This window comes from Castor canadensis, chromosome 2, assembly GCF_047511655.1.
Source record: "Castor canadensis chromosome 2, mCasCan1.hap1v2, whole genome shotgun sequence".
Classification (NCBI taxonomy): Eukaryota; Metazoa; Chordata; class Mammalia; order Rodentia; family Castoridae; genus Castor; species Castor canadensis.
In genome coordinates, this window is record NC_133387.1 from 183,483,478 (window position 1) to 183,554,461 (window position 70,984).

The following is a 70,984-nucleotide window of genomic DNA, read 5'->3' on the forward strand; positions in this document are numbered from 1 at the left end:
CCCCCTCACCCCCTCGATACCTGGCAGAAACTGTTTTGCCCTTATCTCTAATTCTGTTGGAGAGTATAAACAATAATAGGAAGGAACAAGTGTTTTTGCTGGTTGAGATAAGGATAGCTATACAGGGACCAACTCCCCTTTCTGATTTATCCCATATTCCAGTCTGGCTTTTAAAAATTAACCCATGAAATGGATGTCATTGTTATTTTGTGTAGACAAAGTTTGTTTAGATTTGTTTTCACTAGCTGCCTCACTCTCTTCCTTGATGCATCTCAGCTCTTCTTTTTAGGATTATTCTCCTTCTCCCTAAAGTGTATGTGCTTTGGATGTTCCTTTTGAGATGATTCATTATTCATTATTGTTCTTAAAATCCTGAGAGAGTTTTGTAGGGTTCCAATCCTTGATGGATCATCATTTTCTCTTGGGGATTAAAGATATAGTTCCACTGTCACTCAGCTCCTTTATCACTGTGGGAGAGTCTGCTGTCAGTCTAACTGGGGCCTTTGTGGGGCTCTGGGTGCTGGGTTTCCTCTCTGGCCTCCTTGAAGAGCTGCTTTTCATCATCAATGGTCTGCAGCTTTACTAGGATGAGCCTAGGTATGGATTTTTTGTAGCTTTTCTACCTGGGTTGTATGGGTGTACACTATGATGGTATATTCACTCCTCTTCTGTCTGTAGATTCAGGTCTTTTATAAATTCTAGAACATTCTAAGCTATTATCTCTTTGCGTACTGTCACTTTCCTCCCTGTGGGACTCTGGATACGTTAGACCTTACCATTCCACCTCCGCTGCTCATAGCCTTGTTTTTATATTTTCCATCTCCTTAACTCTTTCTGCTACAAGCTTAGTACCTTCCTCAGTTACTGCCTTACACTTCATCCTTTCTCTCTTAGTCTGTATCTTAAATACTATTTCTGCCACCTAGTTGGTCTTCCATTTTAATAGTTACAGTTTTTATTTCTCAGCTCTATTTGATTCTTTTTAAAATTTGCCCATTCCCTTTTTTGGTTATTAAAATATGAGAGAAAATAACAAGTGTTGGTGAGGAGGTGGATCAGTTAGAACTCTTGTGTGCTGTTGATGTATGGAAGGACCAATGTAAAACAGTGCAGCCTCTATGGAAAGCAATATGGTGGTTACCAAAAAAATTAAAACTAGGCTCACAATATGATCCGGCAATTCCGCTTCTTATCATATACACAAAGAATTGAAGACATACACGCCCATGTTCATAGTAGCGTTAGTCATAATACTAAAACAGCAGAAGTAACACAAATGTCCATGAATAGATGGTGTACAAAACACGTTGGGACAGGCACAGTGGCTCATGCCTGTAATCCCACTTATTTGGGAGACAGACATAGAAGGATTGTACTTTGAGATCCACCCAGACAAAAAGTTAGCAAGACCCATCTCAAAAAACAAGCTGGGCATGGTGGCTCACATCTGTAATTCCAGCTATGCAGGAGATGTAGGTAGGAGGATTGTGATTGGAGGCTAGCCTTGGGGGAAAAAGTGTAAGACCCTATCTGAAAAATAACTAAAGCAAAAAGGTAGGCAGCATGGCTCAAGTAGTAGAGGTCATGAGTTCAAACCCTAGTATTACACACATACAAAAAGAAATAATGTGGTGTAAGCCATGGAATATTATTCAGTCTTAAAAAGGAAGAAACTTCTGACACAAGCTACAATGTGGATAAACCTTAGGATATTATGCTAAGTGAAATAAGCAAGGCTCAAAAAGACACATGCTGTTCAATTCCACTTATGTGAGGTTGTGTAGAGCAGTCAGACTCAGGCAGAAAGTAGAATGGGGGCTGCCCGGGGCTGGGACGTGGAGGGAGAAATGAGGTGTTACTGTTTCCACAATAGAGAGCTCTAGTTTTACAAGAACACTGTTGTGTGAATGGACGGTGTGATGGAAACCCAACGATGAGAATGTGTATGCCAAGGAAATGTACATTGAAAAATGGCTCAGTTAGCAAGTTTTACATTATGTGTATTTTAGCACAATTAAGAAAATTTGAAGCCAGGCATGGTGTGTACATCTGTAATCCCAGCACTTAGGAGGCAGAGGAAAGACTGTGAATTCAAGGCCAGCCTGGGGTGCATAGTGAGATCCTTATCTCAAAAAAAAAAATAAAAAATATGGAAATAGTATTTAATTATTTAAACACTTCATACATCATACTAAGTGTGGTGGTTTATAGTGTGGACTTACGGTCAGAATACTCACGTTCAATTTACCAGGGTAACCTTAGGCTTATGCCTCCATTGTTTTTTGTTTTTTGTAAAATATATGAGGGTAATAATAGTATTGTAGGTTTGTGTCAATATTAAATGAACCCGTACACTTAGAACATTGTCCAGCACATAGAAAAACTGTATAGGCATTAGTTATTATCAGAATTATTTGATCATTATGACATTAAAGCCCCCGTGCTTCTAGAACTCAGGCCTCATGCTTGCTAGGCAGGCACTCTACCACTTAAGCCATTCCACCAGTGCTAAATTAGATGTTTTTAATGATGTCCACTTATGGTATATTTTCTTTTTAAACATCTCTTTTTCTTTTTGGTGGTGCTGGGCTTGAACTCAGGACCTCATGCTCGGTAGGCAGGTCTTTTACCGTTTAAACTACTCCACCAGCCCTTAATCATCTTCTCTGATCTTCAATTAAGAGCTCATAGTTAAATAATCTCTGAGAATCTTGAGGCTCTAAAAATGGGGATATTTTTCTTCAGAGAATCTGCTCTTTGGAACCTCAGTTCCCTCTTCAGACATCTCCGCTACATGTGGGAGACCCAGGTTCAGCCTTCCGGCCTGCAGGCAGTCTAGGGTTAGTTCTGGGCTCAGTCTTCATAGAGGTCTTTGTCCATAGAGAACATGGTTACTGCCCCCAGATCACCTCTCACGTTCTGATGGTTTTGTTTATTTTACTTTATTTATTTTTCCATTAAGGAATTCCATTACTTCCTAAGACCCTAGTAATGCATTAACAAGTATATTTTATGTAGGACCTAACTCCACTATAATAAGAGGCGCTTCTGAAAACCCAAGCCTCTACACAGCTGCCACAGAAGTCCATGGGGTTTAACTCTCCAACCATTTTAAGTGCAAGGAGTTGGGCTGGCAGAATGGCTCAAGTGATAGAGCACCTGCTTGGCAAGCATGAGGCCCTGAGTTCAACCCAAGTACTGCCAGAAAAAAAAAAAAAGTTAAGTGCAGGGAGTTATATCCCCCGCCTCATGCTGGGCAGGTGACACTTAAAAAAGTCAAAGAAACCACATTGAGGGCTCTCTAGGTACAAGTTAGGATTCAGAGGTGCAATATCTCATTTCAGCCACTTGGGGAGCTCTACATGAATGCCAACCTTGAATGCCTAAATCACTCTCCTCTCTTGTCACAGGTTGTCCTTGGCCCTGGGCTGACATCAGGCAGGAGGAAGAGAAGGGCAGTGGGAGAAGGCTGTGTGGAAACCATGCTTGCTGACTGTGGGCTCTTTAGTCTGCAGCTCACTCTCCCCTCCACCCCCTCTAGCAGATCTGGTCTCCATATCTCTGTTTCCCTCCGTCTCTACTTTGAGAAGTAATTGTCTCTCAGGACCATCTCATCCCAGGTCATAGAATAAAGGTTCCATGGTCCTAGCTCAATTGTCATCAGCAGCCCCTCCAGCCAATGTCAAAGGTTTCACAGTAACAGTAATAACTATAGTAGGTGACAGTAGTCCTCCAACCACAGGACAATGAATTTTATATTACAACTGGTTTCTTGCTCCAGTAGGTTTGGGAAGGGGTGAAGAAGAAGATGGCTAGCCAGACCCTCTCCTCCCCCACTCAGTTTGGTGATCTGGGCTCTCATGAGAGAGTCGACTTCCATTCAGTAGAGACCAGATTTCCTTCTTGGCTCTGTTCTGTGTCTGTCCTTGGGATTCTGGGAGCACTGGGGGTGGCCGAACTAGAGCAGTGACTTCCTTCTGGGTGCCTCCAGGCTGTGGTTGCCTCTTACAGGAATGGAGGGCCTCTGTTGCTTCAAGAAATGCAGAGGTGTGCCCGAGGGGGCTCTTGCTCTGCATCTGACTTCTGGGGGACCCCCTTGGCAGGGCAGGAGGGAAGCAGCTGCAGGGCAGCATTACACTTCAGACTGGAAAAAAAGAGATCAATGAAGAGGAAGTGTGATGCTTAAAACTGGACAAAGTGGTGACAAGTGCAGAATGATCTTCCTTTTCTGGTTTTTTGCTCTCTCTCTACCCTCTGGGAGTTAGGAAGTCTCAAGCCTTTCCACCTTCATCTGTACCAGAACCTTCTCTCTGGAAAGGATTTGACAGTCTCATTTTGTTAGAAAATACAGAATGATAAAGCTGGGCGTTCCCTACTCTGAGGTACTTGTATTAAACAGAAATCTAGGGCTGACCTAAGGACTTTCAGCCTCAACAGAGAAATCTCAGGCTGTCAGCTTCTGGGAGGAAAATTACTTGGGGTGTAAAGGGTTGTCAGAGACATTTAAATCAAAGCTAAGGGTGGTTTGTGCCCTGAGGGTGGACAAAGGGAGGGAGGGCACCAGGGTGGGTGCTCACCTTCCACACATTGTAGATCCAGTTGAGGTGGGCTGTGACCTTGGTGTATACTCCCGGGGTACTCGGGCCCCCACAGCCATGACCCCAGCTCACGATGCCCACCACCTGCCACTGCTCAGATTGGTACATTAGGGGTCCACCGCTGTCACCCTGTGAGAGGCCAGAACACCGGCTGTTGGGGAGGGCAGGCCAGGCTAGTGTGTGACCTTTGCCTTCCTCCTGCCCCTGAATTGAGCCACTGACACTCTACTGTTCTGCCCTCAGCCCCTTCTCATGCTGTTCAATGTTCATGGGATGACAGGGCCTGTCTGTGGTCATCTAAGGTACACGTGTGCTGTTAGCCCGCTGTCAGAGGGTCACAACTCACACTAGCAAACTGAAGGCTAAGAGGCCTTGTGGGAAGGAAGCCTATCTCTGTTTAACTTAGTAATTCCTAAGTTTATTTAACTGCTAATGAAGTGCCTGTTTTGTGCCAAGTACTGTTCTGGGCAATTGGGATTCAATTAATGAAAAAAATAAAAAGGATCCTTGCTTTTAGGAAGTTTAGAATCAAAAGGGGTAAGAGAACCAATAAATAAGCACGAAAAGAAGAAGATGTCATTAGTGGGACATGCACTTTATCTGGATGCCTCATTACTCACTTCTCTCTCTGGACCCAGTAACCCTGTGGTCTAACTGCCTATTTGTGCATGGCCCCACCCCCACACCATGTGAACTCCTTGAGAACAGACACTGTCCCCAAAGCCTGCCACATAAGAGATGCTCAGAGATGCCTTTTGGATGAAAGGCTTTTATGACTGGGGGTGGGGAAGGGAGTAGGGTTAGGAGTTTTAAAACAAAGAGTTCCATCATTCTGAGTGAGGTTAGCCTGGCCCAAAAGACCAAAAATCGTATGTTCTCCCTCATATGTGGACATTAGATCAAGGGCAAACACAAGAAGGGGAATGGACTTTGAGCACATGATAAAAGCGAGAGCACACAAGAGAGGGGTGAGGATAGGTAAGACACCTAAAAAATTAGCTAGCATTTGTTGCCCTTAACGCAGAGAAACTAAAGCAGATACCTTAAAGCAACTGAGGCCAATAGGAAAAGGGGACCAGGAACTAGAGAAAAGGTTAGATCAAGAAGATCTAAAAGATCTAGAAGGTAACACACATGCACAGGAAATTAATGTGAGTCAATGCTCTGTATAGCTATCCTTATCTCAACTAGCAAAAACCCTGTTCCTTCCTATTATTGCTTATACTCTCTCTTCAACAAAATTAGAGATAAGGACAAAATAGTTTCTGCCAGGTATTGAGGGGGTAGTGGGGAGAGGGAGGGGGCGGAGTGGGTGGTAAGGGAGGGGGTGGGGGCAGGGGGGAGAAATGACCCAAGCCTTGTATGCACATATGAATAAAAAAAAAAAAAAAAAAGAAACTGAACCAAATGCTATTTTCACCTTTCAGAGCTTTGTGAAAAAATAATTTATATGAATGTACAGGAAATGTTCTCAAATATTTTGAATAAATTATGTTCATGAGATTTTATATTTATCAAATGTATATACATACTGTTTATTACAAAAAAATAAAGGGTTCCAAAGATCCTGTGGAAGTATGGGGTGATGACAATGTATAAAGCAGTCCTGGTGGCCATGGGTATGGGTGGGGGAGGATATGCATCAGGGCTTATTCGGCATGAGACCTTTTTTTCTAGTAACAACAGCTTAGGGACACCTGTTCTCAAGGGATCATAATTCTGTAGATGATAAGTAAGGGTGGGTAGAGAGGGTGAGTAATGTCATTTTTGTATGTGAAATAGACATTTAATATCTTTTTGATTGTCTATATCCATCCATCCACTCACCCGTTTATCCATCCTTCTATCCATCTACCTATCCATCCATCCATTCTTTCATCTATCCATACATCTACCCACCTATCCATCCATCCATCCATCTATCCATCTATCCATCCATCCATCCATCTATCCATCTATCCATCCATCCATCCATCCATTCTTCCATCCATCCATCCATCCATCCATCCACTTACAGATCCATTCTTCACTTGATCTTTGCCAAAAGGCTGAGAAGAAAACCATTCTTATATTTTTATGTACCATATTCTTTCCTCCCTCTCTGTCTCCCTTCCTCTCTTCATCACACATCGAATGCCACCATATGCAAGGCCTCATGTGGGGCATGCAGTCTCTGAGTTTTCACATCTCTTTAGGGCTTATGTCCCCATCCATAGAACTCCCCATGATCCTTGAAGGACCCACCTGGCAGGTGTCCACACCACCATCTGGGATACCTGCACACAGCATCTTCTCACTGACTTCCCCTTGGTATGCATCCTCTGCATTGCACCGTCTGCTGTCAATGAGCTGGACTGTTGCCTGCAGCAATGTGTCAGACATCTTCCCTGGGAGATGAAAACATGCTAACGTTTTCATTCTTACCCTTACCCTGGGTCACCAAAACTCTTTGCTGCCTGGAACCATGGTGCCTGGTTCTCTTGATGGGTTTTCCTAAAGGATGGTCCTCCTTCCCATCACCTCTGGGAGATGCAACCTCATACAAGGGCATCTCCTGCTCTGTGGTCCTGAGCCCAGGACTTACCTCCATTCTGCTCTGTAAAGCCCCATCCGATGACCCACAGTGCGGTGGCTGGAGGTAGTTCCTCGTCAAAGAAGGGCAGGCAGATGGGCCTGACTGTGGCTGTCAAGAGCAGAGAGAAGGGGGAGACCCTGAATTAATGATGTTTTTATTTCCTGTTTTATGATGCTTTGACATGTTGGGGATCTTGCTGATGTAGGAGAGACTGGGTTAGCTAGTTCCTGAGATGATAAACCACTTGCCTATGGTATGACTTCAATATTCGAGCCAACCAAAGCCCTTACCCTCAACCACCTCCCTTATCTAGCTGCCATGCACTAAGCCAATGGTGTTCCATGTTCTACATCACTCCAGGGACAGTTGCTAGACAGCTAGAGACCAACCTTTATGACCGAGAGAACTATCCACTCTCTCCAACCCCAACCTCACTTAAACTTGCCTTCCCAACCTTGCCCCTCCTTTCTATGGACCTGCAATAAGACTCTGGGCCATGCTCCCTTCTCCCTCCTTCTGACTCCTGACTGACATGGTGATCCCCATGTGGCTCTGTGTGGTGAGGTGTATCCCTACTCTCTCAGCAACAGTGAGTAATAAACTCTTCTTTCAAAGGCAGTTGCCTCTGTGTCTGCACCCTACCACACCTGGCTAAAACAAATCGCAGGCACAAATCTTGGAATAGAATCAAAGATCAGGAGAGCCTGGCAACTAAGCTCTTTAAAAATGAAAAATATCTGGCTGGCAGAGTGGCTTGGTGGTGGAACACCTGCCTAGCAATCATGAGGCCCTGAATTCAAGCCCCAGTACCTCCAAAACAACAAAAAAAGTAAGTGAATTAAAAATGAAAAATGTCCTACCACGGGCTGGAGATGTGGCTCCAGTGGTATAATGCCCACCTAGCAAACTCAACACCCTGAGTTCAAATCCCAGTACCACCAAAAAAAGAAAAAAAAAAGCCCTACAAGGGTTTCTATTACACTTGTTCTGTGGATATAAATAGAAGTGGCATGAAAGAGAATACAATACAACAGACTCTCTTAAAACCTTCTCATATCTTTGAGAAGTTTTATTGTGCTCTTTAATAAACTAATGTGCAGTTGAAAATGCTGATCTAAAACTTACTGAGTATAAGCCTAGGGCACTAATTGAACTGTTCAAAGATCCTATGGGCTGTCTTAGAAGGAATGAGCTCCTTGCCCCTGAAAGACAGCAAGCAGGGGCACAATGACCTCTTGACAGGGTTGGTGTGCAGGCTCTTGGGTACTGGTCAGGGATGGGAAATGGACTGGACGATTCTTTAAGAAGGTCCCTTACAACTCCAAGATTGGATGAATCGCTCTGATTCTCACTGGAGATCCTCCAAATGGAAGAATCTCTGGCAGGGGATGGTGTGTTGTGTTAGCTGACATCTGGAAGACGTCCTGTGGTGCAGTGCCATTGGGCTGATACATGAGATGGACACAAATGGGCAAGTGGAGATCTTGAGGAGAGATGTGAAGCATTCAAGGTCACCTAGTGAGCTAGAGGTAGAGCAGGAGTAGAATGGATCTGAAGAGCTCAAGTCACCTTCGAGGCTCGATCCCCAGGAACCACTTCTCACCTGAGAGCGTGAGTGGGAACTGCAGCTTTACAAGGGCAATGTCCTTTTCTTTGGGGGACAAGGGGTTGTGCTCAGTGATGAAGATCTTGGCCACAGGCAGGGATGGGAAGTTGCCCAGTTTGTTTGAGCCCACCCTCACCTTCCAGTTGGACACATCGAGATGCTTCCTGGGGGCAGAGATGGCTGGGTTCAGGTTGGAGCCAAGTATATGAAGGCTTGAGTTCCCAGGACCAGGGGTTTGGGGTGCTGGGTATCACTGCCTTAGGAGACGATGGTGGGAGAGCATAGGTGGGGGAGAATGCAGTCTGAGGGATCACCTTCCAGAAGCCCAACTCTAAGGGGGTCTCATTCTTTTTCCTCTATGAAACCTGCCCAAAACCTCTGCCTGGAGCACTGGGGAAGGGACTGCCCCATGGCTGAGCTCTGGGGTCTTGGTACTCTCTCCTCCATCTTTGTTCTTGTGTGTGGTGCTTATACTGTAGTGAGTTACACTGTGGACTTGAGTTTTTCTAGCATGGGATATCAGATTCTCAAAAAGGTTAAGAAGCCCTTGCCTAGACCTAGAGGGCCTTGACAGTAGTGATGGGGTCCATCTGATACCCTCCAGGTGGGAGCCTTGGTTGAATGAATGGAAAGTGACAGAGGGCTTCTTCCTGTTGGACCAAAAGGGAATCTATATCCGGTTAAGTTTCTGGGAGTGGCAGTGACTGTAATAAGAGACTATTTCCTGGAAGACTGACAAGGAGGTCTTGAGAAGGGTTGTGAAGGGCTCCAGGTCACTTAATGAGCTAGAGGTAGAGGGGGGGTAGAACAGATCTTAGGGGCTCAGGTCACCTTCGAGGCTCGATCCCCAGGAATCACTCTCACCTGAGAACATGAGTTCCCAGGCAGGTGGGAAGAGCTTTTGTGGAATGAATGAAATCGGGTTGGGGTAGGGTGAGAAGTGTGGGTATCTCGTGGTTTTCCACCCAGCAGAGGTGGAGTTTCATGACCAGCACCTTCTGCTCACACTCCCAATGCCTGACAAGGGCATCAGTGTCTCTTTGGCATGCCACGTCTTGGCAATAGTTTCCAGAAGAGAGTGGGAGACAGCATCAGAAAACAAGTCAGGAGTCCAGCCCCTCCATGGCCTCCTATACCCACCACCCCTGCCCCCTCCTGGCAGTGGAGGGCCTTACCGGAAGCAGTGGGCTGCTGTGAGGATCCAGTGGGCGTCCAGGATGCTCCCACCACAGATGTGCTGTTTATCGTACTGGACACTGACCTGCCAAGGCCAGGAATCCACAGAAGCCTCCTCCCCACCCACCACCCGAGGAGTCTTCAGGGGCCTTCCACAGGCTGGAAGGAGGAGGAGGAGGAGGAAGTCAGGATTTTGGGGGAGGGGCTGCTCTGAGGGTTCTCAGGCCTGGTACGGGAAGGTTGGGAGGGACCTGGCCAGTTCTGAATTGTTCATGGACAGAACATGAGTTCCACCCCACAGGCTTTCCCTCAAGTCTCCCTCTTCTGTTTTTGGTTTTGGGTGTGTTCAGGAGTTCAGATTGTGAACGTGGGTGTGTCTATTGTGCTGGGAATTTATGACCACATAGCCCTGCCCAGGTGGGGTGTCCCCAGCTGTCCCACTGAGTAACAGTAAACAGATGCTCATAAGCTACTTTGGAACCCGGAAGTGGGAAGAAGGTTCTAGAAACTGGATCTTCCCATCCCAAACTCATTTTTTCCCCCAAGTTCCCCTACCCCCAGGGAAGGGAGGCTCCCATTTGACTATTCTGCCTTTCCCTGACCTGGCTTTCACATTTGACCCTTGAACTTCTGGTTAAGACCTTAAGTCCTACCTCCCCTCCCTGCTCTCTGCCTATCCAGTCCTTCAGGCACCCCTGCCACAGCCTTCCTTCCAAGGTGGAAAGGCTGTCACCTTCCTTATCTTCCTGGCACTGTGCTGGGGAGAAGCCTTTCAAAGCCTAGCTGGTTTCAAACCCTGCTGTCTACCTACACAAGGCCTGCTTACTGGCAAGGTAGAGTGGGAACTCCTTCCTTAAATAAAGTTTCTGTCCAGCCAGTTGGTCTGCTTGTAGCCCACTGCAGTGGTTTGGATGTAGTTTTAGTGTACCCCACAAAGGTTCAAGTGTGGGAGCTTGGTCCTCTGTGTGGTGGTATAGAGGTGGCAGAACATTTAAGAGGTGGGGCCTAGTGGCCTTCAGGTCATTGGAAGCCCTTAGAAAGGGCCAAGGTAGTTCTCCTGGGTCCCTGAGCTCTCCTGAGAGTGAGTTGTTATAAGAGAGAGCCTACCTCCTGAATTTCTCTCTGGCTTCCTGTTTTGTGATGTGATCTCTCCCTCTTTTTTTTTTTTTTTTTTGTGGCAGTATTGGGTCTTGAACTCAGGGCCTCACGCTTGCTAGACAGGGGCTCTACCACTTGAGCCACTACTTCAGCCCCTTGATCTCTCCCTCTTGTACATGCTCCTCCCATCATTCATCATTCTATGTTAGGCCATCACCAGAAGCCAAGCCAAGGGGCTGCCTGATCTGGAACCTTCAAGTCTCCCAAACTGTGAGCTAAGTCAACCTCTTTTCTTTATAAAGTTAGATTGCCTCTGGTATTTTGTTACAGTAATAAAAACTAATATACTCAGGTCATGATCTATGTGCAGATGGTAGAAGGGAGTTCTTAACATCAACCTCTTGAAGGAGCACTGACCTACAAGCCCAAGGGCTGAAGAGTAAAGCCTGGGCCAAAACAGTGAAACTAGAAGTGCAGGAGCTTATGAATAAGGATTAAAGTTTTCCTTCCTGCTCAGTGCTGGCCCAAGCCAAACCCTCAGAGATGGGGTGTACTCACCAAGGCAGTGCAAAGAAACCAGGGAGCCTGAGTGACAGGGTCTGGAAGAGAAATGCAGGGCCCTGTGGGTTCTGCTTCTCCCTTGGCTGGGAGGCAGGGACTCCAGGCTTCCGGCACTGCTGACTCAAATTCCCTCCCAACACCTGGGAAGCCTGGAACCTGCATATGGGGCCTGTATAGAAGCTGCACTATCATTCACGCAGCTCCACTTGAGTCCAAAGCCCCCTTGTTGATCACCTGCTGTGTGCTGGTCCCTGCCCAGCCCAGGCTCTTGGCAGCCTGAGAAGGAAGAGAGCAGAGCTCAGAACAGAGTCTGCTGCCCACTGGGCTTTCCAAATGGAAGGAGCCAGGATTGTGCTGGAATTCTAGGCAAACAATCATCCTATTCTAAGATTTTCTCTCGTGAGTGCTAAGAAGCCATCAGCCACGTCCCCTGAATGCTAAGCAGCCAGCACCGCTCTGAGCATCTTTGCTGCAGGGTGACAGGCATCTTTCCCAGGCTGTGTCTCAGGCAGGGTTGGGGAGGCGAGTGCCATGGAGTCTCTTCCCTGGGGAATGGAATTCCTACTTTGGCCTGGGTAAGTTTTAAGTCTTACCTATTGGGTAACTTATTAGGGAACCTACAGGAGTAGCAAAAAGCATTCGACTTTACTTCTCAGGTTGATAGAAAGGTCACTTGATCTGTCCCCTTGCCTTTGTAGGATAGCACACTTTGTTCAACTGGCTATGGTATTAAGAAAAAGTCACTCCAAGAAACCTCCCAGAAATGTGACTCTATAGCTCTGGCATTTCATGACCTGCCTGGCTAGGAGTTCTTCCTGTTGTCTGGCTTGCATTGCCCTGGCTCCAGGTCTGCACCAGGGCTGCTGGCGGTGGCCTGAGCACCGCTGTGATTAGTTAGCTTTTCAGGGACATGTCCTCTCACTCACCCACTTGAGTTCTGCACCTGAAGCTCTTGGCTGTCTTCTGTGACTTCCACCACATCCAGGTCCTGGTCTGGTCTAATCTCCACAGCTCTGAAAGTGGGTTGGCTGCAGTAGGGAGAGAGAGCTGGGAGCCTGAGGCTGGAACAAGATGGCAGGAGCAGCCCCTGCTCCCAGGAGAGGGTGGCAGAGAAGGTTGGTGGGGAGTGGCAGGGGAGCGGAGCGGGTATTGGTTAAGGGGGGAGGGCCTTCTTTGCTATATAATAAGAGACAGTTCCTTGGCATCCCAGGACCCAGCCCTAGGCACAAAGTTGATGTGACCTTGCTTTCTTGGTGCAGGAAAGGACCCTCTTTCCTGACATTCCACTCTGTCCCTGTAATCTCTTTTTGTTTGCATCATGGGTACAAAGAGACAAAGGGACCAAGGTGAACTCCTTCTCACCTTGGAGAGAACGGGAATGTGGTTATCTAGTTTTCCACAGGAGGCATCTGGTCTGATTTCGATAGTGTGCATACATGTATGGCCCCCTTGGGCGTAGGACAAGCCTGGTCTCATCTTTGTATGAATCCAGACAAAACTTACTCCAAGTTAGGAGCATATTCTTCTTTCTTTTTACTCATCCATACTTACTTTCTTTCAAACCCTGAGATTTAGGTCTTCCTCCAGGAAGCCTCCCCTGATTACTCCTACCTTTATGACTCTCCCTTTACTGAATCTGTCTCTTCCAAAAATTTTTCTTCCTCCCCACCCCATCCTGCCAGGATAAGATCTGCATAGAGGGCTAGGAGATCAAATCCATGGCCCTGGATGCTGGCAACATCCCTTCTGTGGACCCAGGTAAGTCTGCTTTGAAGACCTAAGTTCTTATACTGGGTCTGGTAGTTTGATGTGTGACCTTGGAAAGGTCACATTCCTCCTCTGGGTCTCTCTGAGCCTCAGTTTCCCCCTCTGTAAAATCATGCATGGTCCAGATGATCCCGGGGGTTCCTCCGACCCTGGACCATCTATGGTTTTGAGGATAAGAAGGCAATGGAAGCGAGGTGGAGGAAAGAAAGTACAGAACTGAGCAGAGAAACCTGTCCCAGAAGGAAGGACACTAGACACTGGCTGGAACTGGACATCCCAAGAAAGCTAACCTCTGCTCACCAATTACAGCCTGAGGAGTGGTTCTAATGAACTTTGATTTTGTAACGGCAAGGAGCCAGGTGGCTCAGTGCCCCTATGGTCTCCAGGAGGGTAGAGATTCCAGGAGGCTACCACCTTAAGAACTCCAGGAGGCCCCCAGGTTTCATAACCAAGCTTCAGCCTGCTGTGCTGGGTCCAGCTGACTCTGCAGTTGGCTGGACTGCAGTGGGAGGAGGGGCGGCTGCAGCCAGGCTGGGCTGGCGGGGAGCGGGGGTGCAGGAGAAGGACAGGACAGCAGATGCCAGATGTGTCCTCCTGCTGTCCTAGAAATGAGGGTGGCAGAGGGTCCTTTCCAGAAGGTGCTGGGAGTTGTCACACGTGGAGCGTGAAGAGCAGCAGAAACTCGATAACCAGAGAGCAGACAGGGCAGATAGGCCAGATCGATTGGTGATGGCTGCCTGGAACATTTCTTGGAAAAGACCTTGAGACTGCTTTAGGGATGGGTGGGGGGTGGGAGGTTCTGTGATTGATTGGCGATGTCTGACTAGTGGTTATCATTTCTGCCATTTCTGGGCCCAGTTTTTTAGACTTCTGAAGTTTGGCCTGACCAGGGAGAGGGTATTCCGCCCTTGAAGCGGAAGCATATTTTTTTTGCCAGTCTCTCCAGGTTGACTCTCTGAGTGATCAACTGTCTCACTCCCGCTCCTTATAGACAAAACCCTGTGGGTATAAAAAATTGCCCAACCTACAGAGACACTACGAGAGCTCTGAATGCCCAGGAACTGTGGGCACAGAGCATAGCCCTCTACCTCCAAGAACTAAGCAAGTTACTTTCCTTCTCTGAGCCTACTTGTAACACAGATATAATAATAACTATGCTTTTGGTTTTCTGCCAAGATCAAATGAATATAAATATATATAATGCTAATTACCCCTCTTATAATTATGCACCTTCCATCCCTTCCAGATTTGGAACTCCTTTTGGAATTTGCTGAGAGCTCAGATTGCTGACGATGGGGCTCCAGTGAAGTCAGGCTCAGTTCCACCGATTTTAACCCAGAGGGCTTTGGGTAAGTACATTAGGCTTTTGTACAAGTGGACCAGGGAGGCTTCTTGAAAAGGATAAAGGAGTGAGGGTTGAGGAGAGCACTTCATCTGGAACTATGTGAGTGTGTGTATGCGGGGTGCATGTGTGTGGGAGAGGAGCATCACAATTCTCTCATTGTACCCCACGATCATCCTATATGAGGGTGCATTACTTCTTCCAATGAACTCTTGAGGAAACTGAGGCTCAGAGGATAGAACTTCACATTGCTTGTCAGTGAAAGTACTGGGATTCTGGCATCTCCACTGACTCCTGTGCTTGTATTTTTAGGAAAGAAGGAGGAAAGAAGGAAGGAAAGGAGGGAGAGGAAGGAAGAAGGGGAGAGAACCTGCAGGGTGAGGTGATGGCCTGCAGTGGCTTGGGCTGGGTACCTGCTATAGCCCATCTGCCCACAGGCTGTCTTTGCCAGAGCTTCTGTGAAGTTGTCGAAACATGCAGAGGCCCAGTTCCCTGTGGTTGGGTCCAGCACCTGCAGGGTGGATCGGTCCTTGGAGAGGCGGACTGGGAAGAGAGGAGCTGGGGTCAGCTGGAGGGTAGGACCCCTCTAGCCCAGCCCCTTAGAACTCCTCATGAGATCAGCAAGTTCCACCAACCCAGAACTGGGGTTACCGTGAACCATAACACTTAAACCACCAAGGCAAGTTCCTCCATTCGACTTGGTCTGTTTGCGCCTCATTTGGATGGTGGCTAAGGTGACCAAATGTCCTGGGGTCAATCTCCATTTGATCTGTTGCCCTGGCACAATGGTTACTAGTACCCCTTTATAGGTTTGACTTATTTATTTATTTATTTTCAGTACCTGGGGATTGAACCCAGGGCCTCATGCTTGCTAGGCAAGCACTCTACCACTTGAGCCATGCCCCCAGCCCCAGTTGATGATCCGTTACATGGTGGGTCACTCCATCCATGGTCCACCCAGCTTGCCCAGCCTAGGGAGACTTCTTAGGCAGGGACCAAGGTGCTTTCTCCTGTAAAGTCAGGGAGAATGGGAAATGACAGCTGTATTGGCAGTAGGATGGCAAGTGCTCAAAGGCATTTGACTTTGATAAATAAAGAATAAACACACAGGAAGGCACATACCCTGCCCTCAAAAGGCCCCATCACCCATATCCTGGGCTTTTTGTCTCTAGAGTCCATGTACTAGGTAGATCAAGCCAAGCTAGCCCAGTCCAAGAAAGAACGTGGTTTCTATGCTCGAAATATCTCATGTTCCTTTGAAGGACCCGGCTCTGTTTTGTTATATAACATGTTACAATAAACACTAGTGAATGGAAGACCCACTAGACTCTTTTTCTAGAACCTTTGAAATTAGAGTTTTCAAGAAAGGAGGAAATCCCCAAGGTCATCCAATCTAGTCCTCTTTCTCAAAACCAAGCAGGGGTAGCAGCAATGGGCAGGCTCAGTTACAACTTTCTGTCCCTTCAGTCCATTAAGTTGTCACTGAGTGTGTGCCCTGTGTTTAGTGCTGGCATCTACAAGTAGACAGAGGGGTCTTATTCTCCTGAACTTTATTCAATAGGGATGGAAACTGATAAGAAGGTGACTGAAGGCCACACAGTGACCCTAGGTCCCCAGGGTCAAATGGAGATTGACTCCAGGACATTTGCTCACTGTGTGCCCACTCCTCTGGTCCTTCAGCCTCTGGACTTACCTGCCACTGAAGGCCTCTCGGGGAAGTCCTTGATACAGTGCTCCTCATCCTCCCCTAAGGCGCAGTCGGGCTGACCATCACACACCTGCTCCCGTGGGATGAAGGTCAGCGGGTGCCCGCAGATGAAGTAGTGCTTTTCCAGAATCACTTTGACTAGAAGACAAGTGTGGAGAGAGATGGAGAGGACTGAGGTAGGGAAAGGCAGGGTTCTCCTGAAAGCAGGGCTGGGCTTGGAGACAGGCAGGTGTGGGTTCCACGCCCAATTCTGCTGCAGGTCTACTTGGTCCTGAACCTCAGCTTCTTCTCTGTAAAGTGGAGATAATACTGGCTCCATGTCTACAAGATGGCAGAGATGTCAAGAGTGAGACTGTGTGTGTGTTGGGCGGGGGGTGAGGGCACTGAGGATTGGGCTCTGCCAGCCTCTTACCTCTATGCTCAAGCTTGCAGCCCTTAGTGACAAAGGAGGAGACAGAATGGAGGACATGATCCTGGCTCTGTCACTTACTGGGCAGTGGTATGCTGTGAACGTCTCCGTTCTAGACCTCAGTTTCCTCCTTTGCGGATGGCAGAGGATGGAATGGGATGGTAATGAGAACACGTGGTGAGCTGGTAATTGTGAAAGCGTCTCATAACTACTGAGTACAGTTTTAATGACAGAGGTTTTTATTTGGGACTGGAAGACTCGTGAAGAGACGGATGTTTCGTTTTTCTTTGTTTCATTTTGTGCCTGCTGCCTCAGAATTCTGCAGGCTGCCCTCAGCTTCTGTTGTCCTTTGTCATCTTGGGCTGATAAGACTGCATTTAATGTTATTAGTCCTTTAGCAAACAGATAATTCAAGAAATCTCTTTGGTGATGACTCCCATGACAGATAATACTCCTAAATGAACTCTCTCTGTCGTGAGTGGTGGCAGTAAGTCTTTGATGGTCCCCACTTATCACTGTGCTAGAGTTTCTCATACTGTTCCTCGTGTGTCCTGGCCACAGGAGGCAGGTATCATGACTAACATCACTAATAAGGAAACAGGACAGAAGAGCTGGGGTTTGTGTCCCAAGGCCTCACAATTTCTGTGGCTCAGCCAGCTCCATTTCCCCCAGAAGGAGCACACAGGGTAGTCTGCTGGCCTGAGACTGCTGATTGGAGTGAAGCAAGGAAGAAGGAGGGGCAGGGCAGGTATTTCCTACATCTTCAGAGTTTGGTCATGATCAGGAGCCAGGTTAAGGCAGGGTCACCCCAGCCCTCTTACACAAAGCCACGAGATAGTGTCGTCAGTTGAGTCCCCTGCAGGAGCCAAAAGGTTGAGATAACCTAGCCCAGGGCAGAGGATTGGTTTACTACCTCTGACTGCAGAATTTGGAAGGGGAGCCTGGGTCATGGCCTTTTGCGACAGCCACTGCCCAACTCTACATTCTGTTTCGTGCCTGCCTGGCTTCCCTTGAATAAATTGGGCTCCATCTCTCCCTCCACTGTGGCAAGGCATATGCTCAGAAAATATTAGTTTGAATAAAACAGGACGGCTGGTCTGCTGATGTCAATGTATAGCTACAGCCATGGTTTGGGTCTGGAATGTTCCCCAAAGGCCATGTGGGTTAAATAAAGCCCTGGTCCTCAGTCTGCAGTGCTACTGGGAGGCGGTGGAAACTTCAGGTGGTGAGGAGGAAGTTAGGTCGTTAGGAGAGTGCCCTAGAAGGGGATTGTGGGACTCTGGCTCCTTCCTCTCTCTTTTGCTCCCTGACTTGTGATGTAATTGTTTTCATTCAGCCAAGGGTTCCCACCAGGACGGGCTACCCCACCACAGATCCCAAAGCAGAAGTGTCATCTGATCATGGATTTGAACCTCCCAAACTGCCACTGGTGGAAACATAGGCTCCTTGAAGGCTGGCCATTCCTGGGTTGGACAGTCTTGCCCCAACTGGCAAACACATGCCCTGGTCACATGTCTGCATGCAGCCTGATGATACACACTTTTTTACAACTTGGTTTTTATCTGAGTTCTTTACACATGGTATCTCACTGGGGCTCACATTGCTTGGAGAGCGTCAGGACACTACAAGTAAGGAGCTGGAGGTCACAAGCAGTGTGACCAGAATCCAGTGGCAGAGCCAGGATTCCCATCCCACGTGTCCTGGGATTGCTAGTTTGGTCCCCTGGGCCCTAACGAATGGAAGTTCTGTGAAAGCTGTGGTCAGTACTCTGCTTTGACTTCAGGGCTGATAACAGGTGTGGGAACCAAAAGGGACCATGGGAATCACTGGTCATTCAGTTTAACTTCTTTGTCACACAGGGGACTGCTCAAGGTCACACTGGGGCTCAGGGCACTGGCCACGTGCAGATAGAGCTGAGGTGGGGAGGGGACGCTATCTGCCTGGCAGTCTTCCCTGGTGCAGCCTTGCTCAGGCAGAAATGCTCCTTGTCTTTCCAGTCAGCAGGGTTGCTTGGGTCCCCTTAGCTGTCACTCTGCAGAAGACAGGAAGGAGGAGGCTGGGAGCAGGTGCCCCTGCAATTGCGTGGGTTTGTAACTTGTGCCCTGTGTGCAGAAGTCATCTGGGAAGGAAGCCATCTGGGAGAGATGGGGGCTGAGTTCACCTCCCATTTCACTCTCAGAAGCAGGCGCCCTTCAAAGCAGGGGTGGCTAAAGTGCATACGCTTTTTTTTTTTTTCTTTTTTGCAAGTTTTATGCAGTCACCTGCCTGTAACTATGGGGATGGGAGGGCAGGGATGGGGCTGTCACTTACTGAGGAGGTAAGGGAGGGTGCTGTTACATACTCGGGGTGAAAGTTGGGTAGGAGCTGTCACTTACTGAGAACAGCCACAATGATGATGGTTGCCAGGCTCAGCAGTGCTGCAATGATGGGGACCCCCAGCTTTTTGAAGGTCTCCAGGGGGGTGCGGGGCTTGCGCACAGGGGCAGCACCTGCAATGAATGTGAGGCAGAGGGGAAAAGCGTGTAGTCAGTGCTTGGAGCCTGCCCGGCCAAAGCCCACAGCTTCTGACAGTTTTGGTGTTAACGCTGGGGGCTATTCCTGCAGGCTAGGCTGGGCTTCATCAGGACATGACCACCTCATCATTGCCTCTGTCTTCCCCAGGCTCTCCCTATCTTTCACAAGAACTCGCAAATGAGCCTGCAGCCCTGCCCTAGCCTGTATGATGATCAGAGCAGTTTCTCATCTCAGACATTGATCATTTCTATGTGTTAGGAACATCGAAAATCCTCTCACTAGTGCTTTTGAAATATAATTAATTGTTGTCAACCACAGTTACCCTCCTGTGCTCTAGAATACGAGACATTAGTACTCTTGTCCAGCTGTGTCTCTGACTTATCTTTTGATGAAACTATAAGCTCCAGGAGAGCAGAGGCCTAAGCACACAAGCGCTCATAGAGGCTTAATGAGTGCTTGTTAATGCATCCTGACACTTCCCATCTCCAAGTTAATCCAAGCACACAGTGCATCCCTATCGTGGTCCTTGTCATTAAGGAGATTACAGTCTGGGGAAGAGACAAACAGGGGTACAGATGGCCATCCCACCAGGACTGTATTATGCTAGAGACACCATCAGAAGTAGAGGGGAGGCCTCCTGAGTAGGCAGCACTTAGATATGGGGAAGATGGAAGGATGGAGGTGCTGATCCAGCCAGGCACGGGCACGGAGGGGGAACTGCAAGCACCTGGGGTCCTATGAGGTGGGCCAAAGTATGTTGGGAGGCAGAATGGCAAAGTCAGTTTGTGAAGACTCTTGAAAAGCATATCAACAAGTTTAGAGTTTATCCCGAAGGTAGTAAGGAGCCATTGAAAGTTTGAGCAGTAGAGAGATATGATTGCATTCACATTTAGAAAGAGGACTCTTTCATCTAGAAAGAGGTGGGTTGGAATGAAAGAGTCTGGGATTAGGGAAGCCAGATGGGATCCCATCGCTGCCTAAAACAGAGCTAATAATGACCATGTTATCACGTAACTATGCATGTAGCACGGGGAAAGCTGTGGAATGTTCTCATTAAGTGTCAGGAAGGTTCTGCTTCTTTTAGTCCACTTTTCTTGTAGACAATAAGCCAAGTAGATGCCATGAGGACCTCTCTTCCAAAGAGAGCTGGGACAGGAATTGTGGCAACCCTGAGAAACCACAGAAAGCCACCTGCCGGCTCTCCTGCTCCTCACCTCCACGTGGTTTACCCCTACCTCCTTCCAGTCTTTCTTTAATGTTAGCTTCATAGTGAGGCCTTTCTTGATCCTTCTATTTAAATGTAACCTTCTAACACTTCCCATCCTCCCTCCTGCTTTCTTCTCCCCCCCCACCAAGTGTTCATCATCTCTAACATACTCTATCTTTTGTGCACTGCTGAGTTCCTGGTGCCTAGAATAGTGCCTGCCCCATGGCAGAGACTCGAGGTAATGGTGAAGTGGAAAGAGTGAATTGTTCTTGGCTCTGCTCTCTTCAGCATATCCCATCCATCTTTCTCCAGGTCTTGTTTTATTCTGCCTTGAATGATGGCTAGCCCTGGCTGGCTCCATCCTTTCCCTCTGTTCTTCAAAAGCAGAGAATGGGACTCAAAAGGTGCTGATATCAACAGAGCTGTTGATAAGGGAAAGCTGAGTCTTGACCTGACAGAGGTCAGGCACTGGGGATGTGGACAGGACCCGGTGCTGCCTGCAAATGGTTAGGACCTAGCACAAAGTAGGTCATTGATACTGTTTTGAAAGCTCCCACAGCCAGTCTTCAGAAGTGTCCTCTTTCCTATGGCCACAGACACAGTGACATTTTGTTTATTCATGCATGCATCATTTATTTATTGGGTGTCTACTTCTGGGGACATGAGATTGGCTTATGTTCTTAGAGAGTGAATGATCTAACAGGGACTATGAGTCCCTGAGTCCAGGCCGATGTCTCTGCCCCCTGGCTGTTCTCAGGGAGGACCTGCCTTCCTCATCAGGAAGGGGAGGGACTTCACTCCTAGCTTAAGTTCATAAGCCCATGGAGTTATGGGTAGCCTCCCTGCCTGTGGTTGCTGTGCCTACTGCTGCTAGACACAGCTGCCTAAGAAACGGCTTTTGTCCTGAACCTTCACACTGAGAGCTGACAATGGCTCCTGTCGTGTCTGCATCTGAACTTTTCTTTCCTTCCTTTCCCTCTCCTTCCTTCTTTCTTTTTCCTCTCCCTCTCCCTTCCTTTCTTCCTTCCTTTTTCTTTTCTTTTCTTTCCCTCCCTTCCTTCCTTCCTTCTTTCTTAAAAAAAAATTTGTTTTTGAGACAGTGTTTTGCTGTACAGTCCAGGCTGGTCTTGAACTCACTATGTAGCCTAGCCTGGCTTCTAACTCATTGTCCTCCTGCCTCAGCCTTCCCAAGTGCTGGGATTACAGGAGTTCACCATCATGCCCAGCACTTTCTAAGGCCACTCTCCAAGCCAGTGCACTTCCACTGCTAGTCCTCAGCAGCCGCTCCTTGGTCCCAAACAACTCAGGCTCTCTCTCACCTGAGTTTGAAGAGCTCAGGCTCTTCCCTCCTCCACTGAGACCCCTGCCTCCCCTGCAGCTATTGAGCAGCACTGATCCCTTCCTCCTCAGCCCCCTTCGCCCTCCCCAGCCCCCTTCACACTGGCATCCAGCTGTTTTCTGGTTTGGTACTTCTCAGGTTTACTCATGGGGGGTGAGCACTGGGAAGCCAGTGCTCTTTGGGGACCCTGTGGTGTACTGATACATAAAATTCCAAAATACAAAGTAGACTTTGTTTTTACTTGCTGAAGATTCCACACTTTGTGATCATTATTAACTCGTAACCATGAACTGAGAAATAAACAGATTGTCAGTTAGCAGGATCGACCACTTTCTTCCTGACTTGCTCTTACTGATTTGTTCCTTGCTCATTCATTTTGCTGATCCAGTAGGCATCAGGAGTAGGTACCAATGGTTTAAGAAAATGTAACAGTAGGGAAAAATCCTTTAGGTTTGGGGATATTCTACTTATTAACCAACTTTTCTCCTGTAAATCAGGCAAACACTACCATTTTCTTTCCTACCCATAAAAACACCATTGTCCAGCTTGTTTCTTGGCAGGATGGACAGACTGAACTCCATGAGGCAGGGGCTTTGGCTGTCTTACTGCGGTAGCCCAGTATCAGCTCAGGGCCTGGCACAGGGGAGGAGTTGAGGAATCATTGCCTTGGGGTTCAGACTAGGTCTCTTACTTCTACAATGAACCCTGAAACTATGGTTACTTAGCATTTGTTGGTGGAATGGCTGTTGGATGGGGGGGAGGGGGAATGGATCGATGTCACCCACAGCATTTCACACTTGGCGGAGTTGGTGAGGACAGCAAAGGTGGCTCAGTGTCTACTTGGAAATGGAAATTCAGAGGTAAGAGTGGCAACAAAAGCTGTGCCTGAGCTTACCGAGGCTGTTCAGGGGTTGGTCACTGTCAGGATCCTGTAACAGAAGGAGAAATGGTGAGTTGAGTGGGGGAACCTCTCACAGTGGAGTTAGAGGCCCATGGGAGGTTCTTGTCTGCATTCCTTTTGTCCTGTTAAATCTAAGTTAGGGTTTCAAGATGAAAAATTCAGTCATGCATGCATTGGACATGACAATAAGTTTACTAATTGTAGCAAGTAACGGACAGTTGTAGAAACACTGGCTGTGGACTGTGGACTGCCGAATTCTCACGGTGGCTCTGCTATACTGTCTGCTGTACTGTTTTGTCAATCGCATGTCTAATTTTTTTTCTTGGTGGTACTGAGGTTTGAACTCAGGGCCTCTTGCTTGCTAGACAAGTGCTCTACCACTTAAATCACATCTCTAGCCCTTTTTGCTTTAGGTTAATTTTCAGATAGGGTCTCACATTTTTGCATGGACTAGGCTTGGATGGTGAATCCTCCTATCTATGTCTCCTGCATAGCTAGCATGACAGGATGAGCCACCAGGTCAGACTCATTTGTGTGTTTTTATGGATGACAGTATTTCTGCAAAAACTTGAGCAGACACTTCACAAAAGGGGACCTCCCCCTGCAAATGGCCAATGAGCATTGGTTTTGCTCATTATAACTCATCAGGCATATGCAAATCCAAACTATGAGATGTCTGTACATAGACATGAAAATGGCCAATGTTGATGAGAATGGGGGCAGATGTGACTCTCACACATTGTTGGGGGGAATATAAATTGGTACAAATACTTTAGAAAATGCTTTGGCTAAATCTACTAATTCTAAATATGTGACTGTTTTATTATTATTATTATTATTATTATTATTATTATTATTGCAGTACTAGGGTTTGAACTCAGAGCCTACACCTTGAGCCACTCCACCAACCCTGTTTTGTGATGTTTTTTTCAAGATAGGGTCTCGTGAACTATTTGCCTGGGCTGGCTTTGAACTGCGATCTTCCTGATCTCTGCCTCCTGAGTAGCTAGGATTACAGGTGTGAGCCACTGGCGCCCAGCTGTTTTATTATTGATATCCCAACAATTCTGCTCCAGGATATAGCCAAGAGGAAGGAATGCATATGTCTAGCAGGAACCTTCTATGTGAATGTTCAGAGTAGACTCATTTGTAATAGCTAAACATTGGAAAAACCCACTGGTGGTCCAGCTAAAGAAATTGTGGTCTGTTCATATAATGGGATTTCAGTGACACACAGGAATAAGCTCATGCCAAATGCTATGGCGTGAATGAATTTCATAGACATAATAATGAAGGAAAGAAACTAGACATTGCATTGATATAACATTTAGGAGGTAAAGGGAGTGATAGGAGTCAGAACAGTGGTTTCTACTAGGAAGATGGAGTGGTTATTGGAAGAGGCACGACTGAGTCTCTTACAAGTTCAGGAAACTTACAGGTCTTGTTCTAGGTATTGTCAACACGCGAACTTATATGTGTAAAGCCTCATGTGGTTTAGATTTGAGTGCTTTACTGAATATATGTTATGCCTGATAAAACAGACCAAAACAAAAACCCACGGGGACACCATGACATTTCTGAGAGTGTGGCCTTAAGGCTCCATAGATGCGTGTACACAAACACATGCACAGGCTCTTCCTGCACTTGCTCACTGTCACAAAGGCTCACGTACAAAGTACATCCAACCCCTTTTCCTGAAGGCAAACAGAGGGTGCTGTTCAGGTCCCCACTCTCTGAACCTTCCCTCTCTCTCTCTCTCTCTCTCTCTCTCATGTCTTCCAGCAGCCTTCTTGCTCTTTCTTCCCTTTCCCAGTCTGGCAGAGCTGTGGAGTCCCTGGGCTCTCTCTGGGCTCTAAGTCTTACCCAGGGACTCAACCTGCCCTATTTTGCTGAGGTCATGGCTGGCCTGGTGGTGGCTGGAGTAGCTGTAGGACCCTGGAAAATCTGGGGATTTTCCCAGTCCTACTTGGAAGTGGATGGGTATCCAGGTTGGATATGGGGGTTCCCCCCCTGCTCCTACAGCAAAGCACTCAGGCCCAGCGATGGGAGGGGAGCTCCTTCCTCCCAGATGTGAGTGTTCAGTCTGAGGGTGTGTGTGTGTGTGTGTGTGTGTGTGTGTGTGTGGCACTGGCCTTGTTCTTGAGTGTCATAGGCTATGGCTGCTTGGCTGATGTAGCAGACTGCTAGGCTTGGAGACTGCAGGCCTGGAGCCTGGGAATACAGGCTCTGTTTCCCATTTATAGTATGCCTTTAGGCAAGATCCTCAGCCTCTCTGAGCCTCAGGTCTACCTTCTGTAATGTGGGGAAAAGAACATCCACTCCCAAAGGCTACAGTGAGGCCGAAATGAGTCATTTGGTGGGAAGTGCCAGACACACATCCCTACCCATCCTCTGTGCCTCCATGGCATTTGATACACATCTCTATCACAGCCTTTCTTTTTCTTGGGTGGTCACAGTTTTTTTTTTCCTCTCTCTCAGTTGATTTTTTTATTACAATTTTATTTTTAATTGACAAATAATAATTGTATCAATCATTCTTTCATATTGGCTTTGTACCCTAGTGCTCGACATTGGGTTTGTACCTGGTAGAGATTCAATGAATGACCTGAACTGGACGCAAAGGCTCATGTGCCCTGGGCTCTGCACTGTAGCTCACCCCAGAACCTCTCCTCTGCCCTCACCAGGCCTGGATGGAGGGTGGCCGGGGAGAACTTCCAGGATGAGGATGAGAACAGATAGGGGACCCTGCTTTATTGTGGCCACAGAGTCAGGTGATAGTAACACCAACAGCAAACACACAGTTGGCCCATAAGTGTTTACAAAGTTCCTTCATCTAACCCAGTCAAGTCCAAGGGTAGAAAGGACTGACACCACTTGTCTGATAATCAGGAGGGATAGCATTAAATAACACCTAATTGAACAAGTGTCTGTGGAGTGTTCACAGGGTACCAGGCACTGCTCCGGGTGCTAAGGATTCAAAGACAGCAGGATGGGAGAGGCTCCAGAACAAGTCAGCCCAGGGCTGCATTCCTGGGGATGGGGACAGCCAGATAGTGCAGAGTAGAACAGGGTGAGAAGGGACAGTTTTTGGATGGAGACTTGGCATGGGAGGTGGAGACAAGGGATCAGGATGGCTGGGGAGGGCCTCTCTAGGGAGGTGACATCTGAACTGGGACTTGAGAGACAGGAAGGAGCCATGCAGGCAGGTACAGGCTTGGGGCATTGGAGGGAGTGGTATAGAGGCTGACATGACTGGAGCAAGGCAAGTGCAGGAGAGATCGATTTCGTACGTGTGGGTAGAAGGATTCCCTAAGTATTTGGAAGATAGAGGCGTGGGCCTCACTGATGGATTGGATGCGCTTTGGTTCTGGCTAAGCAGGTAAGGGTGCTTGCTGAGATGTGGAAGGCTGGTGGGTGGGGCACTAAGAGCATCCATTTAGCGGGCCCTTCCCTTTCCATCAGTTCATGCTTTTCCATGGAGTCTGCCTGTGCATTAGTTGAAGTACATAGGGCAAGTCTCTTACATTTATTTTTAATTCACTGAACATTGACTGCACCATTTGACAGGCCAGGAATTGTTCTGGAAGCTGATACCCAGAGGGAACAGAAAGCTGACAGTCTATACTTTCTGGGGCTTTGGTGCTTCATCCTGAACTGATGATCTCTACCCAGTGGTGGCTGATGTTCCCAACTGCTGTCCACTGAGTAGCAAACATTCCACACCTGCCTGCAAATGAAAAAAGTGAATGGACTCAAAACTGTGCACTTGAATTATAGGGACTGTGCCTGTCTTGTGAATCACCACATCCCCGATAACACCTTCAATGCATGATATATACTGAATATGAAATAAATATTTGATGAATGAGAAAATTAATGCACCCATTTCAGTTTTAAGACTCAGTCTTAGGGTAACTATTAAGAAGCCAACTATGATATATTCACAGAATGGAATATTATACTGAAGTCAAAAGAAATGAACTAGAGTGACATAAAATAATATGAATGACATTAACAATTTAATATTAAGGGAAAAGTAAGTCACACAAATTCATATAGCCCAGATCTTTTTCATAAAGAAGTATGGGACTAGGTATGGTACTGTATGCCTGTAATCTCAACTTTTTGGATGGCAGAGATAGGAGGATCTTAGTTTCAGGCCAGCATGGGTAAAAGTTAGGGAGACACTGTCACAAAAACAAATCAACCATGGTGGTGCATGCCTGTAATTCCAGCTACTTGGGAGACAGAGGTAGGAGGATCTTGGTACCAGGCCAGTTTGGGCAAAAGAGTGAGACCCTATCTGAAAAACAAACTAAAAGCAAAAAGGACAGGGAGGGGCATAGTTCAAAAGAAAGAGTACTTGTCTAGCAAGTGTGGGGCCCTGAGTTTAATCCCCAGGATTGCCAAAAAAAAAAAACAAAACCCAACAAAACAAAACAAAAAGCATGGGAATGATGATCAGATGTAGGTAGGTTATTGTTAAGTCCTAGCTTTTTATTGGGGGTGTGGGTTTATGGGCTTACCACACTGTTAAACCTACTAACTAGGTAATGAGTTACAAATGGGCCCTGGAACCAAGGTCATGATTTATGCACGCTATGCACACAAAGTTCAAAGAGAAAAATAAAAGCCATCCCCTCACTATTCTGAGTGGTTTGAGGAGGTCACACTCTTGTCTTGCAGCCTGAGTTCTTCCATTTAGTGACTTGTTCTTTGGCTTTTCTTGAAGCTCTTGGGCAAACACAGAGATAGGAAAGGATGGGTTGATACACTTTTGGGAAGGGGAGCTGCTGAAAGTCCATGGGTATCCAGGCTAATGGGTTGGTAGGTGCATTCTGGCCTGTGAGTGGCAACTGGCGACCATTCATATCTCAGACAACTTCACAGGATTGAAACAGGAACTTAAGACCAGCTCCACAGCCCAGAATCAATCCTGAGCTGGAGAAAAGAGAGAATGGAGCTGAGACCAGAGATCCAGTCATCCCCCATCACTATGGTGGCTCCTTGCCTTGGACACAGGTGTAGAGTTGAGACCATCTCAGAGACCATCTCTAGAGACCACCCCAGGCACCTCTACCTGAGATCGGACACAGGGAGGATCTTACCTTTCAGGATAGAGGGAAGGGGGAAAGTTGAGAGACTACCAAAGACCAACTGGGTTTCCTTCTGCTTTGCTAGAAACATCTTTGTTTATCCCCAACTGAACTCAACCCCTTGAACTGGGCACAAGTGCTGCAGACCAGCCTTAGCCCAGGCCAAGTGAAGACATGGGCCTCCCCCATTCTGGCTTTTGCTGGCTAGGCCAGACCATCCATTTTGTTGATTTAGTCTGCTGCAGAGCCCTGCTTCATGTGTTTGGTTCAATCTAGGACTCCCTTGGGACTGAAGCTCCTGCTGTTTTGGAGTACAATGGAAGGGCAGGAACCCCCAGTCCTCTAGGCCCTAGTACAGCCTAAGCCAGGGGAGCAGGGAGGTGAGGTGGAGGTGAAATGGGTGGGTGGTTGATGGCTGAAAAACCTGCCATTGCCTGACTAGCTCAGAGAATCTTCTTCCTTGCTTCTCGGTTGGTCACTGGCAGGAGACAGACATTAACTAGGACCCACACATGGAGGCACAACAACTATGTGAGCATGGTTGCATAGCTTGCAGTACCCTTCTTTCAGAAATGCTATCCTATTTAATCCTCAGAAGGACCCTGAGACATCATCCCCACCTCACAGAAGAAACCAGGGCTCATCTGTCTGAACTGCTATGCTGCTGTGCTTCAGATCAAGTAACGGACTCAGCTCTTGGGGCTGGGCCTCTAGCCTCAGGACAGTTGCTTTCCTTTCCTTGTAATTTCTGGAACCCAGTTGGGTAAGATTCATTGGCTAGGGCTGGGTCCTTTTGATTTTCTACTCCTGTGCAATGCAGTTTTGTTGCATATGTTTGGCATTCAGTCAGCACAGAGATGGCCCCAGCATCTCCCCAGCCTTCCCTTGGTCAGAAGGCATGGTGATCTCCACTTGAATCCAGGCTTTGCTAAGTCAGCCATGAGCAGGGGTAGGAGACTCAGCCATGGACGATGGTAGGAGACGTCTCTCAAAGCATATTGGCAAAAGGCACATTGGCCTTGGCTTCTAGGAGAAGCTTCATTGATCTCAGGAGTCCTCATCTCTCTTCCACTAGACTTGTACCTTTCTCCTGTGTCACCCCTCTGCCAGCCCCACTATATTTTAGATCCCAGAGAAGGTTCTTGGCTGCTTGGCTCAGCTCCAGATGGCAAATTGACATCTCAAAGTCCTGTTTGCTTTCCAGTTCAAAGACAGTGAACCCAGACACCCGGTGGCTCTTGTTTTTTAAATAGGGGAGGATTGAGTGTGCCGTAGAAAGGTCACAAAGAATAAGCCCAGGGAGTATGATTCTCATTTCACCTGGTCTTCTGGCTTACTGTGTGGCCTTGGGCATACCTCTCACCCTCTCTGAATCTCAAGGGTCCTGTTAGGTAATTGGGAACTCTTTTTCAGAGACAGTGAGCAGATCAAACAGTTAATAACCTCACAAAGAAAGGCCAGTGTTCCATGAGGCTAGTAAAGTGGCAAAGAGGCAGAAGACAAGGAGGCCAAAAGGACAGAAAGCCAGCCAGCTCTTTTTCAGCTCCCCTTGCCAAGTTGTCTGTTCCCGGGCCTTGTTTCTCTTGTCCTCTCTGCAGTGCTGACTCTGGAAAGAAGTCGGCAGGGACAGAGCTGGAATGAAGGAGTGGTAGATGGAAGGAGAAAAGTAGAGGCTTTTCCTGGCCCTGCTCTTGTCAGTGACACCTCAGGCTCCCACAGGGCTAAGGCCTTGGCTTCCCATGATATGCAAGGAAAAGCTTAGAGCCAGAGATGCTGCTGTTGCTAGGTGATGGGATAAACAGGTCCTCTGAGGGTCTGGTAGGTAGCAGATAGGCTGCTGAGGCTAGCAACAAGGCAATGGTGGAAGCCCAAGGGATGGGGTGGGGAACAGTCTCTGGGTGAACCAAGAGATCCAAGGATGCTCACAGTCAGCCTGAAGATTGGGGCTCGGCCACAGCTGGCTCCGGTGTTCAGGGGCTCCTGACTCTTGAACCTGCATCCCACCCCAACCATACTGCCAGCATCTGTGTGTGCCCCACCTGCAGCTGGGACAGGAAGTTTTATGCGTTCTCCAGGTTGGAAATAGGGCTCTGTCTCTTTGGTGCCTCTACCATGACAGGTAAGGTGACATGGAAGGGACATGGAGGGTTACACAATCACAGGGCAGGGGAGGGGGCTGCATTTCACGGATGAGCCTGGCTGTGAGGCAGTAGCTTAGACTACACTAAATGTTTAAGAGGAGACAATCATGAGGGCTTCCAAGTAGCCCCCGGCCTGTGACCCTGTCTCCAGGCAGGTCCCTTGTCCAGGCTAGACACCAGCCCTCACATGCAGGAGGTCCAGGAAAGTCTTGCAAACGATGACTCAGGTTTATACTCCTTAGAGCAGCACATTTTCCTTTCGTCAAACATCAGCCTTGGCTGCTACATTAGAAACCATTTTGCCTTGTTGTAAGCCACAGAGGTGCTGACTTGTCAATTTGAGCTGAGCACCTCAGCCTCCATCTCAGAGTAAAATGGCTCCAGGGCAGGGCCTGAGGCAGAACCAAGGTGTCAGGTGGCCCTCCTTTATTCTGCTGTTCAACTCTGTCATTTAAGGATCAGCCTTTGTGTTCTGGCACAGCTTTTAACTGCTGGTAGGGCCTAGGGAGAAGGTGGTGAGATAACAATCCCTGTTTCACCAGTGGAGATACTGACGCACAGTGGTTTCACTCTTTCCCCTTAAGCCCCATGGCAGTGCAGTGAGAAGGGAAAGAGTGAGGCATTAGTACAGACCTCTTAGGTGGAGCTGACTGCATACAGCCTGGCTCCAGGGGGAGGCCCTTGCTTCCGGACAGTACTGCCTTTAGTGAGCTCTGACATATCATCTGAGCCCCTGCATTTGTTCTTTGAGAGGAGCAATCCATTCTCTTCTGCCTTTCTGAGTTCTCTACTACTGTTCTACTTTGTTTAGTTCTCCCTCTGCCCAGGGTGATGGGTCCACCTGAGCCCACTTTCCCTTCCCAGCAGGGGCTAATGGGATGGAAGGTGCTCCACCTCTGCAATCCTGAGCCCTGGCCAGTGGAGAAAGCCAGCAAGGGTCAGGCTGCATGGGTTAGACATCCAGCCTGACAGAATCCTTGGGGGCCTGCAGTTGGGAAGATTGAAAGGATCATGAAGCTTTGGAGGGACATTGCACTGTTCCCTAAAGATCACAATTTACCTGAACCAGGGAGCTGCTACCTATGGTGCAGTCTGATGTTTGTAAAAGAATTCCACAGAGTATATGCTGTCTTTGAAAAACCCTGTGCTTGTCCTGAATTGTCCCTCAGACTTTAAAGGGGTGGGAAGTGGTGGGAAGGGAAGAGGGAGTTTTGTGGTAGAAGCCCTCGGCTCCTCTATTGACCTGCTGAGCAACCCTGGCTAAATCATTCCACGTCTCTCAGACCCAGTTTCCCCCTTTGCAAGGTGGGTATGAGAAATCCAACTTCCCCAGATGACTGACTGTGAGAAAAGCTCTGCAAGGCATTCCACCTGCTGGGTACCACGCACCTTTCCTAGCCCATCAAAACCCCACCTGGTCCTCTCATGATCCCACACTTGTTTCTGGTCCCCCTTTATTGGTCTTTGTGGTTTAAAGGGTCTCAGCTGCTCTAGTCAGAGCATGATCAGAGGAGGTTGTCCCCTGTGTCTGTTCAGACACTCTGGCCAAATCCAGTTCTGCGCCTTCCTAGCCATATTGTCCTGGGCAAGCAGGTGAATGTTTCTGAGTCTGTTTTGTCATCTGTGAAATGGGAAGAATACAGCCTGCCTCACATAGTTATTGATGAGGTGCAAATCATAAGACACCCACGACAAGCCTGGCTCGGTGCTTGAAACAGAGCTGTTTAGTGAGTGGACATTGGTCGGTCTGCTCCGGTTACTCTGGAGAATGGGGAGAACTCTGCAGTGGAGTTCTGCACAGGGGCAAGAACGGGCATCGCCTTTGTTCTGGATGCTCTGGTGATAACCAACCTCTGGTAGGCCATTTGGTTGCTGCGCCAATCTGCTGGCAAAGGTCTCAGTGACTCCTTGATCTCTTTTCCTGGGAGCTCTGAACTCACAGTCCTATAAATAGTGCTCCCTGGCCTTCTCTGCATTATCACTTTGTGGTTGCATAAGCTGGAGTTCCTCTCCCACTTTCCTGCCCACTCACTGACTCCCAGAGTGCTTTATGAAGTTTCTCCTTGCCGTGCTGCCATTTGCTAGGAGAGGGGGTGTTTGACAGGGGTTGGAGCACAGGCCCTGGAATCCTGCCACCTGGGTCTGAATCTTTCCTGTGGCTCACTGATCTGAGGCGTAAGGTCAATTATTAGCCACTGAGAGTCAATGCCATGTGTGTATGAGAGAGAGAGAGACAGACAGACAGACAGAGAAAAAAATTCAATCAGTCTTCCTCCTAATGAGCCATAAATATGCATAGCATGGAGCCCATTGCCTGGTGCGGAGTCACAGTGCAGTAATGATTAGCTGTAATAACAATAATAATAAAAATTAATATTATTTATTCATTCAGTGAGGTGCTGATCAGTGACTGGAGACCCACCAGTGAACAAGAGGCAAAGTTCTTGTGCCCAAGAAGTGCAGATCCTATTATTGTTCTTAATAATTAATAACAATATTGAAATAGAACCCGGCAAGTACTCGACCTAGTAGATACTCAAAAATTATTCATTATTAATGGACAAGAGCCTTGTAGAGCGCTGGGCATGGATGTGACAGGGGCTGAGCAATGGCAGCTATTTTGGTGGTTTCATAGGCCAAGGGGCCTGACATCAGGAGGGGAGACTGTGGATTAAGTGCATCTGGGGAGAGGAAGCAAAGCAGTCAGGGGACCTGAAGTGATGTCATGTGACCTATGTGAATGCTCTTTGAAGAACAGGCAGAGAGTTCAGGCCGGAGAAGTAAAGAACAACAGAAGGACAAGGACAAACATGGTCCTTGAAGATGTGTTTGGCTATCTAGAGGAAGAGCCACAGAGCATTCTGAGGACAAGTGAAGAGGTACAGGAAGCCCTTTCTCTTGGCAAAGGGAAGGCTGCTTAGGCCATCAGAGCTTCCTAGGAAAGAGAGGCGGGTGAGTAGAAGCTGGCCTGTGAAGGTTTCTGCAGCAGACAGGGCAAATGTGGCCAGGTGTGGCTCTAGCCCTGGTGAGGATTGGGCAGAGCCCCAGCACTGCTGGGGGCAGGGCAGAAGTAGTCAGGGCCAAGGCCCTTTTCCAACTCTGCCTCTGATTTTTCTGTTTTGCATATAGGGGTTCTGCATTAGATTTCAGTGGCGCTCTGAGGCCTCAAATCCTCACCTGTAAGGTCTCTAAGATTCATCGCCAGGATCTGTGATACAGAAATGCTAGGTGCTAGCACTTCTCTTGTCGACTTTAGCCCTAGAGTCAATTCACTTAGAATTTTTTCCCTTTAAATCACTTTTGTGTCCTTAGTGATCTGATGGCAACTGGGGTAAGAAACTTTATCTCAGCTATCTTGAAAGTCTAACAGTTAATTATGCCCACTGCTCTCCTTCTGTAGTGTGTTTGCTTCCGCCTTCGTGACATTTAGCAGATTAGTAAAGGATGGAGTCTCCTTGCAGAAACCACCTGTCTTTCCTCCACCCAGGAGGAAATAGAACCCGGCAAGTACTCAACCAGCTGTGCCAGCTGGTATAGTCTTCACTCCACGCACACTTTACTATAAAAATCTACCGGCTTCGAGCCGGGAAGTGGGGCGTCCTGGTTCTGTGCTGGTCTCTGAGGTCCACATCTTGGAGAGGAGGGAGGATCTCCAGTTTGGAGTCCCAGTTCTCATGCATCTGGCTGAGTAAACCTTAGCCTCTTTGTGCTTCCTTCTCCTCATCCAGAGAAAGATTTCTATGTCTCAGAGAGTTCCTCGGAGGGAGACTGCATGAGCAGGTGTTTCTTGAACCACAAAATGCTGCTGTTGTTGCATTAGTTGGAGATGGGACGCCATGACTATGGCCATTGCTCTCTGGAAGAGCACCAAAGCCTTCAACTCTTCAGGATGGGTCCTCCTAGCAGCCTGGCAGGACCTTCTTCTCTGGGATGGAAGATGTGGTCATGAGTGTCCTCAGTGGCTGGGTGAGAGTGGGAGGAAGCTGAAGTGGCTGACCTCAGCTACCATTGCCCCATCCTCATTGACATCCATGGGTAGATGAGGGGATTATTCTGCCTGGGGTGACCAAGATTAGCCAGACCCTGCTCCATCTAGGGAGCATTGGAACTGGGGTCTAGATTTTGCATATTCTTTTCTGAATCTTCCAGAGTCTTGCCAGTACCTAGCCCATGGTAAGATGTTCAGGACCCATGAGTGAACAAATGCATGCATATTGTAGTGGAAGAAGTTGAGACTACAGGAAGTACCCCAAGCATTGGTCAGCTCAGCCCCACCACTGGGAAAACCCCCAGCCAGGCTGATGGGCATCATACTTCATGACTAACCATGCCACTGCCGTGGTCAGGGCTGTCTCAGCCTCTCACCCTCTTCCTCACGTGTTCCTCTCATCTGCTGCCTATGAGAGCTTCCTCTTACACTGGATCACGCTAGGAAGTGGGACACTGCTCTGGGAGCCGGTGCAGGGGAGGGTACTGCGGCTTCATGTCTTGGTTACCAATTTCTCTGCTACAGCCAATGATGGTTAGTCAGAGTGGCAGGCTGGGCAGTGGAGTTAAACAGTTCGCAGAAGGATTGCCACATTGGCTTTCTTGACTCTCCCTCTTTCCTGTTCCAGGCAGGCTCAGACCTGTCCTTCCCTAACCCTCAGCCTGTTTTCTGAGATGCAAACACACATCTTTGGTAAAGTTGGGCATGCTTTTTATTGGATTTGGTGATCCTTGCTTTCCGTGTGACATAGATCTGAAGCTGGGTATACAGCACTTAGTCTTGGATCATTTATCTATCATTCATCTATTCCCATACATTCCATGCCAGACCTACATTCCATGCTATGTTTGGGACTAAAAGATGGAAAAGACATAAGCCCTACCCACAAGAAGCTCCCAGTCTGGTGGCAGCAGGTTTGTATTATGTGACAGATGGAGGCATTTGAAGCATGGGGAAACTCACTGTCTTGGGGAATCACTGGGAATTTGGAGTGTTTATGGAGTCTGATGTTTTCACGTGGGCAAGATGGAAGGCTGAGGAGGTTGAGGGCAGATGAGATCCTTGAAATCGGAGGCCCATGAAGAATTTCAGGCTTGAGAGTATTTGCCTCTTGCTGTCTTGGGTGCGTTCTTGGGCTTTGGGAGGCTTGTCCAAAGTTCCTGAGCCGTGTTTGAAACCTGTTTCTCATCTCCCCCTGTAACACCCCCCACCCAGCCCTCATTTCCCACCCACAGCTCTTCTATCTCCCACAGTTCTTCATCTCTCTGAGCCCACAGGGCGGGGCCGCTAACATTCAGCTCTCATCTCAGTTGTCGGCCATGAGGGCATGGCCATTGATGAGTGTCACTCCCTCAACACCCTGAGCTCCCCCAGAACAGGATCCAGGTGTGCTGGCTCTCACCCACAAACGCACCTCTAGTGCCTGGCACAGACCAGGCCTGCAGCTCTTTTGTGCAATGAGTGAGCACAGCTGGGTGCTTGTGGTCCTGCCTGGTGGGGAAGGTGGCTCATCTTGGCCCCACTGAACTCCAAGGTACAGAGAGGACACTGAACCTGAGCTTGCTGGAGAGGCCTGTGTGACCACTACATGGGGACCAAGCCTGTGCCCTCTCTGTATTCTGGGTTCTTTGCTCCAGACACAGCACCTGTCCCACGTACCCTCACTGCCACTTTGTCTTGCCGGTCACACGCAGTTCCCACTGTCTGGAACACCCTTCCCAGCTTCTCTGCCTGGAGAACCCGGGCTCATCCTTCAAGGCCAATGCTAGCATTTCTCTTCTGGGATGACTTGCCAAACAGTCTGGAGAGAATCTGCCTTCCTGGCCCAAGGATCATTCTGGATTATGCTTGACACTCTTTTTTGAGCACTTCCAGGGCAGAACTCAGAGATTAACCCCGTGAAATTCCCGTTAAGTGGCTGAGCAATGGTGGCAGGCTGGCCAAAGTTTCTTTGGGGTCATGGTGACATCAGTTCCTCTCACCCAGGTAGAGAAGGATCTAAGGCAGTAGGCAGGAAGAGAGGCCTTTCTTGGCTTTCTCTCTAGTTCCTTTCCATGGCTTATCTCTCAGTTTTCCAGCTCAGAGCCAGGATGGCACCACTGGGCTGTGGGATCCTGGGCTGTGTCATATTCTGAGGGGGTCCAGCACATTCTTCCAGCAGCCTGGACTGCTGACTTGACACATTCCTCCAGCCCCAGCCAAGACCAGCCAAAACCCTTGGGTCTGTACCAGCAGCTAGGAAGGTCCAGACTGACCTCAGGTGATGCAGCACATATGACACATTCTTCTCAGGGCTAGAAATTGGGCTCTGACCTCTGCCCAGGGCCTGTCCCCAGCTCTAGCTCTCCCTGGGCATACCCAGAGGAATAGGCACGAGGGGAAACCACTGTTAAGAGATGGCTTCATGCAGAACTCTGACTCTCTGTGCCCCGAATGGCCTGCTGGGAAGGGAAGAGGCAGGGAGATCTGAGCCTGGCAGAGAGTTACTCCACCTTCTCCCCAGGGCCGGGAGCCATGCTTGTCCTGGCCTCATTAGCGGCAAAGGACAAGTTATTAGGCACAGGTGCTTAGTGGGTAGCTCAGGGCAATGTGTTCCCTTGATCCTACCCTGGAAACTGGCCATGCTGCTGCCTTGACTTTGGGCTCCAGGCCTGGCCCCTCCACCACAGTGTGTTCATCTGTTCTCTCTCATCGTACAGCAACACCCAGCTCCTTCCCTGGGTGACGGAGGGTCAGCTGCCATTTCCTGGAGTGGATTTCTCTTTAACCATTGACCTTGTATTTGTGCAGGTTTCCTGGTTTACAGAGCCTTTCACATGTACTAGCCGCCTCAGTCTTTCCACTCGCCCCGTGCATGTGCCTTGTTTTCTTTAGGACATGAGTCTCAGAAGGATTAAAGTCCCAAGACAGCACAGGGAGCCAGACTCTTGGCCTTTGCTATAGTTTTTGCCCCTGTAATCTGCCCCAGAAACAACTCCCTTGGCTGCTGCTCTGTCAGAGTCCCCTAGGCCTCCTCAGTGCCACCCAGCAGCTCCTCTCCTCCCCAGGGACCTCAGGGGATGGCGCCTGAGTATAACTGAGCCTCTGGGCACCTCCTCAGATCGGGTAGAAGAAAGCTGGTGCTTCCATCCTGGCCCTATGTAGCATAAAACAGGCAAGCCCCTCTCCTGCCCCTCTGTCCTCAGCAGGGCCATACTTTTCATGGTTGCTGAAAAATTGCTGCATCTTGGCTAAGAAGTGGAGAATGGAGAATGAAGAATTGGGCAGATATAATACCTATTAAAAGGGATAGACTCAGAAATTAAAACAGAACCAGGAAGTAAGAACTGAAAAATCAGAATGGCAAGCTCCACTCCACTCTCTTCACTTTCAGAGACATAAAGGGACTATCTTTAAACTCTTGTTTTTTTGGCAGTACTGGAGTTTCACAGGCTCTCTGACACTTGAACCAAAAAGTCTCCAAACTTTTTTGCTATGGTTATTTTGGAGATAAGGTTTTTTGCTGTGGCTAGCCTGGATCACAGATCTCAAGTATCCTATTTTAAAAGCATGCCCTTGTTGCTGGGATGACAGGTACATACTATCAGGCCCAGGTTTTTTCCATTGAGATGGGGTCTTGCAAGCATTTTTTTTTTTGACTGGACTGGCTGAAACAGCAATGCTAGTCTCCTGTGTAGCTTGGGATGACAGGTGTGCTTCACCATACCCAGCTATTGGTTAAGATGGGGTCTTGTGATCTCCCTGCCTAGGTTGGTCTTGAACCTTGATCCTCCTGATCTCAGACTCTCAAGTAGCTAGGATTACAGATATGACCAACTAGCATCTGGCTGCTTCAAACTCTTTAAATGGATAGAGACAGAAAATTGGAGGGCATGTCTGGCAAATGCAAATCCTAAGGGTCACACCTCTTGTCCCTGTTACCTGAACCCATATTAGGGGTTGCTAAAAGGACATGATTACCTGTATTGTCCAGCTCAAGAAGTATAAAGATCCCAGATAAGAATCACCATTTTGAGCTTTTGCCCCCATTTCCTGTGTGGGAATCAGGAAATATTTCTTTCTCGTTCCTATTTCTCCCTACTTTATCCTGTTTTACAAAAATAAGACTTTGCTAAAACTTCCACCATGTGACACCCCTTAAAATGTTTTCCATTGTGGATCTCAAGTCCCTGTGACTTGTTTGAAAACTGGAAAGCTGAGTTCCCCCCCTCCCCACCCCCAGCTCTAGTAATAGGTCCAACCCAGCTATTATCCCCTCACCTCCCTGGTCCTCAGTTGCCCCCCTTGAAATGTGGGATTGCTTTTCTTTGTCCCAAGATAGTGAAGACACTCTGGGTACTCAGAGGAGAAGAAGAAGAGAGGAGACGATGTAAGAGATTTCCACAGATGCCTTTGATTGCTTTGGGGGGAATATCTGCACTGTTTTCTTTAAAAAAAGAAGTCACTTTCCCCAGGACATGGCAGAGGGCCACAATGACACCAAAGCTGCCTCTGCTCTTGGAGTGACAATGCCATCTTCCAGCCAACAGATGAGGAGAAACTGCAAATGAACAGGCAGGATTTAGGAGGGAATATTTGGTGGGGACAGCCCTGGCTTCTGAGCCTGGCTTCTTTGGTATGCTGGTCCAAGGACAGTTGGCAAGGAGGGAGAAGAAGTGTATGTGGGTACCTGGCAGGTAAGAGGTTGGAGTGTAGGGGTGATTCTTTTTTAACCTGGAAGGTGTTACAAAGCCCTCAGCTCATGACCCTGCAGGCAGCTTTATGGGGGGAGCATCCCTCCCTGGGCTTTAGGCACTGGGTGCCTCCACACTTACCATGCTGTCTCTGCAATCCTCTGGATTTTCCTACAGTGTGGAGCTGAAATCCGAAACCCAAAACAGGAAGAGAGCCTCTCAGAACAGCCCCCAGCTTAGCACTGGCTGGAGGAGGCCTAAGTGGAGGGCCAACCTTGGTCTCTTCTGGCCAGCATCTTCTGGCTTTGGCAAGCTGGTCTGCCTCCCACCACCGTATCCCAAGAGTGATTTGGGGATTGTGGGGCTGGTCAATTAAAACAACCCTACAGGTGAAGTTGCCAAACTGGAATGATTATGTGTCTTGTAACCTGACACCCGTCTTAGGGGCTGGAACTACACCTGGAGTCATTCATGGGCCCTTCGGCCTCAACACAGGTGACACACCTAAAATGTTACAAAAGCCTTCCTCCACCCCTCACTTGAATGGCTTCCACCCAACCAGGCGTTGTCTTAGGAGATACCAAGGCAGACAACTCTCTCTCTCACTGTTTGGGAGCTTTTGTTTGGGGTTTATGGGAAGCTGGGATGACAGAATTTGCTGCTTCACAAAACAAGCTTGTTGCTGTGTGTGGAGCAATGAATCAGGTTCATGGAGAAAGAGGAAGTTGTTTCTTTTAAACATGTGCCATGCCTCCTGCCCTGGACTAAGCTGCTGGGCATCATAGGGCTAACATGCAGCCTCCCGGCCTCAGTCCATTTCCAGTGCCTGATTGTTTATTACACTTTTGAAAGTCACTATAGGTTCTGTGGTTAGGGCCCAGGCCCTCTCCTGTACAGGGTCACTTCTGATTATATCCTGATGCCTGGAGCTGTTTATATGGCCACAAGCTGTGCAAAGTAAACCCTCAGAATCACAGGCCATACTGCTGGAAAAGACTTGGGTACTTTCAACTCCTGACCTCTTCCAGCTCTTGTTCCATTTCACCGTTCTGACTCTCTCAGTGAGACATGTGTATTCCTTTGATAATGTACTTTTCCATGTATCCTGTCTTTAATTCTCACAGTAACCTCAGGAGGAACATTTTGTTCCATTTGACAGCTGAGGAAACCATATGGAGATAAAGTAGTTTCTGGAAGAGTCAGGGCTGGAGCCTGGGTCCTCTCCCTTTGCCAGCCGTGTGAACAGGCCGAATATATCCTAAGTGTCAGGAAGTGCTTGGGAGTACGGTCAGGTACGGTGTGGCCTATGGCAGACCCCAGTGATATCTGAGCAGGATGCAGAATTCCACGTACATGTGACTGATTGTGGCCCAGTCCTGGCTGATCAATTCTGGGTGGCCGTGGACTCCATCTGAGGCTGGCTTGGAGGGCCTCCTGAGTACACATGGCCCTAGTCCTTCCCCACCCCAGTGCATTGACCTTTAGAGTTGGAAGTTGGGGGCAAGTTGAGAGCTGGTGGTCTCAGAATGGATGACTTTAGAAGATAGGTTCCTCCCATTTAAGGAAGACTGCAGCAATGGGGCAAGGAGAGGCCAGTGGGCCACCCTGGGTGGGGCGTTGCCTTGCCTTAGTTCCTCTGTGTGCCAGGATAAACATTTGACCTATAGGTTTCCATCTCCTCACCTGGTGTTCAGGTGAACCAAGCACAGGTAGCTACCTGGGTAAGAAGGCTGCTGTGCAGGGATGCTTGGACGATAGCTCCTTGGCCCTACCGGCTCCAGCAACTTTTCTTTTCCTTTCTTTGCTTTAGTTATTTTGGGGATAGAGTATTGTATTTATGGCTAGGCCATCTTGGACCTTGATCCTCCTTTTAGACTTACCATGAAGCTGGAATGACAGGCATGTACCACCATGCCCAGCTTTAATTGGCTAAGATGGGGGTCTTGTGAACTTTCTCCCCAGGCTGGCCTTGAACCTTGATTCTCCTGATCTCTACCTCCTGAGTAGCTGGGATTCTAGGTGTGAGCTACTATGACTGGCTTTTGGTATACTTTTAAAAATGAGACTCCCCCCCACCCAAATGTGAGGCCTCACCCACCTGGATCACCCCTGGTCAAGAGCATGGACTCTGGTAGCCTGGAGCCCTGTGTCCTAATCTCAGCTGCTGATTTGTGTGACTGTGGGCATTTTATTTAATCCTCCTGAACCCCAACTTCTTCATCTATAAAGGAATAATGATAGTATGCCTTCATAAAGTGGTTATGAAAATTAAATGAAATAATCCATGTGATTCCATGAATGGTGCTATTATTCATTTTCATTTCCCCAAATGCGTGTTTAATGAACTCATGCTAGAGGCAGCTCTTGTGCGAAGCACTGGGGATTAGACGAGAAAGGACATAAGCCCTGAGTGTACGCCCCACAGTCTACTGGAGGAGACAGGACACACCCACGAATCATGCAAAGTTGAAAAAGTTGTTCCAGTAGAGACAAAAAGAAAACTCTTTGGTTTAGAGAAACTTTCTTATCCTCCCTTTCTTCCTTGCTTTCCTGCCTTCCTTCCTTTCTCTGCCCTTCATTTCCCCCCCTAGGATGTTTTTTACCTTAATGTGTAATTTATAGGACTGCATATTAATGTCCAATTGTTTCAGGTTATGTATTTAATCTTAACATCAGCAATCACCCACCTTTCCATCCATATGTGCCTGCCTGTCCATCCATCCATCCACCCACCCACCCACTCACCCCTCCAACAGATATTATCTATGGTGTTATCAGACAATGTGGTTAGACACTATGGTTGAAGAAAATAAAAACCCTCTTCCCTTGAAGAGATCAGCCACCCATGTACTGCACGCCCCCTATTAAAATAGGACCTTCTGAGGGCAGCAAGCCCTCTAGGTTCTCCTGCTCCAGGTGTGACTGAGGTATGTCAGCTGGGAGCTTGTTAGAAATGGAGAATCTCAGCCCATCCTCCCCCCACCTCCATCTGACTCTGCAGAACAAAATCTCCAGGTGAGTCGCCTGCCCCTTAAAGCTTGAGAACAGTGTTCCAGTTCTCTCTCCAGGCTCAGGAGTGGGTAGAGGTCTTCATTACTGGAGTAAACTGAATTTGGAGTCAAGGCTTAACACAGATGAACCCCTGGAGTTCCTTCCTGCTAGCAGACCTTGTAGTCCTTCCCCTTTGAACCCAAGAAATTAGAGATCGGCCCAGTGACAGATCCTTTTGTTCAAATCTGTCCCAAGAAATCAGATAGAGAAAGGTGCAGTGGGTGGGCAGGAACTAGCAGTGCCCATGTCACCCATGCCAAGAAGCTGGGGCATGCAGTGTGCAGGGAATGCAGTGCTGTCTTCCTTGGCTCACAGTGCTGGGGGCAAGCGTGGCTCTCTGTTGATTCCCTAATGTCCTAGGGAGGATCGTCACTGCTTAGTGACCCTTCTTCTGAGGCATGGAGCCGCAAAGATTCTATACACATCACTAATTCTTTGTTGCTTCACCAAAAGTTCATGCTTTTTATTCAAGTTCCAGATTCTTTGTACAGAGGCAGGACACTTCTATTTGTGGCTTTAGTTATGTGGTTAAACAGCTGTATAGCTACCTCACCATAGGGTTGGGGGATGCAATCTAGTCTCAGAGGGATGAAGATTGGAGGAAATGATGCTGGTGAGTGTTCTGCCCATGGACAGAGTGATGTTGGTGAAGGTAGTGACCTGGGAGAGTTGAGAAGGCTGTAAGGTGGTCTATCGCCCTGCGCTGGTAGGGCTGTGCTGTCCTTTAAGTTCTCAGACCTACTTGGAGCTTTTCTTGGTCCTCATTCTGCACAGAGGTCCAACCCCCTTGTTTCCAGCACTTGGCTTTTGCACCTCTCTGGGGGATCAGTTTGCAGTTCGCTTGCAGACTGAAGGGAGCTGAGATGTAAGCAGGGGCCTGAGTCAGAAAAGACAGTATGCCAGGCAAGGGACTGACAAGACAACATGCTCAATTCCTCTGGCCCGGCCACTTAAGGGTGACTTTGGGAGTCCTGAGTCACAAGACGATTGATCATTGAGACTTGACCTTCTGCAGAGGTACTTGGAATGTTTGTGGATGAGTCAGGCAGCTCCCCATCTCATCTGGAAGCCAGCGTGCTGCCAGTGTGACGCAACCTGGCAGGTACAGGAGGTTAGTCTAGCAGCAGCTGTGGATCTTGAAAAGAGGTGGCCTGGATGTCGGTGTTTTAGCTGGTGTTGTGGAGGGAGAAAGTCTACATGCTGGTGAAGAAGCATCTTGTGGAGCTCTGCATGGTGCTTTACAGCAACAAAGAGCTTTTTCCCATCTGACTTTCAAAACAACTCTGTGTCATTAATGAGAGAATAGAGGCTCAAAGAAATTGAGTGACTTGTCCAGGGTTTTTGATCATCTACCTGGAACTCACTCAGTCCCAAGTCCCTCTCATGGCACTTTACTCTGCCTTTTATTGGCAACTTTGAGTATGTCCTTCTGCTGGGATGTAATGCCTGTACTGGGCTGAATAGTGTCTCTCAAGAACTCATGTCTATCCAGAGCCTCAGAATGTGACTTTATTTGGAAATAGGGTTATTGCAGATATAATTAGTTAAGATTAGGTCAAGCTGGAATAGGATAAATGCTTCTTCCAATATGACTGGTTTCCTTAGCAGATGAGAAAGGACACTGAGACAGACATATAGGGGTAAGATGATGTATAGATCACTGCGAAGAGGACGCCATGAAGACAGAGGCAGAGGTTAGAGTGACAATGCAAAAAACCAAGGAGCATCTGTGGCTCCTGGAAGCAGAAAAGGGAAATGAAAGATCCTGCTATGGTTTGAATGTGTCCACCCAAATTCATGTGTTTGAACCTTAATTTCCAATGCAACAGTGTAGTTGATTAGGCCATGAGAACTCATGAATGGATTAATTCTGACATTAACCCATAGAATGTATTAATTTTAGTGTGAGTGAACTCCTGATGAAAAGATGAGTTTGGCCCCCATCATTTTCCTACCTTTCAGGTGTACATGCTTGCCCTTCTGCCATACTGTGACACAGGGTAGAGGCCCTCACTTGATGCTGGCCCATGTGCTTGAACTTTCTGGTCTCCAGAACTGTGAAATAAAATTTTTTAAATGAAGAATACTTAGTGCTATGACTTGGACAAATGTTCCCCAAAGGCCATGTGTTCCCCAGCCTATGGTGCCATTGGCAGGTGGTAGAACCTTTATGAGGGGAAGCCTGGTTGGAAGTCTTCTGGCCACGTGGGGGATGTCCCCTTGAAGGGGATGTAGGACTCTGGTCCCTCCTCTTCCTCTTCCTTTGTTTCCTGACCACTATAAGGTGAGCAGCTTTGCTCCCCGATGTACTTCTGCTGTGATGTGCTGCCTCTCTGCAGGCTCAAAAGCAACAGACCAAACAATCATGGTCTGAACCTTCTAAAACCTTGAGCCAAAAATAATCCTTCCTTCCTTGTAAGTCAGTTATCTCAGGTACTTACTCACAGTCATGGAAAGTGGACCAACATGCTTAGTTTCAGGTATCCTGCAAAAACAATGCAAAATTGGCCAAGACAGCTCCTCCCCTAGAGACTGGAGGAAGTGTGGACCTGCTGACATTTGATATCACACTTCTGACCTCCTGAAGTGTAAGACTAACACATTTCTTTTCTCTGAACCATCCAGCTATGGCACTTTGTTCCTGCAGCCCCAGGAAATGAATTTTGTGCCTTGCTCTTCTCTGTGTTTCTTTCAGCTTCCTTCAGCATTGCTATGCCCTTCCCCTTCCTCGACAATTGTACACACAAGGCAGAAAACCCTGGCAGCCTTGGCTCTGTGCAGACAAAGGTTTCGATCCTTGACTTAGATTATACTGATTGCAGCAAATTCACCTCCTAATCCTATTTGCCTCTGGCTTCTATTCAGTATAACTTCTACTGCCTTGGGTGCACCATGAGTGGGCTCTGTCTGTCTCTGTGTGTGTTGGTGGGAGGGGAGAGGGGAGGGGATGTGGCCATTATATGTCTGGGGCTTACAGACCCCTGAGAATTCCTACAGTCCATCTGCCTGGGGTTGGTGGTCTTAGCCTGGGGGTAAGGGGTCCTTCTGGATCTTGCTGCAAGCCTTCAAATATGGACTGGATCAATGCTTCTTGAAGAAGCTGGGCATGGGTCTGAACCCCTGGGACTTTCATGGGGCAGAGATACTAGGTTTTCTGCTTTTGTATAAGGACATGCTCTCAAATGGGGCTCTGATCTTGCTGAGCCTGCCACCTGTAGGAGAAGATTGAGGAGGGGACCAACCCTACCACCCTCTTAAACACATCCTGCACCAGAACCATGGAGCTGGATGTTTGTAGACGTTGAGTGATAAACTGCCTGTTGTATTACTCAGGGTTCTCTAGAGGAACAGCACACACACACACACACACACACACACACACACACAAAGGGGATTTTGCTGGATTCACTTATGTGCTAGGAGGCTGGGTAGTCCCAAAAGGGTCTCTGCACACTGGACAGAGACAGAGAACCCATTAGCTGCTCAGTCCAAGAAGTTGGAAGTCCTAGAACAAGGGGCACAAATAGTGCCCTCCCAGTCTCAGGCTGCAGAACTGGAAGCTCCCTGGAGGGTCCCTGGTGTGAATCTGCATTAAAAAGCTGAAGAAGCTGGTTGAGTTCCACAAGTGATGGCAGTATCAATTTACACACTTGCTCAGGAAGGGCAAAGCTTGCACGAGCTGGCTGGCTTCTTCCTTCTCCCACTTTTTTTTTTCCATCTTGTTCTCTAGCTTCTAGGTGTTCTGAGCAGTTTTTTTTCCCCCTCAGTTGCTTTGATAGTTGTCTCAGGGAAAATCCTCACAGATACACCAAGAAGTGTGCTTTACTAATCTCCTAGGTGTCTCTCAATCCAATCAAGTTGACAATCGAGATTAACCATCACAGGCTGGGGACATGGCTCTTTATGCTGAGACTCTCCACTGTGTGTCCATGTGCTGAAGGTGGGTGGAGGTGTGGGTACGAAGGCAGGTGAGGGCTGAGCAAAGAGGGGAAGTGTGAGCTGGAAGGAACACGGGCTCAATTCAGTTCTCAGCTCAGTGATGGTCTTAGTTCACTTTATGCCTCTCTAACAGAACATCTGAGATTGGCTCATTGATAGTTTTGAGACTTCAAAACTATCACGATCAAGCCTCTGGCGAGAGTCTTCCTGATGCCTCATCCCATGGCAGAAGGGAGGTGTATTAGGTACACTTCTCACTGCTGTTACCAAGCACCTGAGAGAAAGACTTAAAGGAGGAAGGATGTATTTTGCTCACTGCTTCAGAGGGTTCAGTCTGCAAAGGCATGCCCCCAGAGACCTCATCTCCTAAAGTTTCTACCACCTCCCAAAATAGTACTACTGGATGGGGATAAAGCATTCAACTAATGAGCCTGTGGGGGACATTTTATACTCACACTATAACAGATACAAGGGAAGGAGGCAGGGGAGGGGAGGGAGAGAGAGAGAAAGAGGGGAAAAGAGAGATAGAAGGGGGAGAGAGACAGAAAGACAAAGACAGAAACAGAGAGACAGAAATCGAGAGAAACAGAGAGAGATTCCTTTTATGGAAAGATCCTTTTGTAAGGAACCCACTCCCTCAGAAACAAATCCACCTCTGTGATAATGGCATTAATCTGTTCTCCCTTCCTTCATGGGCTAATCACCTCTCATTAGATCCCACTTCCCAACACTGTTTCATTGGGGATTAATTCCAGCACATGTTTTTTGGGGGAGACCATAAAGTAGTGAAACCATAGCAGTGATGTGGCTAAACCAGTTTTACGTATTTATGAATTTCCTGTGCTGAGCTCCTAGGGAGAGACCTCCTTTATCCTCTTTTTATGGCATCAGCACAGTGGCCACACAAAAGGTACTTAAAAGTTGGCTGCATAGATACCTTAAAAGCAACTGAGGCCAATAGGAGAAGGGGACCAGGAACTAGAGAAAAGGTTAGATCAAAAAGAATTAACCTAGAAGGCAACACACACGCACAGGAAATTAATGTGAGTCAATGCCCTGTATAGCTATCCTTATCTCAACCAACAAAAACCCTTGTTCCTTCCTATTATTGCTTATACTCTCTCTACAACAAAATTAGAGATAAGGGCAAAGTAGTTTCTGCCGGGTATGGAGGGGGTAGGGGGGAGAGGGAGGGGGTGGAGTAGGTGGTAAGGGAGGGGGTGGGGCTGGGGGAGAAATGACCCAAGCATTGTATGCACATATGAATAATAAAATGATAAAAATTAAAAAAAGAAGTTGGCTGCATAAATTTTATTTAAAGCACAACTCCTGCCACAGGGGAAGATAATTAAGTAACGTGCGGGAAAGGTACAGAAACCAGCTAAGAGGTAGTTGAGGTGACAGATGGAGAAGGTCTGAATTAAAAGGCATGACCCACAGGGATGAAGATGAAGAAAAGGATAGGAAATTTTATTCACTCTGTGTCTTTGCTGTGTGCTCTATGTAAGAAGTCTAGTTTTGTCCTAACGACCTTAATGGTCCCATTTTATGGATGAGGGGACTGAGGGAGCTCCGACACCACGCAGCCTGTGCTGGACAGTCAGACCCAGAGTACTGGTTCAGTGCAGGGTGCTTGGCTGCTGGAGGGTAGAGATGCTGCTGATTCAGGATCGGAAGGGCTGGCTGTGGCAGGAATGGGGATGACTCAGGTTTGGCAGTGACCCCATTGGGGGAGAGAATGCTCTTAGATTATCTCTGTCCAGGCTTTGGCACATCCCGAAGATGATAATTTATTGATAACGTTGGTGCCTCCTGTTTGATGGAGTGGTTTTTGGCCACAGAGTGATGCATGCGAGGAGGCTGCTGGCTGCCTCTGTGGGGTTACCAGGACCAGGAATGTAGACACAGTGCCACCAGGTGGTGGAAGTTCATCTCCGCAGCCCAACCCCCGCCCCCAGTCCCTGCCTTTCCAAACAGACTTCATCTCCAGCCTGAAACGACATCAGAGAGAAGCGCTGTGAGGTTCCATATGTGGACGCCCCTCACACTCCCTCCTCCTTCCTCCTTCCTCCTCTCCCTGCCCATTCCCCAGGCTACCTGCAGAGCAGTGAGATCAGGGCTAGAATGAAAGCTTTTTTTTTGGTGTGGCTGGGGTTTGAACTCAGGGCCTCATGCTTACTAGGCAGGCACTGTACCACTTGAGCCACTCCACCAGCCCCAGAATGAACGTTCTTGAATCTGACATCCTTGAGCCCAGGTATACCTGGACGTCATTCTCATCTCTCATCTCATTTATGAAACTGAGCCTCCATGGTGTGCTGGCCACTGAGGACACAAAGCTGAGTAATACACTTTCCCTGTCTCTGAAGCTCTCCAACAGGATGGAGAGGAACACAGTCCTCAGGCTGTGATCCTGCTGGTAAATGCTAAGACAAGAGCAAATAAAGGCAAAGGGCCAGGCAGCTGCCCTGAGGAGGTAGCATTTGAACTGAGCTTATAAGGATGAGCTGGACTTTGTCAGGTGGAAACTGGGGGCGCTGGGCGGGGGGAGAGAAGCACCCTCAGCCCCGAGAGGAGGCTGTGTGTGTTTGGGGAAACAGCGGTTAATTCCATAAATCCTTATGGAGCATCCTTGCTATGGCAGCCTGGGTTAGGACTGGGAAGATGAATAATACATGATCCAGATGATGGGAAACTCTCACAAAAGACAGCTTCATTTCAAAGCCTTGTTCACAACGAAAGACTTTGAACACGGACCTTTTATACACAACAGGAGTCTCCAAACTAAGCTTCTTGAACCCAGGGGTCATGCAAGATGACCCATTGGGGTAGGAGAGAAAAATACTGAAACTTCTATTTATGTGTATCTCTTAACTAAAACCAAAGAAAGTATTGAAGCTTCTCTAACATTTGATGTAGTGTCTGGCCCTGGTATTTGTGCTTAGCCCCTGTGTCAGAGATTCACTCATTGCATGCAGGGCCCTAGGGAAGGGGCTACAGGGAGTGCCACGACAAGTCATAGAGGAGTCCTTGCACCTTCCTTCCCTTTCACCATATTGTGATAAATGTACACATGCTGGGAAAGGTGGCTTTTCTGTGGTCTTGTGTAGTTTGTAACTTAATCTTCACACAATGGAAAAAGCACTTGGTAATTTTCTGGGCCAGTAATGCAGTCAGGAGTAGAGAGCAAGAAAATGGCAAGGGGATTGCTCTCCTGTGCTCAGAATGGGCTCTTTATTATCTTCCCATTGTGAGTTAAAACCTGTAGCAATCTAATGACAACTGATAGAGGCTGGCCAAAAAAATTCTAAGTGATCAAGACAATTGGAACTACAGATGCAAACCTCCTGCATAGTAATACTCATATGAAGTTTTATTATGCCTTTAGATATTGGCTAATTCTGATAGTGCATGTACACATAATTTATACATACATTAAATAAATATACATATATTGAAGACAGGTGCTAGTTTTTTTTTGCAATTGGCAGGGATCAAAGAAGCTTGGGGGAACCACAGCTCCAGGCAATAAGCATCCAGTAGGAGTTGTATAAGCAGGAAGAGGACTTGTTTGTTTCTATTTTGTTTTGAACGACCCCCGGCATGGTACGGAGCAAGACACTAGGGTAGAGAGAGTGCCAGGGAACAAGGCATAAGTCCAGGTAAGAAACAGTTGAGGTAGGTCCCCAACACAGGTTAGGGGACCCAGGAGAGCAGAGGAAAATTTACACAAGTCTGACTTGGTGAGTAACCAGATTTGGAAAGCCTGGGTGGTGCTGGGGAATCTAAAGCGATTTTCTGTTCTCTGGGCAACTAAGAAAATATTGGCACTTTATTTATCTTTGGGGAGGGAGAGGAACAGGTTGAATCACATGTGCCAGAAAAAAACTCTGGGAGGAGCCGCCTTGTTGGTCAGGCTTTTGGCCATCCTGAGGTGATGGTAGTTCTTGAAGGAACAAAGGGAGAAGAAGGCAGAAATGGCGTCTTCTGTCTAGGTCTCCTGATATTGACCAGGCCACTGGCATCATACCTTGACCACTTCCCACATTTCAGCTCTGGGTACTCCATGTCACCCTGTTCTTTGGAGCCATCTTGGAGATGATTCAGGCTACTAATCTATAGGGCTCCAGGCCAAAGTCATTGGGAGATTCCAGTTGGGGCTAGGAGTATCCTTGCTGTCATCATCAGAGCTGAGATAAGCAAAGCAGAGGAGGAGGTAGGTGGGGTAAGGTGGGGTGCCAGGGCAGTCCAACTGCCAAGGCTGGGCAGGGACAGGCATTTGACCAGAGAGAAGTACTCCACTGGGGTTGTACTTTGGGACATAGGTATTCCATTTTGGGCATTTCTGAGTTGGGCTCTTTTTTTTTTTTTCTTTCCTGAGGTGTGCTTGACTGAGAGTCCACTTGAGAAGGCTAGCACTTAATATCAGTGATAATTTTGAGGGTGGCCCCCAGAACCACCCACTTAAACCTCTGGCAGATTAGGGGGGTCTATTTGTATGGGGAGCAAGGTGTGTGAAATTAATGGAAGATTGGCAGCTGTCTTATTTCCCGTGAAAAATTTTCTTTGGAAAGAAAAACAAGAACGATATAGATAGGGCTAAAATTCAAGATTACAAGGGTAAAGAAGACTTAAAAATAAAAATAGATAAATGTGGATGAGAGAGACAGAGAAGAGGAGATAGAAAACAGAAGGGAGAGTAGAGGTGTAAGGAGAAAGTAACCAACTGAAAGAGACACAAAGAAGAATAGGATAGCAGGTGGAGTAGCTTCAGTGGTAGAGCACCTGCCTAGCAAGTGTGAGGCCCTGAGTTCAAACTCCAATACTGCAAAAAAAGAAAAGTGGAATTAAGATTCAGAGGAGTCAGAAAGCAAGGGAGACAGACAGAAACAGACGCAAGTCAATGAAGAGGCAGAAGCTGAGAGACACCAAGACAGAGGTTGAGGAGCAGGGATGTGGAATCATGAACGGAGGAGGCCAGCTTGCATGGATGAAGCCCTCCAAGAAGTCCTACTTTCCCACCCACAGTGGGAGCCAAAGTGAACTCCTGTCTCCAGCTGGGCTGTGGGAAGGGTGGATGGCAGCCGTCACCTTTGCCTGAGCTGGGAAGGGTCCCTCATGCAGGGTCTGGCGAGGAGCTGAGTTGGCCTGCCTTGTGAACTGACAAGAATGCTGATTGACTTTCTTGACCTGCTTTTCTTTGGATGGAACAAAATTTGAAGCTTATTTGGTGGGAGTTCAAGGATCTTTCAGTTCAGAGGGGGAGACGGAGTCATAATAAACTTGGACCGAAGCTGTGGGTGGGGTCACACCCCATGCACGATGAGGAGTGTTGTTACTTGCACGTCAACAACCAGGCTGTGGGCTGCAGTGGGAACCCCCGTCCCTGGAGGGTTGGTTTTGTAAAGTCAACTTATAGTGGGAGGAGACAGGGAGGATCAGGGAGCAAAGCTGACTCTGGCTTAGCAACACTCACATATCTAAAGAAGGAAAGTGTCATGAAAGGGAGGTCCTGGCGTGCAGAGGAAACAGGTTTCATAGATCCAAGCTAGTCAGCATACAGCAACCCAAGTCAGAGGAAGGGCAAGAAGTGGGGACCCTGGTTGCTCATCAGAGGGTGGGCCTGTGGGGACCAGTGCTATTTACTGGGCTTCCCCAGAGCTTAGATGAAGCGTCCCCACCTCCTCCCACTTCCCTCGATCTGATTGTGTGTTCATCTGGTAACCCCGTTAGCGTCTGTGCTTCCCTGGAACACTGATGCCAAGAAGATAACCTGAATTGGGGACTTGCCACACTAGTCCCTGGAATAACTTACTACTGAAAAAGGCTCAATGCATTGGCACAATACAGAAAGAAATCCCACTTACAGATTGAGCATGCAGTAATGCTTTCTGTGAATATGTCATTCAGTCCTCCAGCAGTCCTGTGAGGTAGGGATTCTAGTCTGCATTTTACGGACAGGAAGACACACTGAGAACCAGGGCTGTCTGTGGCCAAAGCCTGGTCTCTTAACCACCTTCTTGCTTGGAGGAGGTGGGGTTGAGGGTGATGCTGGCCTTTGGGCCCTGGTCTGTCTATAGTAACTCAGTCATCCGCGTGGTGTGCAGCATGTGACTGTCTTTCAGATGGTGGCGTAGGGAGTCCCATCTGTAGACCCAGCAGGGGTAGAAGCAGGTACAGGAACATAGGCAGAATGGTATCTCTGAGCAGCTCTGCTGGCCCAGGGCCTTCCTGGAAGAGTCCTTTAAATCTCAACCAAGACTACTGTGATGGGAGGATACAAGACTAGAGGAGCAGGATGGGGCACTTTCTCTGTCCCTTATTCTTAGATCCATAGGGAGAATTAGAGCCAGGAGGGTGGCTGCCTGTTTGAGGAGTCACAGGGGTAGCCAAGCAGGAAGGGAGGTATGCTAGTTAGCTTTTTGTTGCTGTGACATATCTGTGAGAAACAACTTAAGGAAGGGTTTATTTGGGCTCACAGTTTCAGAGCTAATAGTCCATGGTCAGCTGGCTCCCTTGTTTCTGGACATGTGGTGAGGCAGAGCATCAAGGCAGGAGGGTAATGTGGATCAGAGCTGCTCGCCTCATGGTGTTTAGGAAGCAGAGAGTGCTGAGAGGGGACAGGGACAAGAAACACCCTTCAAAGGCATGCCCCCAGTGACCTGCCTCCTCCAACTAGGCCCCATCTCCTAAATATCTACCACTTCCCAGTAATGGCATTACAGTATGACTCCATCCCACCGATGGAGTCAGAGCCTTCATGATCCAACCAGCTCTGAAAAGCTTCAGCTACTGACAGCCAAGCCTTTAACATATGGGCCTTCAGGGGAAATTTCAGATTCAAAACATAACAGGAGGTGATGGAAGGACCTGTGTCTTTGGCTGAAGAGAGATCTGAGAGCCAGATTGGAAAAAATATTCCAGGAAACTTAGAGCTGGTAAGGAGTTAGAGGAAGGGAGGGGGAAGAGAATATCTAGCAGTACAGAACAAGGGACTCCCTAGACTCCAGCTCTGTAGAGGCGGTTCCAGATGGCCACTGGCAGCTACTTCCTCCTCTCCTTTGCCCCAGGGGATGAAAGGGACACAGGATGCTAAGCCTGGAAGGGAAAGGTGTCCAAGGACAATCTCCTGGGGCACCAAGGCAGCCATCTCTGGGGCTCCACCATGAATGCTTCCCCTGACTGCCTGCTCTCTTGGCCTATTTTCTACTGTCAACCTCAAAAGAAACCTGGTGACAGCATTGGTGGAAGCAATACAGAACTGCAGTAAAACCCTGACTCATACCCTCCATGGCCAATAGATATGATTCTGGTATTTTCCAGTTCTTCTGTTAGTACCAAGAATCAATTGCAAGAGGGCAGAGGGAGAACCGGGGGACAGGGTTCACACTCAGAGCATAGAAAGGGGGCTGGGACTCCTAGGGTAAAGAGAGACCTTGGCTCCCTCCCATCCCTGCTTACCAGGGAGGTGGTGGGATGGGGAGTTATCTGAGATTTGGGTGGAGAATCCAGGCAGACCACCTGGGGCGGGGGCCACCACGGGGATGGGTGGGTGTGGCTGGAATTGAGTTGGGATGATAGGAATTGGTTTGGTAAGTAGGAGCTGGGGCTCAGACACAGCCGTGGCTGCCTCCTATTGCCCTACCCCCTTGCTCACAGACAAATTATCCTCCTTCTTGTTCCAGACAGGTGGGCCTGCAAGTTTATCTGCCTCCACCTGCTCACCATAGACCAGGGCCAGGAGATAGGGTGCTAATCAGCTCTTCTCCACCCACAGGTTCTTAGCTTCAGCCAATACTCAGAGAGAGTGGGAGCTCTCTGGTCCCTAGGAGGCCCTACTGTCCTGCAGTAGGACCCCTCATTTCTCTATGAGTTTATCCAGCAGCTCTGAGAACCTCACTCTGTGTTACAGGCATGTGGGTTCCAACAGCACCCTAGAGTCTTCTGGGCCCCGAGTGACACAGGCTGAGGGAATCCGAACTGCTTTCCCAGGTGACATAGTAAAGGCATAGAGATAGAACCATGCTGGAGGGCCCACTGAGGTCCTGACGGGCCATGGGCACCCACAGGACCACCATGTTTCTTGGCAGTGGGGCCACCATTGCATGATTTGTGTTTTCAACAATGGCGGCCAATGGCCAATGTCTGTGCCATGCATTGTTCTGGTGACATCCTTTCACATGACTTCTCACTTAACCCCAAAGACACTCTGAGGTGGGTTTTAAAAGGCCGGTCACCATCAGAGATAAAAGAGGGGAGCCCCTCAGTAAGTGACAGAGTCAGGCCCCAGCAGATCTGTAGCCACCTGCTGGATGCTTTCTCCTTTCTGTTACTACAGGCCCCTCCCAGGTGACACCCATCTTACATGTGTCCTGGTTTCACAGGTCATAGCATTCTTTACATTTGCGACCTCCTCTCCTTACTTCTCCTACTAACTCAGTGCCACAGGTTGATCTTTCCTGAGAATAAGAAGTCCCATGCTCCTCTCATGTTAATTTCTTCATGGTATGGCCAGGGTCTCTTGGATCTTTTTAATTGTCTACCTGGCTCCTGCAGATGCTCATGGGCCACGTAGTTGCTTAGAAGTGCCTGGAGAATTGGCCAGAGGCTGTGCCCAGGGATGCCATCCTGGGGCAAGTCCAAGTGGGAAAAAGCTGGGAGAGCTCCCTCTCCAGATAAGACTCTGGCCTGGGGACAGCCTCACCTAGCTCGGTCATAGCCCCGGCATCCTGTCCTGTTTGTAACTCTGCTCCCTCTTGCCCTTTGTTGACCACGCTCCTTCTTCCCTCCAGAGCACTGTGCTCTGTGTCCAGGAAGGGGGCAGAGGCCTCTGAAACTGCTGTTGCCTCTTCTGCAGAAGGATGCCCTCTCCCATTTCTTCCCCAGGTCCCCAAGCCAGCTTCTTGGTCACATCTTAGAGCAGGCTGTCCTGCTCAGTGCTCTAGCCCTGGAGTCAGGGATAGGCCCTGCCAGACACTGGTCTCTTGGCTTTTCACCTGCTTCAGGGGCCTGACCCCTGTTTTCTCAACTTCTAAGTTTTCTTACAGGTAGGCTCCTGGCTTGGTCCCTATTCTAACCCCTGATCCCTGACATGTGTGTCTCACCTACCAGTTGTGTCCCTTGTTCTAAGCTCCAGCATTTCTCCCAGTGTCGATGCCATGGCTGTCCAGCTATCCAGGCCTGCATACCTTCTCTCTCCTAGGTTCATATCTGGCTCTGGAATCTTCCCCATACACCAAATCTGAGGTTGGTCAAGGGGAAAGAAACCCAATACAAGGAAGGGCAGACCCAGGAAGAGGGGACAGTTGATCTCCCTTGAGGCTACAGGAAGCCCTCAGAGGGGAGTAAAAGCCAAAAATGTGTCCAGGAGAGCAACTCTCTCTGCTTCAACAGCGTGCCCCATAATAGGGTGACAGGTCCCCAGATGCCTGAGATAATTCTTTTAAGCCATTACAAAACTTGTTCTACCTAGGTAGGACAACTAATTACTGCCCTAATTAGTTGACTTCATAGACAGTTGGGTGGTAGTGTGGGTAGAGTTTAATCCACTGCCCTTCCACTGGGCCAGTTATCAATTAGAGGCCTGAATGACCTGAAGATGAACACAAGGGCCAGGAAGAGAGTCATCTTGCTTTCAAGATGGTCATGTTTAATTTCACAAAAATGGCCTCTTGACATCATGAAACTCAGTGCCTGGCTGCTTATTCTCCAGTATCACTCTCCACCCTTCTTCTCCCACCATTCCACTCCCTTTCCTTATGCCTGAACTTCCTCTAAGAAAAGTCCCAAGTCCTGGTTTCTCCCAACCCATCAGCTCCTCCCTGGCTTTGTTTACAGCCTGTCCAGCCCCCCAGGTGAAGCCCCACAACCCATCAACCTCTTGTAAAGTCCCTCCCCTGTTCATCTGCCACGGTGGGACAGCCGACTCCAACCCTGGAGCAAACACTACCAATTCACACCAGTCCTGCACCTCAATACTGAACAGTCCTTCAGTCATGGAGATGTGAGCACAGCGACAACCTTGTCTCTAGGGAGTCCTCCAATACCACCCCTGAATCTGGGTCATCACTGTGCTGTCAGAACCCCTGTGCTTACCCCACACAGCACATGTTGCCCAGCTCTGAAAGAAAAGCAGGGTTCCTCTGTCTCCTCTATCAGTGATGTGGGCTCTAGCTCTCATGTCCTCATGCCTGGCCTGTTTGGCAAAGTAACAGTGTGTGATTACTGAATAAATCCACAGTTAGTGAAGACTTCTGAGAAGGGGTGGTTATTAGTTGGGGGTTTGTAGACAGATGTGAAAGAAGGATGTGAGTGAACTGTTTGCGATGAGGGTCCCAGGCTCAGGTGCCTTCAGGAGCTAGGGGAGACTAAGGGAAATGTAATGTGGGCAGGAGACCCTTATAGAAGGCATGTCCCCACCGAAAGGCATCACCTTCTGGTATGAATGTGGCATTGTCCAGGTTGAACAAAGCATAAAGCCCTGTCCTTGACTGGAAGTGATGGTGCTGGAGTAGTGATAGCAGTGTGTGACACAGAGTGAGTACAGCTGTTAGAACAGTGCCCTTTGTATGTCCTTAATCAGCAGGAGTGGGTGAGACTGCTGTGTGAACCCATGCAGGACTGGCCCTGGAAACCTCAGGTAGGAATGTCAGACAAGAGGCACAGGAAGCAGGGATGACCTCTTTTCTTCTTTCAGACCCTAGAGGTGGCGTGGAGACCACCACCATTGTCCCAGTAACAAAGCCTAGAGCCTGAATCTTTGGGGCCCATGGATGAGATGAGTTCTTTTAGCTCCATCCAGGTCATGAAATTAAAAAAAGCATATACTTATGCTTCAGAGTAAGACCCAGGTAAACACACGGCTCTGGGGAGACGGAGCGGCAGGGTGTCACCTCCTGCCTCCTGTTCTTGTGTAAGGAGCCACTTCAGCCACTAGAGGGCGCACAGGCCCCAGCAATGTTTCTCAGAATGCTAAAATAGGACGTTATCTAGGGAGTCTGGTCAACAGGGGAGCCAAGCAGGTGTGATCCCAGGACTGCACGTGTCTCTCCCCCCGCCCTCACACCTTTTCAATCAGGCTGTCATTTTCTCCAACACTAGGGCCATTCATTGATTTTGTATTAGAGAAACATTTGCTCTGCACCCGAAGGGGCCAGCCCTGAGCTGGTAGGCCCTGGGAATACAGGCTTATTCCCATCCTGGAGGAGCTACAGTCTGGGCAGGCAGGTGGGGCCCCAAAACTGCAATTCTGGGTGGGTATTTACCCTGTGACAGAGGAATCCACAGAGCATGGCAGGAATGAAGTGTTGATCCTGTCTGGAACGTGAGAGAAAGCTGCCTACTGTACATAGGATTTGCTGTGGGTTTTGTTTTTGTTTTTGCTTTTAGTTTTGGTGATATTGAGGTTTGAACTCAGGGCAGTACCACTTCAGTCATGCCCCCATCCCTTTTTGCTTTACTTTTTAGATAGGGTCTTCTGGTTTTGCTTAGGATCTGACCTCAGACCTTAATCTTCCTACCTATGCCTCCCACGTAGCTTGTATTATGGGTTTGAACCACCACACCTAGCTTATTTATTGAGATGCAGGTCTCACTAACTTTTGCCAGGGCTGGCCTCGAACCTTGATGCTCCTAATCTCCACTTCCTGAGTACCTGGGATTATAGACATAAGCCACCCTTGCTGTGGGTCTTGAAGGGTGAGTAGGAGTGCACCAGGCTGAAGAGCTAGGGAAAAGGCCAAGGCAGGAACCTGCTAGGCCTGTTTGGCTAAACGGCGCAATACCCAGGCAGGAGTCATGGGATAAGGCTGCAAGGTGTACAGTGTTGTCCCTCAGGTTGGGGGAGACACTGGAGAGAGTGAGCCAAAGTAGACCCAGTTTTGTGAGGTCTGAAATGTATACAGAATATAAATACAAAATGAGGTAGAGGGGCTGGGAAGGAACCCTGCAGGTGAGGGCTCTGAAGCTTAGCTTACTAGCTCATGGTGGGCCCGTGGCAGTGTGGGAGACAGGTCTTTCACAGTCTCCTTGCTGCCTGTTAAGGCTCCTCCTGCCCTTCACAGCTCCTGCTGGCTTCTCTTCCCTGGCTCCCATTTACTTCCCTTCTTGAGTCTCGTGGAGCTTGGAGCAGCTGTAGAAGGCGGGACCCGGAGTATCTGGGGTTCTGTCCAGAGAAAGGGGGGCAGAGCTGCACTGCTGCAGGCAGTGGGAGATGGGTGAAGATGACCTTTCAGAGTCTAAGCAGATAGAGTTCCCATTTACTCCAAGGGAGCCTGAGTCTGACACACAGCTGTGGAGGATTTTCTGGTCTGTTAAGCGTCTTTATACCTCTCCTGTGCTCCTCACCACATTCATCTGGTGAGGCAGGTGACACTGTTCCCTCTGCAGAAGTTTCACAAGTGGTCTACAGACTTGGCAGGTGCATGCTAAGCGTGTGCTTTTCACTGACGTTACACTCTTAGTCCTGCCCATGCTTGTGTGCGTGTGCACGCATGTGTGTGTGTGTGGCTGGGAATCAAACACAGGGCCCTGCACATAGTAGGCAAGTGCTGCATCTCTGAGCCGCATCCCTAGTTTTGAGTCTTCTTGTTCACAATTGACCTAGCAGGACTTAAGCCCAGATCACCTGGCTTGGGCACCTGCACAGGGAAATGTGTCACCCTAGAGGTGAAACCACAAATGAGCTGACTCTGTTATTCCTCGTCCCTACAGCATGCTTTGAGGGTGAGAGTGTGCCCAGGTAGAGTGGAGCTGGCAGACCTTATGACCCTGTCTGTTTGTCTGCACTGTAGTGAGATAGGGCTGTCACCTTTACCCCTTCCTGGGCTGTGGGGAGAACGCTCACCTGGTAAGGTCTCCCCTTCAGACTGTCACCGTGCAGTGGGGCTCTGAGACTTAGCACTGGTTTGCAAGATCTTCTCGGTTCTATTTGGGGTTCTCAGCTGGGGAAAGGGGAGGACATTTGTCTGCTGATCCAACAAGGAAGGACTGAGCCTCCTGCTGTGTATACTGTGCCAGCCCTGGGGGTAGGCAGGTGGGGCGAATAAAGCCAAATCAGGTGTGGCTCACTTCAGCATCCATGAATGGCTCCTGTATGCAGGGGACTGAGCTGGACTGTGGGAGACACTATGTTGGGAGTGAGTGGTATGCCTGAGCATAAGTGCCCAGGCTCTTTGGGCAACCTGCCCTCTGAATCCACAGGAAGCAGGAAGCAAAGCATAGTCCTACAAGATTGAGTGGGATCCCATCTCTGCTTTTTGTGCCGCTGGCCCCCTTGGAGGGCCACCAATCCCTTGCATGCAAAGATGAGCCTCCTCCACCTCCCTCATGCACCCCACAAAAGCCTGGGCTCAAACCCTCTCTCTCCTGCTTTCATGAATGATGTGAGACAGATATGGGCAGACAGAATGAGTCAAAGCACCTTCCCTGCTCCAGAGTTCTCTAGCAGGGTCTTAGAAGAGGCAGAAAGCACAGGAATGGACTGGGGGAGGTCCGTGGGAGCCTCTGGCCTGTGGTTCAGTGCACATTGAGGTGATAGGAAGGGGAGGGTCATCTGAGTATCCAGGTGTTTTCAGCAGCTTCATGGCCAGATCCAAAACCCAAAGCCTCTGAACCTACAATTTTATCAAACAGCCCTGGTTTATCCTACTTTCTGCAGTGTGTATGAGTCGGTGCTTGTTCATGGTGGTGAGAGAATGGTGGATGAAATGGAGGTAGCACTGTGGGAGGACCCCAGGATGCTCTCAATGGGTGCCTGTCTCTGTGCATACGTCCCATCCTCCTCCCCAGGGGCTAACTGGGACATGCAAGAATCAGAGCATAAGTGGCCTTGCCATCAACTTCCTCAGCAACTGTAGGAGTCTGAGCTGGCAGGGGGAGCTGATGGTTGATGTGGCTAGCTGGGTGCCAGTGCCCAGCCTACCTGAGTCACCTGAGCTGTACGTGAGCACCAATCCACCTGACTTTGGGCACAGGCCTCAGTGTGGGTTCCCCTGACTGTCAAGCCCTGGCTGGTGTTGAAGCTTAGGAGCCCCCAAGAGCCCTTTAGTCTTCCATTACCTCATAAGTCCCATTCCCTTCCTGGCCCAGGACCCGTGGCACCTCAGTCCTTCAGGACACATCCTTCCCAGAGGACCGCCATCTTTCCTGAGATGGCCTGGTGCTTGGGTGTTAGAGCTATTTGTCTCCAACACTTTATGTCTGTTGTCTCATCTCCAAGTTACCTGTACCACCATTTGCTTGATATTTTTCTTAAACAAGACTCACTTTAAAGTATTCAAGGCCATATACCTATATGACACAGAACTAAAAAACCTCTTACAATTGGTTTGGGTGGGGTGGAGGAGGGACTGAGGGGGTGACATGATGAGGCAATATAAACAATGTACAATATAAGTCTGATTGGAATTGTCACTTCGAATCCCTGCCCTGTATAATGACTGTCTCCTAATAAAAGTTGTATAATAAAAAAGTATTCAAGGCCTCATTTAACCTTGTCCTAAGGAATAAAATCCACAAAATCCAGATTTGAAAAAAAAAAAAGCTGGCTGAGGCTCAAACGGTAGGGCTAGCAAGGGCAAGGCCCTGAGTTGAAAAAAACCCCCATAAAATCCAGATTTGATGTGCTAATTGTATGTCTCCTTAAAAACACTGAAATAAATGTGTAAGTAGTAAAACAACAAAGGGCCCCAGGTACCACTGATGCAGAGGGATGGAGAGAGAATCCTTGGCTCAATACCTCTGAGCCCCAAAGGCACCTCCTAAGAGGTCATCAATAGCCACTTCAAACACTCCAAGATGCATTCCCACCCCGCTCAGGACAGAGTCTGTCCAGATAACCACAGGCACTAAAACTAGTGTCTAGGGTGGAGATAGAGTACAGGTGACCCCAGCCCACAGAGGTCATTTGCTTAAAGGGTCCTTGACCTTAACTGCCCCAGGGTGAGTGACCACAGCTTACACTCCAACCCAGCACTGGTCTCACAGTCTCATTTTGGCAGTTGAAATATTTTATTTCCTTCTGTCCATAGGGGCCAGACTCTTGACCAGAGTTTTTTCCATGTTTCCCAACCTTTGGTCTCTTGGTAGGACAGTCTGAGGTCTAGGGTTGTCTGGGATAGCAATGACTGTGTGTGGATGCACTACAGATGCCTGAGACTGGGTGACACCTTGGTGGCACTGGGACATGAGCAAGACTGTGCAGGAAGAGCAAGGGAAAGAGAGCAGAGCTGCAGGGTGTTCCCTGTCGGGAATGCTCTAAAATGCCAGTTTCAACAGCCCTGTCTTTGTATGTTTTCTCTCTCTCTTTCTCTGTTGTCAGGTGTCTTCCGAGATCAGCACATTAGGACTAAGGTTAGTCCTCATCTGTATTAGTCAATTTATTCATGAAGTTCACTCATTAAGAGGGCCCCTCACTTCTGATTTTCTTGTTAACTTTATCTTGCTCTGGGAAGTAGTAAAACATTGTTCTTGGGACTGGCTTCTACCAAGAAATCCAAAATGTGTACTTATCTTAAATCCTTTTACTCAAAACAACACATTTCCAAACCTAAGTGTCTTTCTGCTTAAACTTAAGTGTATTCAGTATGGCTCTCACCTTCTTCCTCCTCAAGGTGATAGGATCAGAATAGCATTCTTAGGAAACTCCCTATACCGAGTCGCATGTAAACAGATGTGTCTAAACAGCCTGAACTTGCATCTAAACAGACTCTTGTGAACCCACTCCTCTGTCCTTCAGACCCAAATGGTGTTAGTCTGGCTGCAAATGAACGACCTGGGGAGCCTACGCTACAGAAAGTTTTAGACCCCTGCCCACCTCTGCAGAGTCTGGCTGGATAGCCTGGGAGTGGATCCCAGGTAGCTCTGTTCTTTGAAGGATCCTCAGGGGACTTTGAAGCACTTGGGAAGCACTTTGCTACATCACAGGGAGAACTTGGTTCAGACACAGTGGTCTGTTGAGGCCTGGGGCTGAAAGATCTGGGACCCGCCTGATGTGAAGATTGTGTTTCTAATATCATCAGCCACCAGGACCCATAACTTCTTTTCTTTTCTGTGACAGTCCTGGGGTTTGAACTTACAGCCTTGCACTTGCTAGGCAAGTGCTCTACCACTTGAGCTATGTTTCCTACTCTATGGCTTGATTTTGTTATTTTTATTTGTTATATTTATTTATTTTATTTTGGCGGTACTGGGGTTTGAACTCAGGGCTTCATGAGCTCGCTAGGCAGGCGCTCTATTGTGGCTTGAGCAACACCTCCAGCCCTTTTTGCTCTGCTTATTTGGAGATATGGTCTTGCTTTTTGCCCAAGCTGGCCTGGCCCACTGTCCTTCTATGTTACACTTCCTGCCATCTCTGGGATGACAGGCACATGCCACCATCCCATGTTTTTTCCATTGAGATGAGATCTCACCAACTTTTTCCCCCAGGCTGACTTGGAACCATGATCCTCTTGTTCACAGCTGCCTGTGTAGCTTGGGACGACAAGCACAACCCCGTGTTCACTGCTGTTGGTGAACTTTTTGCCCTGGCTGGCCTTGAACACCATCATCCTCCCCATCTCAACCTCCCAAGTAGTTAGGATTACAGGTGTGAACCACAGGCACCCAGCTTCATTAGTTTATTTTTCAGGTAGGGTCTTACTTTTGTGAGGGCCAGTCTTGGACCATGATCCTCCTACCCCTACCTCCTGCATAGCCGGGATTACAGACACACACCACAATGCCCGGTGACTCATAGCTTCTTAAGGTTTCCTCCTGGTTCTTCATAAACCCTATCATCAGCTTTAAAGGTTGATGACTGGCTTCTTGTGTGCTTGGAAGGGGATCATATATCCACCTAAGCTGCAAGTGGTAGTATAGATACCATTGTGGCATTGTTTAATGAGGAAGGGACCCAAGACTGAGGCTCATTTTGTGTCAAGGGAGGTTGTGACCTGTCCAGTGACCATTCTGCCCACCCTCATTTTTGCATAAGGGATGAAAGGCAGACTTTTGAAGCTCAGTGTGTGCAGATCTGTGTGTGTGCGTGTGGCTTTGGGGCCAAGCCAGTTTTCGTCCTGTGGGTCAAAGGCTGCTCTGTTGTATAAAATTTCACTCTAAGTGAAGAAAAGTAACTTATTAAAATCTACCATGTGCCAGGAACCACACAAGCCTTCTTCACACACACACATTTCACTTAATCTGTGCAATAACCTTGGGAAGTTAACATTTTAATCTCTACTTTAACATAGGACAGGAACCACACAAGCCTTCTTCACACACACACATTTCACTTAATCTGTGCAATAACCTTGGGAAATTAACATTTTAATCTCTACTTTAACATAGGGCAGGATTGGAACTTGATCTTGACCAGAGCAACAATGCTGGCCTAGCTCCAGGTGGCCTGACTCCAAATCTCTTTCACTAAAGGAAGTATGCCAGTGGCCAAGAGTTACATCTGTCTGAAATCTGCTGTCTGTCCCTTCAAGGCACTGGACTGAAAGACTCAGAGTGTCACTTTATCAAGGAGAAAGTGAGAAAGTGAGGTGGAAGTTTGAGGATGGGTGGGATGTGTCTAGTTTTGAAAAGGGAAATACTTGCTCTTTGATTGCTTTTTATGATTCATTTTCTTCAGTAATGTTTTTTTTATTGCATAAATATTTTGGTTGCCAAAGATGGAAACGACATGAAATTGATGCCTGTTTTTGACTTAAATGACAATTACATATGGTTCAATCTAATAGTAAGACAAAATCTGAAAGTGTCTTTTAACTCCTGTTGGTACCCCACTCCCACACAATGTGTCATACGTCCCCACTGTGCCCTTTCTGTCCACGTGTGCACATGCATGTGTGTGTATCATAGGCAGAATCGTATGGTGTCTACTCTTCTGCAAATTGGATTGAGCTTTTTAAGAATGGAGTTGACTACTTTTTGAATTTGGCTTATAACATAGAAGTTAACTGAAGTAAAAAAAATCTTAAGTCTATAATTCAGAAGGTGTTTAAATAGAAAGTTGGGATATTTTGGGTGTGGGGGAAGACTTCAAGTTCACTTCATCCTGGCAAATGGGCCGTTGAAGGAGGGATCTTGTTTCCAGCTAGGGCAAAATGTAGGCTCCATAAAACTTGGGGATTAAAACATCCAGTTTCCCTTTCCAAAGCCAGACTCTGGCCAATGTCGTCTGTGCCATTGACCCTCACAGTCAAGCCCAGACCTCCCAGTAGGCTTTGGTGTAGCTAGTACTTCTGTTTTTTTGTTTTTTTTTGCTAGTTTTGAAGGGCTTTTGGTGTTGTTTGTAATTTGTTTTGTTTTAAAGCTCCTTTGTAATATGAAGGTAATAGCTAGAGAGGTTCAACCACTTGTCAGAGTGTAGCAAGCTTTCCCACGAGCTCTTGTTCTTCTGACCTAACTGGGGGTCACTGAAGATGCTGAAAGGACAAACAACAGAAGACAAAGCTGGGGCCAGGTGTGCTGGGTGTTCAGATGGGGATGCACAGCAGCCTCATTGCTTGTTTTACTTTGCTTCTTTTCTCTTATTCTTTAAAATCTTACTTCTAAAGTCTTCATTTCTATTCTTCAAAGTCTCTTTCCTTAATCTCTCTTAAAGTCTTTGCCCTCAGACTTGCACTGTCCCATGTTCTCTCTTTGGCTTTTCTTTAGCTTAGCTTTTCTAAAGCCTATGTATGAAGTTCTTGTTGCAGAAAGCAGCTCTGGTAGAGACACACAACAGCCAGTGGCAGTGGCAGCCAATCAGAATCTCCCATCAAAAAGTCTCCTGTCCTCCTCCAGGGAGTCTTTTATATCCAGTGGTAAATAAGGAGGGGTGTGACATTGTAACAAAAGAAACCTGGTTCCTACTTCTCTGAACATAAACAACTTAGGAAAAGCAGCTGTGCTGCATTTTGCCTTCTCTCTCTCTTCTGCAGCTGGGGCTGTGCCAAACTCAGCCTGTAGTTCGTTGAGTACTGCTGTGTTTATGTCAAGTTCTCATAGGCTTCTCATAATCTGCTCCCCACATCAAAGGGTCCTTCAAAGTTGTAAAAAACTTTGAACTCAGGGATTTGCACTTGCTACACAGGTGCTCTACCTTTTTTTTGGGCAGAGACTCACCATGTAGCCCAGGGCAGCTTGGAACTTGAGATCCTCCTGTCTCAGACTCCAGAGTGCTGGGATTATAGTCATGAACAACCACACCCAGCTACAATAAACTTAAATGATGGTTGGAAGGGCATCTGGAGAGAAATCATGGTGTAGGTGGGCAGTGGGGTAACCATTTGCAAGATCTGGATGGAGTTCAGTTTATCCAAATGGCTGAGGAAACACTACACTAGGTAAAGATAACAGTCACATTTTCCTGGTCCTGGTAGGTTTCCCAGTGGCTAAGATCCTTCTTCTGGACTGGGAGCAGAAGGGTAGAGGGAGATCCTTAGCCTACCTGTAAGAACCTTGATATCTCTGCTTTTTGCATGTGGTGTTTTTTATATATTTTTTCAAACAGGGTCTCACTATGGCTCAGAACTCACTGGCTGAGTTCTAGTTCAGGCTGGCATTGAACTAGATCCTTCTGCCTCTGCCTCCTGAGTACTGGGATTACAGGTGTGCACCACCACATCTGTTTTTTTGCATGAGTTTTAAATGATATATAGCTGCAGGAAACTTGTATTATAGACAACCCATTTCAGTGCATTTTTTCAAGTTTAAGATTTTCCTTCTTTACAGTAGCAAGAAGGAATAATTTAGAGGGATAAATATAGGCTGGCATTTTGTTGTCTTTTAACAGCTTTACTTAGATATAATTCACATAACAGAATTCACTCATATATAATTCACTTTTACACATTTATGAAGCCATTATAACAGAATATAATAGAATTTTAGAACATTCTATCACTTCCAAAAAACCCCCAATCCTTTAGCTTATTTTCCCACCCCACCAACCCCCCCCCTCACTTTCCAAGAATATAATTTCTGTCTCTATAGATTTACCCATTCTTGGCATTTCATATAAATGGAATCAAATAAAAGTGGACTTTTAAAGTTGGCTCCTTTCCCTTAGCAGAATGTATTGTACTTTCATCCAAGTTTACCATATATCAGAACTTCATTCCTTTTTATGGCCAAATAATATTTCATTGCATGGTTATATTTTGTTATTCATTCACCTGTGGATTCTTGAGTGTTTTCTATATGTAAGATCCTGTCATCTGTGAGTAGAGATACTTTCCTTTCCAGTTTGGATGACTTTTATTTCTCTTTTCTTGCCTAACAGTTTTGGTTAGAACCTCCAACATAATGTTGAGTAAAATGGTGAGAGCAGGCATCTTTGTCTTGTTCCTGATTCTAGAAGGAAAGTGTCAGTCTATTACCACAGGCATGGGGTAAGCTGTGGGTTTCTCAGAAAGGCCCTTTATTAGGTTGAGGAAGTTCTCTTCTATGCTGAGTTTACTGAGTATTTTCATCACAAAAGTGTGTTTGGTGTCGACTACTTTTTCTGCATGAATTGAGACATCTGTGTGATTTTAAAATGCTATTATATTCATTGATTTATAGACATTGAACCAACCTTATATCCCTCAGAGAAAAGCATGGTTATGGTATAGAATTCTTTTTAGATGTTGCTAGATTTGGTTTGCTGGCATTTTGTTGAAGATTTTTGTGTCCATATTCATAAGAGGTAATATCAGGGAAATACCCTAACAAAACCACATTATTTGGAAGAGTTTGTGAAGAACTGGTATTAGTGCTTTGTTCAATGTTTGGAAGAATTCAGTGGGAAAGCTATCAGGACTTGGGTTTCTTTTTATGGATAGTTTTTTTTCTCAGTCCATTTGCTTCTAATTTGCTTTTCAGATAGGATCTCATGCTATCTTTTGCCTGGGCTGGCTTCAAACCATGATCCCCTGCCTCCACTTTCCAAGTAGCTGGGATGAGTGGGTAGTTTTTTTTATTGCTAATTCATATCTTCACTTGTTAGGCTTACTCAGATTGCATATTTCTTCTTACATCACCTTTGTAGTTTGTATGTTTCTAAGAATCTGCCCATTTCATCTAAATCATCTATTTTGTTGTTGTACCTTGTTCCTGGTATGCCTTTAGAATCCTTTTTATTTCTGTAAAATCAAGAATATTTCCCCTCTTTCATTTCTGATTCTAGTAATTTGGTGATTCTTCTTCTTCTTCTTCTTCTTCTCCCTCTTCTTCTCCCCCTCCTCCTCCCCCTCCCCCTCCCCCTCCTCCTCCCCCTCCCCCTCCCCCTCCTCCTCCCCCTCCCCCTCCCCCTCCTCCTCCCCCTCCTCCTCCCCCTCCCCCTCCTCCTCCCCCTCCCCCTCCCCCTCCCCCTCCCCCTCCCCTCCTCCTCCTCCTCCTCCTCCTCCTCCTCCTCCCCCTCCTCCTCCCCCTCCTCCTCCTCCTCCTCCTCCTCCTCCTCCTCCTTCTTTCTCTCTCTTGGTCAATTTAGGAAAAGCTTTCCTCAATTTTGTTCATCTTTCAAAGAACCAATTTTTGGTTTCACCAAGTTCTTTATTGCTTTTCTGTTCTAATAACCTGTACTCTACTCTTTTTTTTTTCTTTCAGTACTAGGGTTGAACTCAGGGCCTCACATGTGCTAGGCAGACACTCTACTACTCGAGCCATTCTGCCAGCCCTGTTTTGTATAGCATTTTTTTTTCTTTTGAGACAGAGTTTCAATAACTACTTGCCTTGGGCTGGCTTCAAACAGTGATCCTCCTGATCTTTGTTTCCTGAGTAGCTACAATTATAGGCGTGAGCCACCGGCACCCAGCTACTCTAATCTTTATCACTACCTTCCTTCTGCTTACTCCAGGTTTAGTTTCTTTTTCTAATATCTTACCATGGTAGATGGGCCATTGACTTGAGATATTTCTTCTTTTTTAAAGTAGGCATTTACAAATACATACTTCCCTCCAATCGCTGCCTTAGCTGCACACTTGGGCATGTTGTTTCTATTTTCATATATCTCAAATTATTTTTTTAATTCCTTTTTTGATTTCTTCTTTGACCCATTGATTATGAGTCATATTCAAGATCGTGTTGTTTAATTTCCATATCTTTGTGAGTTTCTCAATATTTTTCTGCTATTTATTTCTAATTTCATTTCACTGTAGTCAGAGGATATACTTTTTTTTTTTTCGGTGGCACTGGGGTTTGAACTCATTGCCTCACACTTGCTAAGTTACCTCTTGAGCCACTCAGCCAGCCCATTATGCTATTGCTGTCCTTCAATTTTTATTGAGGTTTGTTTATGACCTGGCCTGGAGACGCTCCCTGTGCACTTCTGAAGAATGAATATTTTGTTGTTGTTGGGTGTGGCAGTCTACAGATATGTTAGGTAGAGTTGGTATATAGAGTGTTCAAATTTTTTATTTCTTTGTTGACCTTCTGCCTTGTTATTGAAAGTAGAATTTTGAAGTTTGCAACTCATATAGTTAAATTGTCTACTTCTCTCTCATTTCTGTCAGTTTTTGTTTCATGTATTTTGGAGACTTGTTACTGGGTATGTATATATTTGTAGCTATCATTCCTTCCTGACAGATTGATCATTTTATCATTATGAAATGTTTGTCTTTATCTCTAGCAACTATATTCTTCTTTTAAAGTCTATTTTGTCTGATAGTAGTATAGCCATTTTGGCTTTCTTGTATTTGCTTATATAATATATCTATTTCCATCCTTTTACACTCAATCTATTTGTATCTTTGAATCTAAATTGCATTTCCTACAGATAGCATGTAGTTGGATTATGTTGCTTTGTAGCAAATCAGACAATCTCTGTCCTTTGATTTGATCAATTCATTTTTATTTAATGCTACTATTGATACAGTTGGATTTAGATTTATGCCTTTTTTGTTCTTCTGTTCCTCCTTTACTACTTTCTTTTGCATTAAGTAGATATTGTCTAATGTAGTATTTTAATTTCTTTAATTTTTAACTATATTTGTTGTCTTTTTAAAATGGCTGGTCAAGGGTTTGCCATATACATCTTAGCTTATCAAAGTTAACTTCAGAGTTATACTCGCTTAATTTCAGTGATGAATAAAAACATATCCCTCTACAGCTCTATTTCATCCACACCTTTGTTTTTACATTTTTTAATTGTCATATTATTGTTGTACTGGGGGCACAGTGTGACATTTACAAAAGTGCTTACAATATATTATAGATGAATTCACCCCCTCCATCATTCTCCTTTACCCCCCTCCCCCACTCCTATCCCCACCTTTTGTGTATTCTTGCTATACATGTCACCTCTATTAGTGTGCCAAGCCCAACAATGTATTGCTAGGAATATTGTTTTATTAATGGTGGTTATTTCTTTAGCTCTACACTGCTATGCTCCCATCCACTTCCTTTGTGCTATTATTGATAGATATTTTTCTATATATCACAGCCCCAACATTACATCATATACATTTATTTGTTCTTAAATCAGCTATGAGAGAGAAATATGCATTTATACCTTTAAAAAATAATTATGCAATTATCTCTACTGGTTTTCTCTCTGCATTCCGATGATCATCTGGGGACATTTGCTTTCAGTCTGAAGTGTTTCTTGTAAGGTGGGTGGGCTAGCAACAAATTCTCTCAGTGTTTGTTTATCTGGGAAAAGCTTTACTGTTGCCTTCATTTTTGAAAGATGTCTTTACTAAATATAAGATTCTTGATTGACAGTTTTTCCTTTGAGCCCCATTATCTCTGATTGGCATTGTTTCTGCTAGGAAGTCAGCTGCTAATCTTAACATCCCCAGCCCTTTTTTCACTTTAAGTGTTTTTCAGATAGGATCTTGAGTTTTTTTCCCCAGGTTTGCCCTCTGAAAGCAATCCTCCTATTTATGTTTCCCTGGCAGTTGTGACCACAGGTGTACCACAGGCCCAGCCCATTTGTTGAGATGGGATCTTGCCAAACTGGTCTTGAATCAAGATCTTTCCAATCTCTGCCTCCCAGGTAACTGGGATTGCAAGTGTGAGCTACCAAGTCTTTCCTTTATTCTTAAATAACCCTATAGTACTATGACAGAGTTCCTGGGCCAAGGCAATAAAATTTTGTTTTGGGCCTGATCCAGTGTTGTAAATGACTGAATGCAATATCCCTCCCACCAAATCTGCTTGTTCAGATAGCTAGGCACTCGGCCTTGTTCCATGTGTTCTATAACAGAGATAATAATTACTCAAGGACAAGCCCCCAGATCCTCTTGCCTCCCAATTATTGCCCTTCCTCTACTCTTATTTATTTGATCTACTCTTATTTTTTCTACACATGCCGTCTGAGACGCATTCACTCATGACGTTGTCCTGCTTGAATGTTTGGGTGCTTCCCATTGTTCTTACAATAAAACTCAAAATCCTTAACCTAAACTATGGGTCCCATTTCTCTCTTCCTCCTCTTTTCATTCCCCCTTTCTCTGTGTCCCACTCCCTATTCTACCTTTACTCCTTACCAATATATACTCTAGCCTCACACTAATCTTTCAAATATTATTGTCCATGTTTTATATGCTCTCCTATGTCAGGCTCCTTGCACACATTGTTTTCTTGCCATGCAATGCTGTTCTGATCTTCTTTCTTGATTCCTGTCATCCTTCAGGTCTTGTTTACATCTCAAATTCAGGGAGGCCATTTTTAACCTCTTATATTGGTTTTCTCCCCTCTCCTACCAGCACCCTCACCCTTGTACTTTCTCATTCAACATGGTTTTGAACAACTGATCCCTAGTGTGGTTATCTGTTTAACATACCTCCTTGTAGCTCCATTACGGCAGGTTCCTCAGTCTCCATCTATGCCTGATGTATATGGGCACAGGGCCTGGTGCATAGGAAGAAACCCATAAATATCTTTGTGTGTGTGTCACTGGGGTTTGAACTCAGGACCTCATGATTTCTAGGCAGATATTCTACCCCTGAGCCATACCCTCAATGCTTTTTGCTTTAGTTATGTTTTTGCACAGGGTCTCATGTTTTTCCCTGGGCTGGTCTGGACCAAGATCATCCTCCTTATGCCTCCTGCATAGCTGGGATGACAGGTGTATGCCAACAGGCCCAGCTCATTGGTTGAGATAGGATCTTGCTAACTTTTTGCCTCCCTGGAGCACAGATTGCCAGGGCTGGTGTGGGAAAGGGTGTCCTGGGGCTTTACTTTGAGCTCATATAGAGCCAGTGGAAAATTAGACAATTTAAAAAAAACAAAAGAAAACTCCTCACCACTTTTATTCATAACCACAACCTGGTCTTACCACCTGATAGCCTGATGGACACACATTCTGGGGAAGTTCCACTATAGTTCCATCTTTTCCGTGGGCT

General features: G+C 47.4%; 1 protein-coding gene and 1 long non-coding RNA gene across 4 annotated transcripts; one reads left to right on the forward strand and one right to left on the reverse strand.

Annotated features, from left to right (window-relative positions):
* Positions 1-2,148: 2,148 nt before the first annotated feature.
* Positions 2,149-39,087, reverse strand: Tmprss4 (transmembrane serine protease 4). 2 transcript variants are annotated; one of them, XM_074066642.1, is made up of 13 exons: positions 38,841-39,087; positions 22,796-22,829; positions 19,216-19,329; positions 16,417-16,569; positions 15,137-15,266; positions 12,541-12,642; positions 11,612-11,652; positions 9,955-10,114; positions 8,777-8,943; positions 7,183-7,281; positions 6,843-6,985; positions 4,578-4,727; positions 2,149-4,144 (listed from the first exon to the last, which is right to left on the reverse strand). In XM_074066642.1, exons 1-13 carry the CDS (start codon positions 38,841-38,843, stop codon positions 4,133-4,135), a joined length of 1,308 nt encoding a protein of 435 aa, XP_073922743.1. In that variant the 5' UTR covers positions 38,844-39,087; the 3' UTR covers positions 2,149-4,132. The 2 variants fall into 2 exon arrangements, with proteins under 2 accessions (XP_073922743.1, XP_073922744.1); XM_074066643.1 differs by lacking the exons at positions 19,216-19,329; positions 22,796-22,829; positions 38,841-39,087 and having other exon boundaries at positions 15,137-15,733; positions 16,417-16,528.
* Positions 13,894-26,840, forward strand: LOC141420892 (uncharacterized). Of its 2 annotated transcripts, none has more exons than XR_012445604.1 (3): positions 13,894-14,019; positions 14,628-14,730; positions 26,369-26,840. It is a non-coding gene; the product is annotated as an uncharacterized lncRNA (long non-coding RNA). The 2 variants fall into 2 exon arrangements; XR_012445605.1 differs by having other exon boundaries at positions 13,895-14,482.
* Positions 39,088-70,984: the final 31,897 nt, after the last annotated feature.

Bases quoted from the DNA above. Each gene is read 5' to 3' on its own strand.
- Tmprss4 (XM_074066642.1), bottom strand. The intron at 16,570-19,215 runs GTAAGTGACAGC...CTTGTCTTCTAG, and splicing joins CATCATTGTGGCTGTTCTCA to TCAAAGTGATTCTGGAAAAG. The intron at 11,653-12,540 runs GTGAGTGAGAGG...TTTCTCTTCCAG, and splicing joins CAGGTGCAGAACTCAAGTGG to ACCCTGTCACTCAGGCTCCC.